Raw genomic sequence first — 71744 nt, forward strand, 5'->3', positions numbered from 1 at the left:
CAGGCTCCTGTCGACTTGTTCAAAGGGCTCCCGCGAGTAATATTGTTTGTTTGGAAAAAGGACTTGTTTTTCTTAATTTAAATAAATGGAAAATATACCCCAGGAACCGTACTCGTACCATTACATGATTGCAGAGCGTGTTTGAACTTTGCGATTAAACAAATTTTCTTTTCCCCAAATTAATAAGCTATTTTACATTTTTCCATTTCTTGGACATGTGTGAGCTGTTGCTTGGTATGTGCCGAACTCGTTCAGGATGAAGGATGCGTGTGTGGCAAATGTGAAGGGAAGTTTCATTTCGGTGCTCGCAGCTAGGTACATGGGAAACATAAAAATGAATCAGGATCGTAGAAAAAAATGGAAATGCTATTATTGTTCCAACCCCCTCAAATGCCAAAACCATTAGCACGATTAACAAGGAATAAATTTAAAAAATGAAAATTCCCATTTACGAAGACAAGATGATCATTTAAATGGAAAATTGGATCGAATATTAGGATCGTATACTTTATAGACGGACACACCTAAAATAGATGCCTGTCAAGGGAGTACAATTAAAATGGGTCCCACTTCTGAAAAAAAAAAATCAACCTTTTGTTCCGACGAAGGAACTGATCAATTTCCCCAAATCCTGTAAATACAAATTAACGAGTTGGACGTGATCGAACATACATCAATCTTAAAAATACGCAAATATTTTTTAGACAAGGAAGACAATATAAGAGAAGTACTCAAATTAAAGATGGATAAACCGTGGTACATACTAAAATTTGTAGAATTTCGTTTCCATACATCCACTGCTTTTAGTTGCTCCTGACTTATTTGTAACTACAACCTCTGGAATTTCTGACCTAACATGCCTCAAATGGAAAGGGTCACTTGACTACCCCTGTCCCTAATATTTAACACTGAGGAGGGTTAATTTTCTATTAATTTCCCCCCTTCCTATTTAATTTATTAAGTTTTGTTTATTTTTATATTACATTTAAATATTTTAAATTATATATTCATAATTTTTACTATAGTTTTATTGCTAACTACATAAAAAATGCTGTAAAATGATATATTCACATAGATTGATTTGAGCAAGTAGAAAGATGAAATAAAAATATTAATAAATGGTAAATTTCAACTTTCAAAAATATATTTTGGCGAAAGCAGGGCTTAGTCATAAAAACTGTCGGATACGTGTCCAATATTTTGGAGTGTAGAATCACCAAAAAATGTTTGGCCTTAATCCGTGACACACCACCTGGGTCAACCCTTGTAAGCCTAACGAAGGGCTCTTCTATACAATGATGGAGATTGAAAATAGACCAAAATTGGTCATGCACAATTGAAATTTGGACTTAGACATCTCATAAATAAGTGGTACTACACTTGTACTACTATTTTTCAAGGTTCAATAAATTCTTAGGACAAAAGTAAAAAATATTGTGAAAGAAAAGTAAGTTCAGAGAGCGTACGGAGATTTATGAGGACGTTAAATTTAACGTCCCGCTTTATTAATTTATATACACAACTATTTCGAACATCTTGCCATTCGCCTAATTCATTTACGACCATAAAGCAGTTACAGTTTAGCACCTTTGATCTCACTTTACAATACACCAAGGCAGTTTCTCTAAAAAATATATCAATTACAAATGCAGATAAATATTGTAATCTTTTTTCTTCTATTTAAATATATATTGTTACAGAATATACAGGGCTTGTACAAATACTAATGGATAATTTTAGTATTTTGAGGTGTCCTTTTTTTTTCTAAAAGTTTAAAAAACAGACCCCAAAAAAATATATGTACTATTATTTTGAATAAATAGGTATTTGTGCTTAAGTCCTAATTATTTAAAACAAAATGGACTTACTCGTGTCTAAAGTAAAGATTTTGTTTTAAAATACAAATAAACAGTAAAATAGTTATATAAATAAAATAATTTAGAAACATGCATAAAGATAAAATTTTGTAATTAAATGTAGAAAGTTGTAGTGTTATTAAAGATTTGATAACTACATCTGAACTAAGTTTTCGTATTCAAAATCTCCAGCTTTGTCCAGTGATGGTGTCTTTGCTTAATAAACCCTGTACAATTACATTTCTTTCTATAAATAATTTATAATTTCAATAGTAATCTTTTACACAGTATTCGAGTATTATAAATCATCTTTTTTTAAATAATTAATAACAAATTGGGCCTTTCTCTCTCTTTTTTTTAATAAAAATATTCAACTTTAGATTTTCAATAATGTTACAGATAAATACATGTATTTTCTTGTTTTAAAAATTTAAAATTTTAAAATTATAATTGTTATTTTACTTTTTTTTCTTCTTTTCAATCTTTAAGGGTAAATTACAAAAATATATTTAATTCCTTCATCGGATCCGTCTATTTTTATTAAATTTTTAAAAACGATTAATTAATTCAATCCTCGACTGCGACAGGGCACGGCTTGTCTTCCATGTTGATTATCATGACGGATTCAATTTTTTTCTGCAGCCACTGGAGTATCGGCTTATCCCTGCTCGGAACTGTGCGCTCGTCACCGTTCATGTACGTGAACGTGCCGTCCTTTTTCACAATACAACACCAATTGATTAATTTGTCTTATATAAGTTAAACAAAATATAAGTTAAAAAAAAAAAAAAAAAAAATACCTGACGGACTTTCAGAACCAGTGCGCTTTTTTCGACTGTTGGAACGGACATGATATCGTCAACCCTGACGCCCCATTCGACCTCCCATGTACCCCAAAGTCGGCATTTTTCTATTAGAAACACATGACTAAAAAAAAAAAATTAATATCAAAATTTATTATATTATATAAATAAACATAACAACTTACTGTAATGTAACTAATAGAAATGATCTTCCATCCGGAGTCAGCGGAGCATGAGTCCAGTACGTATCTGTGTCAGCGTAGTGGCCTTTATTTACCAATGAAAGAAGTTGTTTTCCAGAAGCTTCGTAGTTAGAATACGGTTTAACTCCCTGAGGAAACAATATCGAAAAATTTATTCATCTGGACTTACAAAAACATGAAAGACTAAAATTATGAAGGACAGAATATGTTTATTATCAAGATCATGTTGATATAATAATAATATGAAACATTGTCTGCAAGGTAATGCACTACATCCATTTTTGATCATCCTGGTCTAGTCTTTCTCACTTTGTCTGATAAATTTTTGTATTTTCCCCATATTCGGTGTTTTGCATGTGTGTTATTTTGTTACTTCTGTCATGTTCCTTGTAAAAAATTTATTCAATTGTTTAATGGATTAAGTGTCACGTAGGGTCAACCAAGACCAGACATGGGGTCCTAGCGGATGTGAGACCTCGCTTGTACTCGTGTAGGAGAATTATCACTGTTGAGGAAAAAACCATTTGTTGAGAATTAAGTGTGCAAAGAGAGAACTTTGACATTCTACATGACCTACGAGAGTTGGGATCACTGAACTATAACATACTTTGGAGTCATATTTAGGAACAAATGTATTTATTAGCAAGAATAGGCACAATTAACTGGACAAATATTGAGTATTTTTGGGGCAATAAAGTATGATGTACATGAATGTATTTATTAGAAGAAATGTGGGGGCCCCTTCTAATCCCCAAGGTAATGAATATTGTATAATGTATTTTCTTAGTCTTTTTTGAGGGGTTTCTTAGTCAATTATCCTGTGGAATATTGAGTACTCTGGGGGGGGGGGAGTAAAGCCAGGTTCGTATAAATTTATTTATTAGCAAGAATAGGTGGGGAACTCCTTCATAATTAACTGGAGAAATATTGAGTATTTTGGGGCATTGTCAATGAATGGTGGTGTTCATGAAAGTATTTATTTGCAAGAATGGGGGGGGGGAAATCCTTTCCAAATTAACCCAAGGAATATCAAATATTCTGGGGCATTGTCAATGAATTGTGGTGTTTGTGAAAGTATTTATTAGCAAGAATGGGGGCAGAATCCTTTCCAAATTAACCCAAGGGATATCAAATATTCTGGGGCATTGTCAATGAATTGTGGTGTTTGTGAAAGTATTTATTAGCAAGAATGGGGGCAGAATCCTTTCCAAATTAACCGAAGGAAAATCAAATACTCTGGGGCATTGTCAATGAATTGTGGTGTTTGTGAAAGTATTTATTAGCAAGAATGGGGGGAATTCTTTCCCAATTAATGAAATGATGAGGCTTCTTCCACAATGCCCTGAGAATATTGAGTACTCTGGGGCAGTATGAATGTATTTATTAGTGTAAATGTATGTAGTGCTTATTACCCAATTACCTCGAGGAATATCAAGTAATTTGAGGTAAAATGAATGAAGTTTGGTATGTGTGAATGTATTTATTAGCGTGAATGATGAGGCTTCTTCCACAATGCCCTGAGAATATTGAGTACTCTGGGGCAGTATGAATGTATTTATTAGTGTAAATGTATGTAGTGCTTATTACCCAATTACCTCGAGGAATATCAAGTAATTTGAGATAAAATGAATGCAGTTTGGTGTGTGTGAATGTATTTATTAGCGAGAATGGAATGACTGAGGAATATCCAGTATTCTAGGGACAGTAAAAATGAAGTATATTCATGTATGTGTGAAAAATGAATTATAAGGAATAAAATAAAGAATGGTGCAAAACAACAAAATAAAAGAATGGTAAAGAAGAAGAAGGCTTGTGATGGTAGTAAAAAAGCAGTTTGCTAGCCCTCAAACTATCATAAATAAAAAAATAATAATTTGTAATGGATGATATTGATGTACGATGAAATTTTATGACCTATCCAAAAGTTTAATTACAGAGAGAGAAAAAAAAAGTAATGAAGTGTGAACCTCGAGGAACACCTGATTAATCTAAATTGTTTTGACGATAATTATTTCCAAGCTTGAATAGCAAAATCATTATGATATTTTTTTATATATTGCCACAAAACAATTCTAGGAACTGATTATGAAGTTTTATGATTTTATTTAAAAGAAAATTCGATAAAATTAAGAAAAAACAAACATATTTTACCAAGTATTGATCCATGTATCTCGGCTGCCTGGTCCTCATAACAAACTCGTCTCCCATTTCCAAAGCCCTGGGAAAGAATTAAATTGTTAAAAAAAGAGATAAAGTATGTGTTTTTAAAGGTTTACCGTTTTATTCCATCCGAAGCCATGGCTATACAGTCAACTATCCCTCCGGTCGGCTTCGTCAGCAGACCCATGAGACCTTTACCTATGCTTTTGAAAAACAGCTCAAGCCCGTCGTGTTGTTGGAGGCCTAAAACAAAAAAAAACAATTTTAACCATAGGGACTTTTAAATATATATCAATAAAGGTTTGTTAAATAATTAAAAAAAGGTGCACTTAAATAAAATAATTATTTATAATAAAAAAAAACTGATTTTGAGGAACAATTAAAACAAGCACTGGCAAAAATGAAAGTATTTTTCTCTAATAATGATTCATTTTTAAGAATTATGATTTACGCCTATTTACCTAAGGCAATTTCCAAAAGTTTAATAAATAATAAAATAATGAGATTCAAAATTAAATCTTTTGCCTGTGAATGTAGTAGAAAATGATAAGGAAAAATTTAAAAAAAGAACAAAAACAAAAGAATCATGCAAACCTGTTGTTGTAGGTCCGAATTGCTGTTGTCCTTTGAAACACAAGGGACGGCCATGAAGAAAAAAAGCCACACAAGTCAGTAACACCAATCACTACTACATCAACACTAACATTAACATTAAAAAAAAGTAGTAATGTATTGACTTTTCTGTTTGTGTTATTAACACATTCGGTGGAGGGATGAAACAAAATTGTATTAAGACGAAAACTGTGTTGTGTTCAATTTTATTTGTTGTATTTATTTATTTTTTTTTTCAAGCATGCAAACACAATATTCTACCAACTCTACTGATTTACATTTATGAAATGGCTTTCATGCGTGTAAATTGGCCTTTTAACTATTGTTTTATGATCTGGTTACAGTAGTGAATTTATTTTTATTATTATTTTTTATGTAAAAATTAACAAAAATAAAAGTGATAATGAAATCTGGGCCTGTCAATACAAACGATTGAATTTTTATGGCATTTTTTACTATTTAAAAAAAATGATTATTTATCTTTAAATTTATTTAATTGTACTGTTTAATTTATGAGATAAGGTCTAGAAGATGAACAGTTGTGTCAACTTATTTTTAGTAAAAACTTTTTTTATCTACGTTACTATTTTGTCTACTAATTGGTTATTTAGAAAAAACAAACACTTTTTCTAATGGGGAACGGGATTTATGGTTTTATGGCAAAGGGATAAACTAAACTCTCAGTTGAAAAACTAAAGGACACAACACATTTTTTTTTTAAATTTTGTTTTTATCTGAAAAATACATTGTACTCGTTTACCTGACTGGTTCTTTATTATGAGGCCGGACATCCCCAAAGCGATGCCGACTTCAAACGTTCTGCTGTTGCAGACGATGCCGAGGGGAAGGTCTCCGCTTTGTTGCATACAGCATAATCTCCTCTTCTGCAAGTTTGAATTTAACAAAAATGTTTTTTTTTTCCATTATTAAATTGCTCTTTTTTTACCTTTTTATAGTCGTCGTCGAATTGAAGAAGCGTAGAAGAGTCTGTAAGACCGCTTGTGATGAGAGTACTGGATGTCGATGGGCCGCGGATGTGACCTATCAGAACTTGAGCGCCCATCAGCAAGCCGTCACAATACTCTTCAGGACTTTCAACTTGAAACTTAAAAAAAAAAAAGCAATTCTCAATTGGTTTTGAATGAAATAAATTTTAAACTTACAAATGAAGGCTCGTAGAACATATCGCCGAGGCCGTCTGTGAAGTCAGTCACTAGCGAATAAGGATTTCCGAGTATGTCAAGGCCGAATACGAGAACATGAATCTGAGGGAAAAGCTGGGATGTGAAATGCGAGATGATTTCTAATATTTGATTCTGCCTCGTATCGATCAAGCCTTTTCTCTCATAATATGTCGTCCTGGAGGCATTAAAATATTAGATTTTTTTAATAATTAACATAAAATATTTATAAACTCACTTCAGGTTGAGCCCTTTCATTTCAATATGAGAAGCCGAGAGCGTATCGAATAAGAAGTATATAACATCATGGTTGAACGACTTTCCGTAAACGTGATGTGGGATGTTGCCATTCAGCGCAAAGTTGACTTGAAGACTTATCGGTGAAATATGAATCTGTTCGATAATTACTTTTGGATCGTTCGACAATTTGCACTGAAAATGAAAGTCGTTTATAGACAATTGTTTAATTTATAATAATTACAAAGTACCCAATTTGAAAGTGGTTGGTACAAAGCTGTAATGTCTGATCGTATCCTGACAGAGGGCTTTGTTTCGGTCATCCAAGGTGATATGATTGAGTAGATGTTAAAGACAAAATTCTGGTCGAGCTGAAGCGTGAATTCCTGAACTAGTAGTTTTATCGACCTGTAATATATTAAAGTTTGTACAAATTCTCACAATAATTAATTTAAACAAAATGTTTGAAGTACTTGTAGACATCATCGCTCTGTGAATTTTGCTGTCGTTTCAGTACAGCTATCGCTAAACAAGGCCTGTCATTGGACTTCCTCAAGACAGACCTCGGTAGAGGTTTAGGATGGAGGATAATCGGGAAAACAGCGTTGTGGAGTTGATTTTCAACCTGAAATTTCAAATTAAGGAGTGAAGAAAGAGCGAAATAAAAAAGAAATCACCCACCTGTAGCCTGTGCACTTTCATTTGGAAGTAGCTGTAGTTTAATGACTTTCTGTATTGCAACCAAGCTGCAGGAATGTACCTTCTTTGTAATTCTCCATAGAATGGCTTTGTCATGTGCATTTTTTCAAAGTCAACCTAAAATCGTACGTGTCAACGTTGAATAAATCATTAAATTCACTAATTTCGTGGTCCGCTTGACTAATTAATATATTACAATTAATAAGGTTTTTTGGTTGAGATAAAAAAGTCAATGGCACGAGCGGGATTCGAAAATGGCAAAAAGGAGGGAAGATTCAAAAGGTGGGGTTGAGATGGGAAGTTGGCGTCCGAGTGGATCGAGGTCACGATAGCTCAAGTGGTAGCGGCGTATCTAGCTGAAGATTGTGGGTTCGAATCCCGCTCGTGCCATTGACTTTTTATCTCAACTTAAAAACCGTAATTAATTGTTGAATAAATCTTTGAAAAAGATATAAAATGAATTTCCTTTCTAAGTGTTTTTAAGCTTACATGGACAAGCTCCTTCATCTGTGCTTTTTTGGAATCTTGCCTCCAACGTTCTTCAATCCAGGCTGCCAACTCTAGAGTCAACGGTTTCCACTTGTGCGCCACATTAACTTCCCAAATAGGTGCCGAATCTCTCAAAGTGATGTAGGCCACTTCTCGTAATATGCCGTTTTGTTCATTTGCCTTAAACAAAAGCCACAAATGTTGTAACACAATTAAAAAAAGAAAAGTAAAAAAAGGTGAAATTTACCAATGAGAGGCCAAAACCTTTCAAAGAGAAGAAAAGCTCGAGATAGCTTTTCTCCGAGTCAATTTTCAATCTTGTTTTATACGCCACCCTTTCATCTTGGGTAAATAAAAGAACCCTCTGTGGACCTTCTAAATACGAGACCCAATAAACAACCACTTTGTCTTTCCTGGTTTTCTTCATTAACTAGAAAAGTTCAAATTTATTTAAAAGTTAAATTTTTCAAAGTAATTATTACTTGAGGCTTTTGAAGTTCATCAGATTCGGAATCTTCACTGCTGCTGCTTCCTCCAGTCCGAGAAGGGACAGTCGAAAACCGCTTAAGGCTTGCTGAAAGTTTTGCCGTCACTGTCGGAACCTGCGGTGTTGACTGTTGTTTCTTCACCATGTGAAAGCTGACTTTTTCCTGCCCGTAGCCATCCTTAAAAAGGAATTCTGTTAAGACAAGCCGATCTATTTATAAAAATAACTCCTCGGCCTAAATTTTATAAAAATTGTCTTACCTTCCAGACTTCGGCTAAGTAATCCTTGGACTTTTTATTGTAAACGTTCCACAGAAGAGATCTTTCTTTGCACGGATCGTCCCATGTATAAAGCATTGATTGATAAGGACTTAATAGAGCAACCTAGGCGATAAACATTCTTAAAATAAAAATAATAATGTATGAATTAAACCCATACTTGTCCTAAATGCTGTTGGTGAACTTTTAAGAATAGATCCTCACATAAGTTATCAATTCTGACTGGTGCGTCGCCTATTGTGTAACTGTGAAATATTACACTAAACGGCCTGTCACCTCCACCCGCTACTTTCACACAAAGTGCACCCTAGAAGGAAAGTTAATTTTGTTTTGCTCTATTTAATAATTAATTTTAATAAATATACCCCTTTGTCCATTCGGAGGACTGTTGAGTGGTTTGTGGCTAACGGGAAGTGCTGAGAGACAACTTTACTATCTCTATACTTAACGAACATATTCATTTTCTCCGTCTCAGGCCAGAAAGCAATTGACTGTGGATTATATAATATAATTTAATTTTTAGAATATCATTATATTAAGGGAAAAAATACTTACTTGGGATGGGCTAAGATCAATCCAAAGATCGGCTTTTTCATTTTCTTCCATGAACCTCAATGGCCGTTTGCTTTCGTTTGATATAATGAAGTTGGGCAGAAGGGTGACTATTTTTATGAGTTGCGGGCAGACTTCAGAAAGCTCAATTTTGAGAAGTATCCTATAGCGCCTTTTCCTCTCGCGGTCCCTTCAAAAAATTCACTTTGTATCCAAATTTCCGTTTTGCATTGACATTTGAAGAAAATGAATTTTTTTACTTGCAAATCACGAGGCCAGATGTGTTGAAAGCGTCCATGGAAAATGCAGACGACCAGGAGGAATGGTACGCCCTTAATCTGACGCAAGGCTTTCGCTGTTTTCTGTAGCAGAACAAAAGCGGCTCTTCTCCTTGTGCTTCATACACAACGTCCGTTAAAGAAGCCTGTTATTCAAATTTACTTTGTATAAAAATATATTGGTTTTTAAATATTTGCCTCAAAATAAATCACTTGGTAATATAAGAAATAGAAAAATATTGAACTTACTCGGATTTGAAGTGGAAGCCCTGTTTTATTGATGATCCAATAAGGAGCGTAAAGTATAACTTCGCATGTTTCACTCCTCTCGACTTTCATGTTCAAACCTAGTTGTTTGTTCCCGCCTTCCGTGTCTTGTTCAGTCGCCATGCCTATGATTTTTTCTTCTGCATCAGGACTCAGGGTGAAACTCCCCGCCCAGACTATGCCAAGGTAACTCGGGACCTGATGAAAATGAAAAAAAAAAATTAATTTTGGCCTCAGCCGATTTAAAATGACAAAACTCACGTTTACAAAAATTTTATGGCTTTTTAACAAGTTGAGACTGTAAGAGTAGGAGTTTTCCCCGGCTTCGATCCTCGCTTCGAATCCAACTGAAGGTATTTTGATCTCAATAGCATACGGCAGCCTATTTTGAAACGCCAGTGGCGGAATTAGACGGATCAAGTAGTTTGGTATTAATCTAGACTGCCTGTGAGTTGCAACACCATCCTCACACAAAACCTAATAAAAAAACCCTTGTATATTTTAAATATATGTAAATTTTATGTCTTTAAATTACCCTAGTTGAAAAAACAGTAAGGTCTTTTTCATTTTTAGAAGGGCAAATTATATCCTTCGGCGAGTTCAAATCTACAGCTAAATCTTGCCACCAAAGAGCTGTATCACTTATTCCGTAATTACTGATAAAAATAATTTATTAATCAGTGTCTTTTTTATTTTAAAAAATATTTTAAACTTACTCGACATGAGCAGGCATTATGTAGAGTTTGCAGTGGTGAGCGACCGTAAGCGGAACGTTGAAAGTCTCGTCTGGTTCGATAATGGCAATCCTGTACGTGTCTTCAAAAGGGTTTGTCGATTCTCCTATAAGAGGGTAGCCGATTGATTCGAGTATGGATTTCTTGTAATAAAGCGCTATCGCATATGATGTTTCATTCCGCATCTAAACAAACATGTTAAAAATTAAAGAACAGATAAAAAAAAAAAAATAAATAAATAAAAAGTTGCTTACTTGCAGCGGTGACCTGAGTGTGACACTTTGCCCCCAGTCGTGGCACACTATGCTCAGAACAATGTAATAACGAGTGTTTTGTTTTATAGGCTGAAGAAGATGAAGTTTGTTGCAAGTCCTTTGAGGGCATAGGAGTTCAATTTGGTCAAAGTTTGGAATCTGGACTCGCACTCGATGATCCGTCACTTTTTTATAGAGACATGACACAGGTTCAATCGGGAATTTTAAATAAGGCGAATACATATCTGCAGTCGAGCCTGGTTCGCTTTTCTTCGCTGAAAAGCCATCCTCAAAACTAAAAAAAAAAATATATTTTTTTAAAATTTATTTTTCTCTTAGCATGTACAAAAAAAAAATTATATATATCTTACTAATCTCCATCGACGTCAGATCCAACAGGGCTGAAAAAATCTGTTGGCGCTGTTGACGAGGCTGGGCTACTTGGAATAGAATCAGAATGTTCATAGGTTGCTGTCATTAAAACCTTTGCTGGTCCGACCTATTATAAAAATAAATTTTTCTTATATTATAATAAATGTTAAAATTTATTAGTGATAAATTTACCTCTGCTTTTGACAACAGTGTTACAGTTGAATTAGGCGTAATGTCGTTAACTAGGTTTAAAGAATTTTCAGAAGGAAGTTGTGCCAAATTTGTAAAAGCAGAGTACAAGGATTGAACGACGTTGAGAGACTGAGGCGTGACTGTCAGTTCGATTTGATCTTTCATGTCGATGATGACATAAGTTGCAATCTTGTCGATCCCTTCTGTCTCCAATCCTGAATCTATGGAATCACCTAAAAAAATAATAAATGTATTAACTATTACAATTTCCTTTTTGTTTTGTTCGTTTTACTTCGTTTTTTTATGAGGATCGGTCTTGTGTCTTTTCCGGCGTTTGTGTTCGAAACGCTAGTCGCTGATTCGGCTTCTGATACATCGTCGGTGTCTGGCGAAGGCTCAGCACCATTTGAGTCATTGCTGTCGCTCGCTTCTCCATCGCTGCTATCACTAAAATTCTCATTATAAAAAAAAGCACAAATAAATAAATTCAACTTTGTAAAAACAACCAACCCTGTAAAAAGATGATTTATAGCATTGGCCAATTTTTCCATGACTCCTTCTTCATTTTCTGAATCGGAGTCTTCCGGATAGCTAATCAAACTGACACTTTCTGAAATAGCAATTTATTATTAATTAAGACACTGAGGTTTTTTAAATTATTTATTATTAAAAATGTATTATTTAGAAAAAATTCTAACAGATTAACAATGTGGTTTTAGGCCTAAACGAGGTGCTACTGAAAAATGGTAGAAGTGTAATATTGACTCCATATAATTTTTATAGATTTTAAACTGCCTTTGCCTAAATTAACAGAACTTTTTAGTGCTTTACAAGAATTTAGCATCCCATTGTCGCAAGAGCGTTTGGCAACCAAATAAGCACAACTTTAAAGTCTAACTCGGTCAAAAGCAAGGTGTTGCCCTCTCCAAAATTATATTCAATCTAGCTTTACGTAAAGCTATTATTAGAATTATGCCAAGTGATAGCTTAAATGTATAAGTCAGATTTTGGGACATTGGCATCTTGAGAAGAAGAAGAAATACAATTGAAATGTTGTCTACAGCTCTATAAATCCTTGGTTTGACCAGGTGCTACTTCAGCCAAAAACTTGGACACTTAAAGAGGCTGACACAGAATATGAGGACCCTTGAAGGAAAAATCATGACTAACTAGCAGCTGAGGGGGCGTGGTAGCTGAGTGGTTAAGGCTTCAGACTCTCGGCTAGTAGATCCCGTGGTTGTGGGTTCGATCCCCACCGTCGCCTCTGGACTTTTTCCTAAGGGGACCGGAGGCTGGTACTTCAGCCAAAAACCTGGACACTTAAAGAGGCTGACACAGAACATGAGGACCCTTGAAGGAAAAATCATGTGACTAACTAGCAGCTGAGGGGGCCGCGGTAGCTGAGTGGTTAAGGCATCAGACTCTCAGCTAGTAGATCCTGTGGTTGAGGGTTCGATCCCCACCGTCGCCTCTGGACTTTTTCCTAAGGGGACAGGAGGCTGCTACTTCAGCCAAAAACCTGGACACTTAAAGAGGCTGACACAGAACATGAAGACCCTTGAAGGAAAAATCATGTGACTAACTAGCAGCTGAGGGGGCCGCGGTAGCTGAGTGGTTAAGGCATCAGACTCTCAGCTAGTAGATCCTGTGGTTGAGGGTTCGATCCCCACCGTCACCTCTGGACTTTTTCCTAAGGGGACCGGAGGCCTCAAGGAAGGAAGAGGGTTCAGATCTCAGCGACCCTGAATTTGGTCCCAACCCCCTTCAAAAATGAGATCTTCGATGGAAGAACACTGGGGGCTGAAAATTCACACTTGGGTTGCGAGTCCCCAAAAAATAGAGCCAGGGATAAAGTACAGTAAGCTGAACAGATGTAGTGCTCAGGAGGGAACTCCTCCAGTTCCTGATATCAAAAAAAAAAAAAAAAAAAAAAAAAAAAAACAACAACTGGCAGCTGAATGATGTGCAGCACAAAGATATAGTACACTTCATGAAAGCCCCCCCCCCCCATGATGATATATACATAATTCCCCAGAAAAAGGAAAACGGGACGAGAAAAAACCTGAAGGCGTGATGTAAAAAATCTGGGGAATATTTGTAGGAAAATTTTATGGGAGGTAGGACTAATGACTGAAAAGATTTAAGCAAATAGGCAAAACTTTCTAGTCTAATTCTGTCATAAGGCTGGATTATGCTCTATTTAATCTGGCATCACATAAAAGCTATTAGAAGAACCATACTTAATGGCAGCTCAACAATACAAGCCAGATTTTGGGATATACCGACAACATTCTTGGGAAGAAGAAAAAATGTACAATAATAATTGAAATTTTGTCTGAATTACTGACTGAATGTTGACTAATAATCAACAATGCAACTAAATACATGATAGTCTTAGCCTTCAAGAAGGAAGCTTAATTTTATGTTTAGCAACTCATATTTGAAGAGGATGAGCATTTTACATTGGTGTGTTTCTCAGCGACCTGTTGTATCATAATTTGTTGAAGTCGTCTGGAGTGGTCTTTAGCCTTTAAGGCTTCTTAAGTTTAATATTTTTAGACAGTGAGAAAGTCTAAGACCACCAAATTAAGACAACCCAAATAAATCCTTGGTTTGACTGAATGCTGAGCCAAAAACTTGGAGACTTTTATTGTTGTTGGCTCTGAGGACCCTTGAAAGGAAAAATGAGACAAAGAAGGCCTAACTGCGAGCTGGATGACCTGTAGCAGCACAGAGATATAGTATACTTTATAAAATCAAGAAGTACTGGCTTGGGCATGTTGAAAAATTCCTCTTGGAAAAAGGAAAAGAGGATGCCTGAAAAAAATCTGGAGACATGATGCAGAGAAACTGACAGACTGGAGAAGGGTGTAGGACAAAGATGTTTGGAGAGAAATTATATGCAAGGAAAAGTTCATGGACTGTAGAGCTAGATTTAAAAAAAAAAAAAATTACAAGTATAATCAAATACCATGCTTCGTCTTGATGTGTTCGCGGTGCGATCGTTTTCTTATAAACAGCATCGATCCGGTTTCAACATCTTGCTCATCTGCAGATGTTTCTGACTCTTCGGAATTCAAGACACGCTGAAAGCTCTTACTCTGCGCCACTTTACACATAGAATTAACCAATTCTTTGTCGCCATTTTCCTCTGTGTTCAGCCTTGGTTGAATGAGATATGCTTTTGCTCTGAAAATCTATTTTTTGGTTTTTATTTAAATAAAGTTAAAAAAAGAAAAGTATATGTACTTTGATTTGCATTTCAATCGGCCTGTAAATACCCTCGTCTTCAACAGAAGGCTCTAATAATGGTTCCCAGGCTCCGATTTGAGAATTATAGTATGACGCTTGAATTTGTAAACTGCCTAGAATTTAATTATATTCAATTAGTCAGTTTTAAGACATAAAATAAAACGCAAACCTTTCATTTGCAGATTTGAAGTCCAGTTACTTATTACGGCATCGGCGACTGTTTTGACTAAAATCATTGGTGCACGCTTTACGCCGTCCTCCAGCTCGAACATGACTCTCACTTTTGGTACAGTTATCGTGAACATTTCGCTCACTCTGCCCATTGAATCTCTACCAAAGCCGAAATTCTCTGAGTGGTGAACGAACTGATAAGGTACGATTTTCTTAGGTGACCAGAGATCTTCTATTTCGACATTGCCAAACAGCATGTTACTCATGTCACCTTCTTCAGCGCTCATTCCAACATTGAACTCATCTAAGATCTAAAAACCAGAAAAAAAAAAAATCAAGTTCACAGTGTCAAAATATGTAAATTTACAAACCAAATTTGTAGCGTGAATGATGCTCGGAGTTATGTGAAAATCGACAAAGCTCACATTCATCGTAATCTTTAGTCCTCCGTCATTAGCTTTTATCGTTCTAGCAAACTCAACATCGCAAGGTTGCAGAACCTGAAATAATTTTGTTTACCATTAAAATCTGTCATTTTATAAATACTAAAAGATATTTATTACAAGATAAGGAGACTGTTCGTTATGAGGGTTCTGATATTTTGTGAGAATCCGAAGACCCGCTAATGAAAAAACCAAAGACTCCCTCCCGATATGCCTAGAGTAGTCTACAATCACTTCTGTCCTGAGCAAGAGCGAATAACCACCTGACGAATATACCATAATCTCCGGTTTCCTAATCTGCAACGATATACTTATTCCTAAAACATAAATAGCAACACGTCAACATTTTCTTTAATGTAAAAATATTTTTTAGAAATGATAAACCTGTTTGTTCATCGCTGCAAGAAGCCCTCGATGAAAAATATCCGCTTGTACTGTCTACTGAACTTGGAGGCCTTGCTAACTCGACAATTGGCTTTGCCTGAAATTAAAATTCAATAAAAAAATTCAATAAAAAAAAATAAAAAAATGATAGGATTACCTGAATGACAGCTCCATCTCCGACATAACCGTGGTTGATCAATCCTCCCTCCGTGTATTTATCCGGTGGAAGTGAATCCATTAAAAACCGAGTGAAATCGAGTATGAAAGATATTGAAAGGCTCAGCCGAGTACACTCAACAAGGACATCTATGCATTTATCACCAGACTGGGTCTGTTTAAATGTCGCGTCGATTATCGGCGGTGCTGAAACCGATATGTTGCTATTGTCCTCCATATAAGGAGAATGTATCTGAAGTATTCTAAAAAGAGACAAACAAAATTTAGAAAGATTTGTTTAAATTTAAGAATTGTACTTATACTTTTTATTCTCCGGGTCGGTTTCTTTTCTTATGTCCTCAACAACACAAGTAGAAAGTGAAGTCTTCAATTCCAAACTTTTATCCGAGAATACGTCAATGGTGAGCAAAGCTTCTCCTGTTTCCAGTTTACACAGGCCTTGGTTCATATCTCTCATCGGCGAACTTAACACCTAAATTTGAAAATTTAAAATCCGACAAGTTTTTTTTTTTTAAATAAACACCCACCTCATCGCAATCGCTGAACAAATAGATGTGAAGGCCTTCGAAATTAAACCTCACTGAAATTTCTTTTTTGATCTGTTCATTTTGATAGAAAAATGCCTGAAGTTTACGTACAGACTGGTCCTCGCTTGGTGGCAAAGGTGTTACAATCTCGCTTGGCGAAGTCGGAGACCAATTGTTACAAACTTCACCTAAAAACAAGAATAAAATCAGTTTTTATCAAACAATCATGATTGAACGCTTACTTATAAAACTTCCGTTTTTAAAGTTATCAGCCCAGACGCTTAAAATCGTCGTCAAATCCCTTTGACCCAAGTTTATCATTACATTATCGATTAAGCCATCTACTTGGTATAAAAGCAACTGCGAAGGCGGTTGGGAATAACTACCGTTCATGGATCTTGCAAATAATGTGATTGCCTTTGCATCATTATAATTCACCGCTCTTTTCACATCAATTTTAATACTTAATGGCTCGATGACTGGTTCCTTTTAATAAATGACAATAATATTAATTAAATAAATAAACTTTTACTAGTTTTTATAATGAATTAATATTACCTGAGCTTCTAATGTTCCTGCTAAAGTCATTATGGCTCTGCTGAGATGGATGTTATCCAATTTTATGAGTATGTTGTCTATAATGGGCGTAGCTGTACCTTCAGCTGTTACTTTTTCTTTGAAAAAGTTTTCTACGCTTAAATCCCCTTTGAATAAAAAAATCCAATTTTTACAAGATAAACTGAGAAATAATTTTATTTGTAGATTTTACCTAGGCTCATAATTACTAGGTCGGGGGATGACATTTTCTGAGGGAAAAGAAACGAAGGTGTGTGGAAGTCAAGAGCAAGGTGGATTTTAGTGCTGCAAGACCGAAGCAAGGCGAATCTCTCCTGGAACTGTCTGTCGATTTTGTTGAACAACGCATGGATCATATTTGGTTTCACGAAAGGCTCTATGAAGTGCTTTATATGGGGAAAAATTAATAAAAATATTTAAATAAAATCTGCGTAAAGTTAAAATTTTTTACTTGCAGATCGATGATCATTTTTGACAGAACGACAAGCTGTATCCGGCCGATTTGTACTTTAAGGCTGCCGTCGGATTTAACATCGTCCCTTTTTGTCTCGATCTCGACTGTTTTGTAAAAACGAGGATTGTGCCTGATGTACTTGAAATTTATGACCTTTTCATCATCAATTGTTAAAACCTAAAATATAATATTATTTGTGTTTTATACGATACGATGAACTTGAAAATTGTTGAAAGTCCTGTCCTGATTGATCCAGGGATAAATAACCAGTTAATCGGAGTTGAACAAACTTTATTATTTCTGACTTTACCTTAGGATAAAGAGTCATTCCTGTAAGATCATCGATGGAAATAGATGATAAATAAAATTGCAAAACCATCCTCTCGTTGGCTTTAAACAGGCAATCGCTTTCCAGTCCGCTCACCTAAATGTTATAATATAATAATAAAAAACCCATAACGAATTATTTTACTGTTAGAGACCTTCATTTCCAAAAATTCAACATCAGAATCACAAAACTTGAGGTGGAATTCGTGCATTCGGGTCGAATAGCTGAATTTTGTCGCACCCGGCGGTATAGGCGGGTCTGATTTTTGATCCCAGAGATTTGCAAAGGCGTCCAGTGGTATTTTATTCATGACTTTCTGAACGAGCAAAATCTCCCGGTTTTGAATCCTGAAAATATATTTTATTTGAGATATTTTCGCATGAAATTTTGATTAAAGCATACTTTTGAAGGAGGTACTGCATGTATTTGTTGAGCGTGACAAAAGCTTCTCTGTGCAGGACAACCCTTGCACTTGAAAAGTCCAGTACCAAAGATTGTTCCACATTGTGAAAATGGCTCTTAAAATCAGGACAGTCAGCTCTGACCTAAAATTATTTAAAAAAATATTCAAATTTTACTGTTTTAGTGTATTAAATTAGAATTTACTTTTCTATAAAGCATTGTGGCTAAATCACATCCTTGATCTGTTGCGATAAGTTCAAGATATTGTCCAGAAGGAGCAGTATGAAGTTTATCAACTAGCTGCATCCCTCCTACTGAGGCTTGTATGGCAGGTCCGTACTCCATAAGCGCAGCGTCACAGCATATGTTGGATATTCTGAGCATTAGGTACGGTTTGTCGATGCGGTTGCAAGATCTGCATAGCTGAACTACTATCTGTAAAAGTTTTTATTTTGAGAATGTCATATTGTCGTATCGATTGAAATCTCACCTCGCCGACTATGAATCTCAAGAGCATTGTTATCGTATTGTTCGGAGAGACATTGTCGTCGAAACCAGGCAGGTCGACCGTTCTAGCCCAGAGTTCAATCTCTTCGTCGCTTTGGTCAGTCGATATTGTGTTCTTGTGATCCTGCATCGTTGCGACTTTCGCGTTGCCCTTTGAAACCGACATCAGGCCTGGTCGGTTAATCGCGTTTATTACAGTCTCGATGAGAATTATTTTAAGCTCGAGCATCTCCTCGTGGGATGGGTCTCCTTTATAAACATCGTTGACAAACTCGCTACAAGTCGCTATATTAACGATATTCGACGATTCTGATACATGCACCGTGTTCACAGAAGGAAGCGGCAGATTGTCAAGAAAATCCATGACGCTACCAATTTTTCTGTCTGATACGTTGATTTTTAAACTTGTCAGTCCAACATTTAATTTATACCTGTACGACACAAGAATAATATTTATAAAAAACCTTTATAAATAAAAAATAAATATTTACCTTGGTAATGTTTTATATTCTGGTTTTACACTGTTAGAAAATGAAAACTGGAATTGGAGTTTTGGCAGGAGATGGAATTCGGTATCACTCAATTTCTTTGCATCTCTCCAGACATCTCCTTAAAATTAAAAATCAAACTTTATATCATCCATTTTAAAGTAAATTATTATTATTAAAAAAAAAAAAATACCAGCATCACAAAACAGGACTTGAAAATCCATAAATTCTATGTTGAATCTATCGTAAAGCCTTTCTTCCAGTTCCATATGCGTCGCATCTTCCAAATTGATATTACTAGGCTGAAGTTCGGTTGTAACTTTAATATGTCCGAAATCAATTATGGCTAAATTTCCACCTCTGAAAATTTTAAAGATATAAATTGTTAAAAATTGTTATAATAGAGTCAACTGTTTAAACTTATTTACTTCTGTAACGTTCCGAGTTCAGGTACAACTAAATACGGAAGTTTGAAGTCTATATTCAAGTCAATTGAGCTGCATCGTTTTATCGCCTTGCTTGTCATTGATTTGATACCTGCCGAGCAGATTTCTGTCAGGGAGTGGAAAGCTTTCGACAGGGATGTGTTCGCAGTCTGAAAGAAGCTGATCAATTCTGATATAGCATGCTGAAAGTTAAAAAAAGTTAATAAACGTATATTTTAATACAGAAAGGAGTTATTTTGCCCTACCTCATGGTATACTACTTCAATTGGTTCTAGATTTATCGTAAGCCCGTAATTGGCTTCAGAGTTAAGTGGGTTCTTTTCAAAATCGAGGGATAGAAAGTTCGAAGCTGGATTTCCCGTGTAGATATTGTCAGCGGTAATCACAGGTATGAGGTCGTGATCGATGTTAGCCCCTTCAATGACAAAACTCTCGACCCTTGCTGAAAACTTGAAAGCTTTCGCTGACGGTCGGGTTTCAAGGCTTGCCAAAAATTGAGCAAGTGTCAGAACAAGTACTTCGTGCCCTCGTTTCAGCAGGCTCAGCGAACAGTTGGCCAATGTAAAGTTAATTTTATGCTCTGCGTATCAGAAATTCGTCATTTGACTAAAATCTAGTCATAAAATTTTATTCAATTACCTATGTATTGTTTCGGCTTGTCAAATACAATGTACTCCTGGCAGTAACCGATAGCGTCGAAAACTTGGTTTTTTTCACAAGGCGAAAGTTGGGCCCAGATTCCTCTACCTTTATCCGCTACGACATCAAGCTCTTTGTAAGTTTTTGACCTGGCACCCCTCGCCCACCACGTGCCTTGCTTTTCAATTATATTCACACGTTCTGGTGCTTCTTTCAACAACTAATAAAACCGTAAAAGGTTTAATTGAAGAAAAAATCTATACAATTTTATACATGCCTGTGATTTTGAGTATTCCCTTGCTATAATGATGTCAGTGACTGTCAGCAAGTCTTCGCACTGCTGAAGATCCAGCTTGAGTTCGGTATCTGTCGGTTTGAGCAACATCTGCTTATAAAGGGTGCAGTACCTCCTCCAGTTGTTTCTGTGCGTTTTGATCCTCTCCCAAGTAAACGGTCTTATGCGTTGTTCTAGGACGCCATTGTACGCATATTTCCACCACAGAGGTACATTTCCTGGAAGCTTCTTCCCTGGATGAAACTTCCTGAAACGCCTGAAATTTCACAATATTTGTTTTTCACAATTTGAATTGATTTTAAAAGATTAAAAAAAATCTATTAGGATAGTCTGTAAGGAATTAAGGAAACTTTTGTTTTTGTTTGCTAGTTGTTCTTTTAAAAAATTACATAACAGGATAATTCAGGAACTAAAATTTACCAAATTACCTATTTATGTTAATCCTTCTGAAAGAGTCTGCTAGCTCGATGAGCGCTAAATATTGAAGACGAGAGAGCTGCGTTGCAGCGTCCTGCAGGACAAAGTCAACTAAAAGTTTTGGCACTCGCGCTTCATTCGATTTGTTGACAATCAATTTCATTTTTGCAGTTATCGGTTTCAATACTGAAACAGAATTGTTCCAGTTGAAATTTTACTTTGGTTTTTGACAAATCTACTCGACCTACTGAATTCGAACTCTTCCCCTCTAACGCTAAACGTTTCCAGACCCCTTTTCATGTCGTTCCTCCAGGTGTAAGGGGCAGCGGAGTCCTGGCCTGGGTCTTTTCCGACCAGCTCTGAGCAAACAGGATTACAATAGATGGACAGAGATTCCAACCGGATCATCTGGTATACGGACGAAAGTGACTGGATCGTCGTAGTCGGCTTCCATTTGCTGAAAAAAAACAACATAAAATTAACATAATAAATAATAATAAAATTACAACAAAATTTTACCTGTTTGTTGTTTCAACAGATATACTTTGAAGGCAAATCCCACATGCAAAAGGGTTTTCGCTCATCACTGAGTCTTCATAGCGGATGTGAATGTTGTGAATAAATACTTGTAAGTTGTTCATTATTGTCGTCATAAGATTCTCAATGAATGTAGGAGATTCTGGAGCATCTAAAATTTTTTGAATTATTTTTTGGCCCATAAAACTTTTGAAATCTCAATTAATCACCATTTCCTAAAATATTTCCTGATTCTAACAATTCCTGTTTTCTCCTTTTAGAAGCTCTCATCAGTCTTTTCTCTTTCTCTGGGTCGTATTCGCGGTCTGTTATAGGCGCGGCTATTATGTGCACTTCCTAAAATAAAAAAAATGATTTAAAAAAATAAAAATTAAAATAATGTGAACAAAATGTCTTCACCTCCATTTCTATCACGACGGACTCTTTGCTGAAGCATCCCCATGGTATTTTGATGTTGATCCTTCCAATGGCTCCGACTTTGACCTCGATAGGCAAATCCAGTTCGTACTATACAAAATTAAGTAGTTAGATCAAGTCTGAACATTTTGATTAGGTGATCTTTTAACTACTAACAAGAGCGTCTGGTTTTATTTTGAGGTCCGTCAACTGGACTTGACCTCCGAAGATCCCGACGTTTAGATTTTCGGTGTCGAGGTCTTGGATGTACTTGCCCAAATAACGGTGAAGGAGAGTTGCCACCACCCTTTCAAACATCTTGGGACTCCCTGAATGAAAAAAGGAAAATATATACATATATAACTAAGAACACAAAAAATTATACCACTGTATGGTCGAAAGTGTATTAAAAATCTACATTTCTACAGATAATAATTCTTAAGAGTGCCAAAAATACTAACAAAAAAAAGAGAAATGGGAGAGAAATAGAAAATGAGAGGGAGAAATAAAAAAGGAGAGAGAGGGAGAGGGAGAGAGNGAGAGAGAGAGAGAGAGTGAGACGGAGAAAGGGAAGGAGAGAGACACACGCAGACTGAGGGAGAAACTATGCGGTTCAAAGTCCTTTCTCTTGAAACTTCACCTATCTGTCAAAAGCCAATCAAATTATTATAAATTAAATCTTCTAGCCTTTAATAATGTTTATCCAACGTTTACCCCCTCTCGGTACGTGAAAAATCCCGGAAAAGACTCTCGACAAAGGAAACCCAGCTGAAGAATCGGTGAACTTGAGAGCCATTTTCACAGTCTATGAATTTTTCATTGTACAAAGGACCGGACGTCTTAACATCATTGTATTCCTTAATACAACCCTTTCTCTTCCGTCATTTTATTTTTAGTTTCCATGAAATCTTTTTCTTCTTCTTGTTCGACAGGAAGGAGTTTGAGATGAGGATTTATCGGTTAGTTACATTTTTTATTAATGAGAAAAATGGTTTTAAAATAATGTTGAACTAATAATAATGATAAACCTACAGGTGGCCGTTTTAGGCGATAATTTCGAGAAACTAACGTGTCAAACCGGGAAGCTTTTGTTTTCCTGGTTCGCCTATTCTCGCTGTATTATATGTATTCTCCTTTTCTACAGTTATGTGTAATAAACTGGCTAATGAAAATAATAGCTGCTACAAAGAAATTTATTTAATTCCTCTATCAAGGCCCTTAAATAGCTTCTCAGGGTCGGGCTTAAATTCAGGAGCCATTAAAGTTAATATCACTGAGGAGGGGGGTCGATAAATTAGGTTGTGCACAAGTCAAACTCTCCACCCCCTCGTGACTAAATATAGCGAAAATAAAACCAATCAGCTTTGAAATTAAGGGAGTTAAAGACAATAGGAGAAAACCGCAATTGTCGATTATCGGGAAAGTTCTCGAGTCGTAAATAATAAAACCACCGGGGGGGGGGGTAAAAAATCCAATGGAATTGAATATCGGGAATTTTAATATTTCACAATATCTATTTTCGTCGGATTTCACTTTTGTTAAAGAGTAAAGGGAGCAATTCGAAGAAAGCGGGAGTGGACGTCGGAGAGATGAACAATAGAGACAAATCTTTTGTCAAAATTAAAATAAGTATTTAAAAAAAAAACAGTATCCAATCTAATACTGTCAAATTCAAACTAATCGATATATTTCCTGTAAATTTGCCACATTTACAATCATATTTCAATTATTCTTACTATTCCTATCTCTTTTCCGCTTGTGCCCCTTGCTATCTTGAAATATCCGCCAAATCAACGTTCTTACTCTTTTATCCGTTCATTTGCTTCTAACTTTTTTTATATACATTGGCAAATTGTTTACATAGGTTTAATGAAAAATGGTTTTCCGGTTCGTCGATTCTTGTTCTAGTGAAAAAGTGAAATTTTGTGCGATAAACAAAATAGTACGATTTGAACGCAGCGGTACAGTACTGTTAGCAAACAAAGCAAAATCAAGTCAGATAGAAAAGAGAGAAAGAGACGTAAAGAAAGAAAAAAATATATGGTTTTATTTATAACGCCAAGATAATCTTTTCTAATCCTCGGTGCATTTTTCGAAACAACTTCAAAAGAACCTTTTCCATAGGTCAAATTATTTACTTACCAAAACTCCAGCCAATTCCTCTCCCCCCCCATTAGCAGAGATTATTGTCGAAAGGATCTTCTCTAATTCTCCAGACTTTTTTTTGGAACGTTCAAAAGAACGCATTCCAAAACCAATCAGTATTTTTTCTAAACTTTTGGGCGGTTTTGTCTAAAGAGCCCAGAGAATATTTTCTTAACCTCTAGAAATTTTTTTCCAAAACGTCAGGCGATTTTATCGAAACTTCAAGACAATCTTTTCTGAGCTACTAAGTGATTTGGTTTTCAAATCTTAAGAATTATTTTATCGATACTGTCAGGAGATTTTGTCGGAACATCAAGTCAATTTTTTCTATACCACGAAGAGATTTGTTTTTCAAAACTTAAGAAGTATTTTGTTGATATTGCCAGGAGATTTGATCGGAACATCAAGTCAGTTTTTTCTATACCACGAAGAGATTTGTTTTTCAAAACTTAAGAAGTATTTTGTTGATATTGCCAGGAGATTTGATCGGAACAGTCAGTTTTTTCTAAACCACGAAGAGATTTATTTTCAAAACTTAAGAAGTATTTTATCGATACTGTCAGGAGATTTTGTCGGAACATCAAGTCAATTTTTTCTATACCACGAAGAGATTTGTTTTTCAAAACTTAAGAAGTATTTTGTCGATATTGCCAGGAGATTTTATCGGAACATCAAGTCAATTTTTTTTTAAACCACGAAGAGATTTATTTTCAAAACTTAAGAAGTATTTTATCGATACTGTCAGGAGATTTTGTCGGAACATCAAGTCAATTTTTTCTATACCACGAAGAGATTTATTTTCAAAACTTAAGAAGTATTTTGTCGATATTGCCAGGAGATTTTATCGGAACATCAAGTCAATTTTTTCTAAACCACGAAGATTTATTTTCAAAATTTAAGAAGTATTTTATCGATACTGCCAGGAGATTTCATCAAACATCAAAACAAATTTTCTAAACACCAAGTGATATGTTTATCAAAACTTAAGAAAAAATTTGTCGATATTGTCAGGAGATATTGTCCAAACATCAAAAGAAATTTTTCTAAACCACGAAGAGATTTATTTTTCAGAATTTAAGAAGTATTTTGTTGATATTGCCAGGAGATTTTATGAAACATCAAAAGAAATTTTTCTAAACCACGAAGAGATTTATTTTTTCAAAACTTAAGAAGTATTTTAGCAATACTGTCAGGAGATTGCATCGAAACTTCAAGATAATCTTTTCTGAACCACCAGTTGATATGTTTTTCAAAACTTAAGAAGTATTTCACCGATACTATCAGGAGATTTTAGGGAAACTTTGAAGAGTCTTGTTTCTAAAACTTTAGAAGACTTTTGTCGACACTGTCAAGAAATTTTTGAAATCTTCAGAAGAATCATTTTAAAATTTTGAAAAGAAGGGGTATTTTTACGATATTATCATTTGTAAACCTCCTATTCGAAATCACAGAGAGATTTGTTTTCCAAAACCTCAGATGGGCTTTGTCGACACTGTCAGATTTTTAAAACGTACTTTATCAGAGCACCAAGAGTTTTGGTTTTCAAAACTTTAGGAGTATTTTGTCGATACTGTCAGGAGATTTGTGAAAACGTCCAGGTCAATTGTCGAAAACTTCAGGAGAATATTTTCAAAACATTTAAAAGAAGTATTTTGTAAAAATTCAAATGTGCTTTGTCGACACTGTCGGGATATTTTTCAAACCACCAGGATAATCTATTTCAAATCGCTAGATTTGTTTTCAAAAACTTCAGAAATCAAAATCTTGAAATTTCTTTTGATATTATTTATACTTTGATCTACAGTCAAGTAATATTTTCCCGATCAAATAATAAAAAATGTTATGTGAAATATGTTTCAAGAATTATATTCAAGAAACAAATCTGAACGTTTGGATAAAAATAATGCAAACGATAACAATTTTAATACTAATCTTGAAAATATGTTTTTATCGATCGTTTTATTTTATTAAGGACGATTTATAAATTAAATTGAATTGCAGGTAAAAAACAGACAAACGGGACATTTTTGTTAGGAAATTTGTAATTTTTTTTGTCCGGTTGTATGGAATACAAAGGGAAATATAGAAGAAAAATATTATTATATAAAAAAAAAGGCGTGAAACGGGTTGGGCTGATAACTTATCATTGTCAGCCTTAAACCTTTCACGTTGAATTATTGTAGGACGATCAAAATTTAGTTCGAATTGTAAAGGGATGTTTGTAATCGTGGAATTCACTTCCGTATCGGGTAAAAAAAGAAAAAACGAATATAGGCCATAAGGACCGCATTGGCCCGGGCACAGCGAGTTTCCCAACCATATGGCAACCCAGTTTTCTTCGTTCCGGCTTTCAAATCCGATTTTTCGAATGAGGGGGGAAAAGTTAATTTTTCGCGAAGGGAGGCTAACGGGGAAACTGCCAGGGGGTACGACAGCCACCACTAATCCAATTTACCATCTCTTCACCAACACAGGCCCGGACCAATGCAAGGCAAAGCAGTCATGCGGAAAGAGATCTCGAGACAAATTTTAAACTTATAGATATTACAAAAAAAACTGTGATTCAATTTTTAAAAAAAAGTTAATGAATATAACTGACGAACTGTGTAGTTGCGAATCAATGATCTTGTATCTACTAACAGAGCTAAAAAAAATCTGCATATCTAATAATTGTTTAAAAAATATAAAAATAAATAATATAATATACAGAAATAAAGAAAAATGTGTAAGAGAGATAAATGAATAAAATATATTTTGAACAACCCTATCAACTAGCCTTACTTTTCTTCTAAATGTTGAACAGCAGTTTCGTCGGAATTGTTGGGCGGTTGTTATTATTATTTTGGATATTTTTTTTTTTATTGTTGAAATGAAATTTTCCAGTCCATTGCGAACGGTTCGCCGACTGGATGCCTACTGCAGGTTAGGTGTAGGCAAGGAGAGGACGGCCATTTTGGTATTTATTGATCGACGAAAACCCCGACCTTGCGCTCGCTCATTGATAAATCCACCGTCTCCGAATGTGCTTTATGCATTTGTTTTATTTTTTAATTGTTTTTTTTTTAAATAGACTAATCGGCCTTTTTGTCTTTTACGGCCGAGTACGAAGCCCGGCGAAGTCCTGCTCGCAGTCGGTCAACCGGCAATCCACTTGCAAAAATCTATTAATAGAAACAAGAAAAACATTCTCAGACTAATTGGTCATAAATTACCTCGAACCAATAAACATTAATGACTATTTTGTTTAAGTGTAAACAACCTTCAATTTCAAACTGTCGTTCTTTTATTGCAGTTCTCGACAAAAAGGAAAAAAATTATGACATCAATAACATCCAATAAGACTTAGAAGCGAATACCTTTTAAGACAAAGCAAGAACATAGTTTTTCTAAAAAATATTTACTAGTCATATAAAATTGTTTTAAAATTGTCTATGAATTTTAATACATAGAAATTTATTTTAAATGTGTTTTTATGATTTCAGTATAGTTCTTGTACTGAAGAAACGGCACATGTCGGTGTCACCTGTGGGATTCGTCTTTTAATAACCGTGTGTGTTAAGCCCCTACTTTCTCTTTAAAATTTGATACTTGTTCCAAGAAGTTTTAATTGGAAACAAATGCTGTTATAGCTTACGCCAAATCACCACTTTTTAATTTCAATATACTTTTTTAAAGAAATAATTGATCCTTTTAGTTTCAAATTAACTGGTTTTAAGGCATAGCTAATCCTTTTAATTTCAAATTAACTGTTTTTAAGGCATAGCTAACCCTTTTAATTTCAAATTAACTGTTTTTAAGGCTTAGCTAATCCTTTTAATTTCAAATTAACTGTTTTTAAGGCATAGCTAACCCTTTTAATTTCAAATTAACTGTTTTTAAGGCATAGCTAACCCTTTTAATTTCAAATTAACTGTTTTTAAGGCATAGCTAACCCTTTTAATTTCAAATTAACTGTTTTTAAGGCATAGCTAACCCTATTAATTTCAAATTAACTGTTTTTAAGGCATAGCTAACCCTTTTAATTTCAAATTAACTGTTTTTTTTTGTTCTTTTACTTCAAATTAACCCCGTTTAATTTTAAACCTGGCCTTTTTAATTTCAAATTAACTGCTTTAAGGCATAATTGATCCTTTTAGTTTCAAATTAACGGTTTTTTTGTTCTTTTACATCAAATTAACCCCGTTTAATTTTAAACCTGGCCTTTTTAATTTCAAATTTACTGCCTTTAACGTTGAATGAACCTTTTTCATTTCAAATTAACCATTTCTTTGAAACATCGAAAAACCTACGAAATGGAATTAAATGTAAGCAAGTAAATTTCAATTTCTACATTTGAAATCAAAATTGGGATCTTTGAAGACCATAATAAGGAAATTAATGACCAAACTAAAAACGATATGCGATTTAATAAAAAATCAAACAAAGGATTCTTCTTTTAATTTCCGACATTAAAAATCTAAAATAAGCGAACGAATAAAAACCACATTTTCTCCAATTTTCACATTACAAAAAGAATCCTTTATTTTCATAATTAATTTTATAAAAATATGATAATTTTAATTGTGATCCATTTTCATATGGATTTCTAAGAACCCAATTATTTTATATAATTTTTTCTTAAATATGTAGGAATTTTATTTTCATGCTTATATTTCATACCATCTGCGTTATTTTTTAATTAAAAAGGTTAATTTGAGTTAAACGGTGTTAATTTGAAATTAAAACGTGTAATTTGCTGCGGAAAAGGGTTAATTTAAAATTAAAAAGATTTAATTAAATGGAAAATGCTTTATTTAATTGTATATAATTTTGAAAGTTACATGCATTTAATTTTTACATGTTCTTCTAAATGTTAAACATTAAAAGCTTTAAAAAAAGATTAATTTAAAATTATTCAGAAATCGTGAGATGCGGTCTGGTGTGATGTAGGTTTCTGAAAACCATTTTCTTTATCGTGCCAACGTTTCGATCTTTATTGAGATCATCTTCAGTGCTCAAAGTGTTTGTCTTCTGTGTAATTGTGCCATTCTTGCATGTCGTGTCGAGAGTACCCACTTTGAGCCCTGAAGATGATCTCAATAAAGATCGAAACGTTGGCACGATAAAGAAAATGTTTTTCTTAAACCTACATCACACCAGACCGCATCTCACGATTTCTGAATAATTATCGATTAACGGTCACTTATCACCACACATTTCTACAAGAGAAGAACGATTAATTTAAAACTAAAAAGTGTTTATTTGAAGTTGAATAAATGTTTTATTCAAAGTTAAGGATGGTTATTTGAAATTAAAAAGAGTCAATTTGGAGCAAAAGTTTAGTTTTTCAAAACAGTTTCAATTAAAATTAAAAATTCCGTAAAAATAAATATAAAAACTTGAAAGAATCCTTCATTTTAATATTCAATTTCACATATTTTTTAAATTTCAAATAAAAAGAAAATTCAACTATTTTTATATTGAAAAAAAATAAAAACTGAAAAAATCATTTTTTTATATATTGTTTTAAGATTTGAATTGTAATTAATATTCATCTGGTATTCTAAGAGGTACTAAACTAAAAGGGTAATTTATTTCACACACTGAACGCTAGGAATAAACATTCCATTAGCCACTCATAGGCCCTTTTGTTCGATCAGTGGCCCATAAAAAAACGTTACCAAGCTAAATTGAACATTACGGCACGTTAGAGCCCGAAAACAAATAAAGTTACCTAACGGTAAAATCAATCTGAGGAGATAATGACGATCCGGCCCAATTCTCAGCTCTAGGGTTCAAATTAATACCAGTACGGTTATACAAGCAAAAATAAATAGCCAGTTTATTTCTCTCGTGGAATCGCTCTTCCCCAGACTTGAAATATACCCTACGAGGCGGAAATGCGATAAAGGATGCTGTTCTTTAGGTTCCTTAAAAAAAGGGAAATATATTTTTAAATGATATGCAAAAGAATCGTTTTGAAACGTAACACATTATAAGAATGTAATATTTTACAGTAGATCTTCATATTCAAATTAACATAAAACACGTATTTATTGACGAATTTTAATGAACTAGTACAAAACAATCACAATACTAATCACAATATGCCAGTTATAGTTTTGTCTAAACCTCCAAAAGAGTTTATTCAAAATGTCTGAAAATTTAGTCGAAACTTTCAATTTGTTTCTAAACACCCTTTCATAACAAGATTTTAAGGAAATGTAAAGAGATTTTCAATTTTCTTACAAACTCCCAGCATATTTTTGTTTAAATCTTCAGCAGATTTTGTGGAAACTTTAAATAAAATGCTTTAGCAAGTCTATTATAGTAAATATTAACAATTATTTAACAAAATGGGTTTACAATTTTTATATCCTCTTTTGTCTGCTTGTTTCTTTCTCATTGATTTTTCCTTAGTTTGAAACATAATCAGATACAGAGATGATTTTTTTCACTGGTATGTTTTTCATAATTTGAAATAAAAAAAGGGGTTGCGAATATACAGTACCCTCAAGACAGAAAAACCTTGAAATTTGCCCTCTTTGGACGCCTTAATATTTTAAACTTGTGTCTCCATTCATTGATTTTCTAACTAGAATCCTGCATTATTATAATCCCTAATAGAAAAATATTCCAAAATACCTTTAAAAAAGGAGTGGATCGCTGCGTTCCAAAATGATGTATGTCCAACATAATTTTTGATATACACTCGATTTTGTTGAATCTAGCGGTCCTGCTTTCGAACCCGACATACTTACAAATGGGCTTTTTTCAAAAACACCGGCACCCCGAGGGTTCATATTACCTCATAGTTGAAGTACCCTCGTTTAGTAGATTCTTTTCCTAGAAAGTTTTCTTCAAAATCGTAAGAAATCTTTTCAAAATGTAAAGAGATTTTCAATTTGTTTATAAACTTCCAGGATATTTTTGTTCAAATCTTAAGGAGATTTTGCGGAATCCTTCAATAAAATGGTTTTGCTACTCTATCATATTAAATATTAACAATTATGAAAAAATACTGGGCTTAAATTTTTTATATTCTTTTTATTGAAATCTTTTAGATAACTAGATTTTTTCGAAATGTAAAGAGATTTTGTGACAAACTTCCAGGACATTTTTGTTTAAATTTTCAGGAGGTTTGGGGAATTCTTCAATAAAATGGCTTTGCTACTCTATCATATTAAATATAAACAATTATTTAAAAAAAACTGGGCTTAAAATTTTTATATTCTTTTTTTTTTAAATCTTTTAGATAACTAGATTTTTTCTAAATGTAAAGAGATTTTTTTACAAACTTCCAGGATATTTTTGTTCAAATTTTCAGGAGATTTTGTGGAATTCTTCAATAAAATGGTTTTTCTACTCTATCATATTAAATATTAACAATTATTAAAAAAATGGTTAAATTTTTTATATCCTTTTTGTTGAAAATCTTTTAGATAACTAGATTATTTCTAAATGTAGAGATTTTTTTACATCCAGGAGATTTTGTGGAATTCTTCAATAAAATGGTTTTTCTACTCTATCATATGAAATATTAACAATTATTAAAAAAATGGTTAAATTTTTTATATCCTTTTTGTTGAAAATCTTTTAGATAACTAGATTTTTTCTAAATGTAAAGAGATTTTTTTACAAACTTCCAGGATATTTTTGTTCAAATTTTCAGATTTTGTGAAAACCTTAAATAAAATGCTACAGCTATTCTACTATAATATATATTACCAATTATTTAACAAAATGAGCTTAATTTTTTTATAACTAATTTTGTTTGCTTGTTGCTTTCGCACCATGTATTTGTTTACAGTAATTTTTCCTTAGTATGAAACAAAATCAGAGACAGAGAGATGGTTTTTTCGCGGTGTATATTTTTCATAATTTAAAACAAAAAGGGGTTGTGAATATACAGTACCCTCAAGACAGAAAAACCTTGAAATTTGCCCTCTTTGGACGCCTTAATATTCTCAACTTTTGTCTTCATTTATCGATTTTCTAACTAGAATCATGTTTTATTATTATGCCCAATAGAAAATTATCCTAAAATAGCCTAAACGTAAGCAGTGTATCGCCGCGTTCAAAGAATGATGTATGTCCAGCATTCGGTATCCTCGATATACACTCGATTTTCGCTCTAATTAAAATTTAATTTTTTGAGGGTTTACATTTTAATTAAAATTATTTTTAGTTTTACACAAATGAAGTGTTTTTTACACTAACGCTATTGCATATTTTATTATCCGTAACGGATGGACTCCCACGTTACATCATCGTGTAATCGTATAAATATCACATTGAGAGAGGAAATTCCTTTCGACTCCTATATCTTAAATTATTTAAATTATTTTGATAAAAACCTGGTATTTCCAAGAGAACGTCTTCCTTTAAGAGAATTTTTCCTTAAACTTCAGGAGATTTCGTCGAAAATCTACAGGAATTTTTCGAAACTTTGAGTAGAACTTTTTCAAAACCTCCATGAGAATTTTTCGTGAAATTTAAAAAGATTTTATCGAAAACCAAAATAAAATCTTATCTAAACCAAAAGGATATTTGTTTGAAACCTTCTAAAGTATCTCTTCTATACGTAGAGAAGATTTAAATTTAAAAAAAAAAAAACTTCCGTAGAATCTTTTACAAACTTGTGTTATTTTTTTGTGAAAATGTCCAACAAAATTTTACCGAAAATGCTAAGAAATTTATTCAATTACCAAGTTCTATTTTTCAAAAACCTAATGAGAATCCATTCATCTGTTGTTTTTTTTTTAAATGTAAAGTGATTTTTGATAGTTTTACAAAATTCCAGGATATATATTTTGTTTAAATCTTAAGCAGATTTTGTGGAAAGCTTAAACAAAATGCTTTTGATACTCTATCATAACAAATATTAACAATTAAAAAACTGGGTTTAAATTGTTTTTATCCTCTTTTCTTTGTTTCTTGCTTTCCCACCACGTATTTTATTAAAATTAATTTTTCCTTAGTTTGAAACAATCAGATAGAGAGAGAGGTGATTTTTCTCAATAGAATATGTTTTTCATAATTTGAAACAAAAAGGGGTTGAGAATATACAGTACCCTCACGACAGAAAAACCTTGAAATTTGCCCTCTTTGGACGCCTTAATATTTTCAACTTGTGTCTCTCTACCCTCGAAAAAAAAACTTTTAGTACGATAGATTCTTTTCCAAGAAAGTTTTCTTCAAAATCCTAAGAAATCTTTTCAAAATGTAAAGAGATTTTGTGGAATCCTTCAATAAAATGGTTTTGCTACTTAACCCGACACACAGTCAGAAACGGAACACTTTGAGCTCTGAAGATGATCTCAATAACGTTCGAAACGTTGGCACGATAAAAAACATGTTTTTCTAACATGTTATCACGATCTCCAAATAATCATAAACAATAGCAGTGTATCGCTGCGTTCAAACAATGATGTAAGTCCAGACTAATTCGGTGTTCTCTACGTGCACTCGATTTTCGCTCCAATTTTGTTTTTTGGATTTACATTCTAATTAACTAAGTTTTGCACAAATGAAATGCTTTTTAGACCAATATTATTGCATATTTTATTATCCGTAACGGATGGACTCCCACGTTACATCATCGTGTAAATGGATAACTCGAATATTGAGAGAGAGGAAATTCCTTTCGACTCCTGTACCTTATCGTTTAAATGCTTTTGATAAAAATACAGGAATTTCAATAGGAACCTTCGGCCGTTTCAATATTGCATGAGTTCTTTTTGTAAAGGTGTTATTTTGTTTGTTCGCTTCATTGACAAAATTGTGTAAATTTGGAATGCCTTTTTTTTCTTATTAAACTTACAAAATCCATAAAAGCCGTCAACTTTCCTCAAAATTACTCGACTCCCACAACACGACACGCTGATAACGGGGTCATGGGGGGGCCTCACTTTCGCAATAGGAAAAACTCAAAATTGGGATCCTTGGCCGACGGAGACGCCTTACGGTATGTATTGGAAAAGCGACGTTACAAGGATATACAGTTTAATTGGGGGAAAAAAAGTGGGGCTAAGGACGCGAGGATGGAGGTTAAAGAGGACAATAGTCTATAAAATCCCGTGGGAAAACGTTTTTCCTCACTTGTGCTTCCGACTCTAGACATGACTTCACCTGCCTTCTTACTATTAGCTTCAGTAAGTGTTTATTTTTGTCGTGCAATGTTTAATTTTAATTTTTATAATCGCGATTTCATTGTAAGTACTCGGTTTATATCAAATACGTTTATATTTATTTCAGGTGGTTGTTGCTCTCGCTTCAGCACAGGAAGATGATAGTTGCAGGACTCGACCAGCCGGTTGGCCAGAGGTAAATTACAATGCAACATTGATTGTGTACCTTAGTACATTTCCATTAATTAAGGTTTTGGTAGAGATAAAAAAGTCCGCGTCACAAGCGGAATTCGAACCCACGACCTTCGGCTTGATACTCCGCTGCTCTACCCATTGAGCTATCACGATCAACTCGGACCCTAACTTTCCATCTCAACCCCACCTTTTTGAATTTTTCCTCCATTTTGCCATTTTTCAAATGTGTAATCTATTTGATTCTCGGCGAGAAATGAAATGGCCACGGAGAACTTTAGTGAAGATATACTTCATTTAACTTATTAAGTTCATTAGATTTCGTGGTCCGATTGACCAAATAACATCTTTCAATTAATTAATATTTATGTAAGGTATTGGTTGAGGTAAAAAAGTCAGTGTAAGAAGCGGGATTCGAACCCACGTCCTTCGGCTTGATACACCGCTGCTCTACCACTTGAGCTATCGTGACTTCGATCCACTCGGACACTAACTTTCCATCTCAACACCACTTTTTTAATTATCCCTTCTTTTTGCCAATTTTCAAATGTTTAATTTATTTGATCCTCGGCGACAAATGAAATGGCCAGGGAGAGCTTTAGTGAAGTTTACTTCATTTTGCTTATTAGATTTTATTTGGTTTCGTGGTCCGCTTGACCAAATAAATTCTTTTTCAATTAATTAAGAAGTGTTTATTTAGAAAAAGAATTTATTTGGTCAAGCGGACCACGAAACCTAATAAAATGTAACTTGGTACATCTGTTGATCATTGAAATTCCGACCTACAGACAAATTTTTTCTAAATATTAAAAAACAAAAATTGACCCCGAAGTAATAGAATTTTTATTCCAAGACATCTTTAAATTTTTGTCCTATTCGTCTGTTTAAAATTTATAATTATGATCGACCTGTTTTGTCAGTTTATATGATAAAAAGAATTTATAAAGTTTAATATTTGTTAATTATATGCCTGGAATACACCCGTTATCGACCCAAACTTCGAGTAAACCACATACCACGTGGTTGGACATTTAAGTCCACCCCATAAACAAGAAATACTTCTGAGTTTGTATAATAACGAGAAACTATTTCTCCCCCAGAGTAGTCGATATTCCTCGGTGCGGGGTTGAACCTACTCCATTCTCGCTAATAAATACTTTTACTCCCTAGAGATCAAACACTCACCCCAGGGTACTCGATATNACATTTTCTTTATCGTGCCAACGTTTCGATCTTTATTGAGATCATCTTCAGAGCTCAAAGTGTTTGTCTTCTGTGAAATTGTGCCATCCTTGCGTGTCGTGTTGAGAGTGCCCGATTGAAACGTTGGCACGATAAAGAAAATGTTTTTCTGAAACCTACATCGCACCAGACCGCATCTCACGATTTCTAAATAAATATCGATTAACGGTCACTAATCACCACACATTGATAATTAGTTGAACAGATGGTAACACTTTTTAAATTGGCGTGACAACGAACCCGGAAGTGGTCAGTAATGATAAATTCTCGATTGTAAATGTATGATGTTTACGTCGACACGATATGATTATCTCAAAACGGGGTAAAAAACATAAAATATACGAAATGTGGGAAAAGCTTTCAATGCGTCATCTTGCAATAGTCAGGAAAAATTGCAACCTTGAAATCTCATTCTCTCACAGTTCATATCCAGATATTTTTTAATTATTATATAATAAGAAACTGTACGAAGAGGAACACTTTTGAAAAGGAAAAACAAGCCTAGGTCTGTCATCCTCGAGACTGGAGGCTGAGAGAAGGGTTAGGGTAAGACTTATGGAAAGGATCAAGTCTCGAACGAAGTTGTGGTCATTGTGGATGGTGAGGTAAGAGACTAGTAGGGAGATTGGAGAATATAAATAAATAGAATTACGAGACCTCCTAGGAGGCCTCTGGCCTCTCCCTGCTGGATCAGGGGGAGTCACCCATCTTGGTGCTGAGCAACTCCGAGGTCGGGCGCAATCGAATTCTTTGGTAATTTCGGCCCCATTACGTTCCCTAACACTAGTCATTCTCACACTCACTCATACAATAAATACATACATACTCCTATATACAAACCCATTCACACATGCATATCCTCTGTCTAGAATCCGGGTCAGAGGGTACTCGATCTCCCCCGAACCGGCTTAGCGGAGCAGCGGTGGAGCGTTGAAATAATATGCTGCACCGCCGCCAAAGAGATTAGAGAAATCTTTTGAGAACTTTGAATTGAATTATTGGATTGATTGGATATGGCTTCGTAGTATCCCAGCCAGTTCTTTTCCATATGTTCAAATTGATCGACTTATTGTATTGTAGAGATTAGAAAATTCTTTTGAGGACTTGGAATGCTTAGATGGTTTGATATTAGAAGTACCAGTCCAATTGGTCAAATTATTTATTGTAGTTTTAGTTTGTTTGTTAGTTATATCTGATTTTGGCCAAAGCAGTCTTCTTAGTAAAGTTGTTCAATTTTTGGCACTTGAGTAGTATTGGGATTGTGAAGTCCTAGACCTACGTATTTGACTTGTTGGTGTACAGTGTAGGGCTAGCGAGAAAGACAGGTGTTAGAATGGATTGGCAGTGTAAAACAGGATGGGGGCCAAGAATGCTCTCTTACGGGGCGCCGGCTTGCGTCTGTTTTATCCCCGAGAATCATTGCCTCCTCTTACTCTGAAGCAGCGATCAGTTTGGTCTGATCTCTTAAGTGAGGAAAAATAAAATAAAATTTGTAAATTATTTGATGTTTTAGAGGCCACCGCAATGCTGCAGTCTTCCTTTTCCGCTAGAAGGCATGAAACGGCAGTTCGGCGCTTGCATACGTCAAATCGGCAGACCTTCTTCAGCAGTCCCAACAGGTATGTGTACAAAATAAATAGCTCGTTTCGGGTAAGTGGGCACTAGGTGTACGTCACAAGACGGTGGATGAACTGTCACATTGGTTAACTTCACGTTTGACATTGAACTACCAATTTTAAATACCATATCAAAGGAAAAATCTTCCACAATTGAGCCTACAATGAAACAGTGTCAATGGTGTAAAGGATAGGATGAAGAATGTGTTGCAACACGCCAGCCTGGATCAATAAAGTTTTTCCTTTATCTTTCTCTCTTGTTCATTATTAATACGAACACGTCTACTGGCGTAAGAAAAGCGAAGCTTTTCTTTATAATATAGATAGGTTTTTGGGCAGGATACAACACTTTTTTACGTACCATTATACGACATCGGTTTTGCGTTACCGGGGAAAGCAATTGTATTGGGCTAGGTCAGGTTAAGAATGGTTATGTTAACAAGGGTTAGAGTTAGGGACTGGCTAGATTAGGCTAGGTAGGTTTAGAATTAGGAACGGGTTAGGTTAGGCTAAGTAGAATTAGAATTAGGGACGGGTTAGGTTAGGCTTAGTAGGATTAAAGTTAGGGACTGGCTAGATTAGGCTAGGTAAGTTTAGAATTAGGAACGGGTTAGGTTAGGCTAAGTAGGATTAGAATTAGGGACGGGTTAGGTTAGGCTTAGTAGGATTTAAGTTAGGGACTGGCTAGATTAGGCTAGGTAAGTTTAGAATTAGGAACGGGTTAGGTTAGGCTAAATAGAATTAAAAATAGGGACGGGTTAGGTTAGGCTAAGTAGGATTAAAATTAGGGACGGGAGGTTAGACTAAGTAGGATTTAAGTTAGGGACGGGTTAGATTAGGCAAGGTAGGTTTAGAATTAGGAACGGGTTAGGTTAGGCTAAATAGAATTAAAAATAGGGACGGGTTAAGTTAGGCTTAGGACGATTAAAGTTAGGGACTGTTTAGATTAGGCTAGGTAGGTTTAGAATTAGGAACGGGTTAGGCTAGGCTAAGTAGAAATATAATTAGGGACTGGCTAGATTAGGCTAGGTAGGTTTAGAATTAGGAACGGGTTAGGTTAGGCTAAGAAGGATTAGAGTTAGGGACAGGTTAGATTTGGTTAGGTAGGGGTTAGTGTTAGAAACTGGTTAAGTTTGGCTGGGTAAGGTTTGAATTAGGGACTGGCTAGGTTAGGCTAAGAAGGATTAGAGTTAGGGACGGGCTAGTTTAGGTTAAGTAGGATTAGAATTAGGGACGGGTTAGGTTAGACTAAGTAGGATTAAAGTTAGGGACTGGCTAGATTAGGCTAGGTAGGTTTAGATTTAGGAACGGGTTAGGTTAGTTTAAGAAGGATTAGAGTTAGGGACGAGTTAGGTTTGGTTATGTAGGGGTTAGTGTTAAGAACTGGTTAAGTTTGGGTAGGTAAGGTTTCAGTTAGGGACGGTTTAGATTAGGTTAGGCAGGGTTAGGGACTCGTTAAGTTAGGCTAGATAGTTTAGAGTTAGGGAAGGGTTAGGTTAGGTAAGTTTATCATTAGAAACGGGTTAGATTTAAGATTATTCTATGCTAAATTTGCATTAAAAACCCTGTAATATTAAATTTGCAACGATTCCACAGAGAAAACTCGAAATTCAACAATTTATCTCTAGTTTTAAATCTCTAATATGTAGTTAATTTTTGCCGGGGCAGTGTATAGCTGCGTTTGCAACAGTCACTAAAACTTTTTTATGTAAATCAACTATTTAGTTCTAATATTATTGACCAGTTTTGTTGATTGCTTTTAGCTAAAGCCGTGAGAGATGCAAGACTGGTAAGTCTACCTGTTTTTCAACGTTTATGCGTTATTTTATATCTTACGTTTTTATTTCAGTGTATCGAAGAGTGTGTTTACAAAGGTCTTGGATTCTTCGTAAGTTTTAGCTGTTTGTTTCTTTCCACTATGCAGGGTTTAATTTGAGTTTATCTTTTAGGATAAGTCCCTCAAGAAAGAGTCCATAGCCGAGGAGCTTAAAAAGGGCGTCGAAAAATATCCACTTTGGACAAAACCCATGAACGATGCAGTCAAGGCCTGCTTTGAAGAAGCAGGTATGTTGTTTTAATGCTAAATTTGACGTTATTTTTTAACGTTTTTTTCTTCTTTTAATAAAGACAAAGCGGAACAAGACGAATCCTTGTGCGACCAAACGCCACACGTTTTCACGCATTGCGTAATGCGACAGCTTTTTTTGGTAAATTCGACTTTTTTTTAAATTTGCATTTTAAAATTGACATAAATTATCATTTTTGTTTCTTTTTAGACCTGCCCTGCATCAGAATGGACTGACAGTGAGTACAATTAATACAATATCGGTTGGCGTATTTGTTTTTAATTAATATCCACCGTGTATCCGACCTCGTGCCGTTTTTATTCTTCTCCTTCCGGCGGACCGTGAAGCTTTTTTAAACATTGTTTGGCCGAAGAAATAACTTCTAATTACGCAAACAGAGAGAGAGAATTACGTCCGTTAACGTCACATTCATAAAAATAAACATGCTTCATGTTTTTACGAATTTAATTTTTAAAAAAATTTTCTGACCACACCCCTCTTAAGAGAGAAGAAACAACCTCAAACCTAAGAAAATCAACATATAAATTTGAATATTTCCATATTTAAAAAAATAAAAATAAAATAAAAACCGAAAAGAAAGCGTTCGTTATAATGGAAACGTCCTTTGAGAAAAATCCCTCATTTCAGCCATTGTGTCATCCGTGACGGACCCGGAAGGACACAAGGACTCTCATTCTATTTATTATCTCTTTTTATTTTTAATTTTTCCAGGCGAGGATTGCAAGCTCGTCAAAGGAAGGATGGAAGTCTGTCCCAACATCCCTCCTCCTCCGCCTCCACCACCACAGAGGCCTCCCCAGGGCTTTCCGAGGTACAGGCAGGAGTAATGCCAGCAATCGTGCAAATAACAGTTCCTACACGTGCAATAACACTACAACCGTCCTTTGGAAAAGTTACCAAATCTGTAATAAGAAAGATTTCGTAATAAAATCGTCAATTACAAACTTGAGTCGAATTATTAGAAAAGAAACAAAACGTCTGTAAGAAAGGTCGTTTAAATCCAAACCTATTTCAAACATGGAGAATTTTCGAAATATTTAAAAAACTTCTGAAGCATGTAAATATTAAGATATATGATTAATTATATCTATTTTTTCTATCATTAACCTACAAATACAAAAATTTGAATACTATTAAAAATATATATTTTTTTTTCTTTCGGCCGGCTAGCTGCCTGGGCTATTGCCGGCACCTCACATTTCTTCCACCTCACGTTTTATAAATTTATTTATTTTTTAATTTAATTTAATTTTTTTAAAATTAGCTTTTTTGTAGGAAGTCTGGCAATCTTTCTGGTTGTGTTCTGGGACGTTAATTCTACATTTTTAGCCCTCCCACACGTGGTGAAAAGGCTCTGAAACTATCTCATTCACTAACATTCAATCCTAGCCTAGCCTATAGGCGGATTTCAGAGTACTCGATATTCCTCTGAAGACCCGCCCTCGTTCACGCTAATAAATACATCCATACATTATGTACAATTAAAATTACAATTAATCTAAAACGTTAACCTAGGTGGTGGGTTTATGGGGTACTTGATATTCCACCATAGACCCACCCATGCATACACTACTATCGCACTAATAAATACATTCACTCAAACAGTAACCAATCATTCTGTATTTACAAATTAAAAAATGCGGAGCCACTGGCGCATTTAATATTACAACAGTGCCTCCGCCCATTCACTCTAAAAGATATTATAGCCTAATACTAACCTAAATCGGTGGGTCTGTGGAGTACTCGATATTCCTGCACAACCCACCCATACACACTCACTTTCGCGCCAATAAATACATTCTTTCTACCAAAAACACACAAAGAGATATCTATCCTAGTTTGGTGGGTCTGTGGGGTACTCGATATTCCGACCACTACCCACCCATACACTCACACATTCTCGCCAATAAATACACTCACTTCAGGAAGGGAAAATGAAACCACGTGTGGAGAAGCCTTAAAGGCGACCATATGCATTTATTTGCTTCAGATATTTGATTACTTTCTTGCTGTTGTCATTGCTGTGTTGCAAAACCTCTTTCAAGCTCGAGGAAAGGCCACACTTTGTTCTGTGCGGCGCCAGTAGTTCGCATTCGGTTAGTAAATGTGTAACAGTTATTTATGCCCCGCACAATGGGCATCTCCGTGGACTTTTCCTCGCCAAGAGATGACCATGATATAGGATTAATTAAGAAAGAGATATAAAACTGAAAAATGGAAATCAAACCTGCTGACCAATTATGCCTATTTTTTCCTACTATTAACCTGTAAATATCGATCATCATAACCTATAAAATCATAAAATTTGAGGCCTCAAGAATATTACAAAATATTTAAAAATCTTATAAAGCATGTAAAATAATAAATATTATAATATAAAAAATTAATTACCCAGTAGATATAAAATTAAAAGATGGAAATCAAACCTGCTGACCAATTATGCCTATTTTTCCCCTACTATTAACCTGTAAATATAGATCATAATAACCTATAAAATCATAAAATGGGTGGCCTCAAGAATATTACAAAATATTTAAAAATCTTATACAGAATGTAAAATAATAAATATTATAATATAAATGATTAATTACCCAATAGATGTAAAATTGAAAGATGTAAATCAAACCTACTAATCAATTTTGCCTATTTTTCCTACTATTAACCTGTAAAAATCAATCATCATAACCTATAAAATCATAAAATTGAGGCCACAAGAATATTACAAAATATTTAAAAATCTCATACAGAATGTAAAATAATAAATATTATAATATAAATGATTTATTACCTACCCAATAGATATAAAATTGAAAGATGGAAATCATACCTGCTGACCAATTATTCCTACTATTAACCTGTAAATATCTATCATCATAACCTATAAAATAAAACCTAAAAACTGCCAAATGCCAATGCTCTCTGTGTTTATTCTCATATTCACAAAATTCTTTGACATTTGAATTTTGTGGGATAACCTCAAGAGACAAATAAGAGCGCGTCCATCATTTCCTGATACACTCCATTACCTAGAAAGGTCTTTTCGTGAAGAATGAGCTAACCTCCAGAAAAGACATTTCCAGACTGGTGGAAAGTATGCCAAGGCGTCTTCGAGATGTTATTAAGGCAAGAGGAGGAAATAAACGATATTGAAATGTTAATTAAAAAGCTAAAACAAATTTTATGTCTTTTTTTAAATTTTCCTTAACAATTTACATTTTTTTTACTTTTTTAGACAAAGCTCAATTATTAAATGTTAAAAAACGTGAAACTTTGATTAATATATAAAAATGTACAAGTCAAGTTTTATTACAAGCGGGCGGAATTTTTTGCCTGTCAGTGTTTTTGCGTTGTGCCTACTCACTCTTTGTATTGTCAAGACATTATTTTACCAAATGTCACTGAAAAACCTTTCTCTACAAATTGGGTTTTGTACGCAGGTGTGCGTGAGTAGAAAAGGACGGTATGGAACATCCTTTACTTTTTTTTCACTCTTGAAGTGCCAGTTTCTCTTACTGCTCGTTGTGTCACCAGGTGTAGAACGAATGTTTCCTTATCCAGCCCAATGTGCCCGGGTACTCAGAATACTGTTTTCACAAGATTTCCAACTCAGTATACCTTTTGAACAAGAGCATGGCAAAAGGATTTACCAATAATCTGCCCAGGATTGGCAATACAGCGCTCACAGCCTATTCAATACATATCAGGTCAAGAAAGTCAGAGAAGAGCAAATTCCTGGAAGTGCTATGGGACTTCTATTTCAATAGGATTATTTTGACTTCAAATAGAACTTCTTTGTTCTATTCATTTTTGGGTGAAACAGACAACTCAAAGAGAAGATTGAGAATGAGGCCATATTCAAAATTGAAATGAAATGTCAGTTCAGAATATTCTGTAAAGCCTGGGGTCTTTCTGCTAGAAGTAACATGTTGAACACAACAGACGGGAAGCGAAGTCGAGATGTCTTTTTAGTTCATTTTTTGACATAATTGTCATACGGTGGCTTTGGCGGAAATAGATCTGCAGGATAGGATTATAAGGAATCAAATAATATTTAAAACATTTTTATTTATTTAAATAAATATGTATTACAATTCAGTTTTGAAGTAGAATAGATTATTAAAATAACAGTTTCAGATGCATTTTATACCCATCACTGGGAAATTTCGAGATTTGGGCATTTCATGCAAAACTTTTGTATAAATGTGTAGACAATTTTCATTGACAATTTAATGAAAAATTAAAGGAACACTTGAATTATATACTAAAAAAAAAAGACTGCTCATTACTTATTATATTTGTATAAAAATGGTTTAAGTTAAGCTAAGATGTTTCTTCTTCACTTTCAGAAATACCGACAAGCATCGGGGAAACCAAATCACCCACCTTATTGTATGAAATATTAAATATTTGCATACTCAAGTTCATCGTAAGTCTCCACTCCTTGGCCTAACTTACTCAATTATCTCTATAGGAGGATCACATGAAGTATCCCCATCCAAAAGTCCTTTTTATTGCATCCCAGTAATACCGAGTCCAGTTTTCTTTTGTTCTTTCAACATCACTATAAATTTTTTATTTATCAATAAAACTGACGATAATACTAATATGTAAAGTAATTAAGTATGAATTTACCTTTGTGGAATCCCTGCTTGGTTTACTTTAACGACTGTGTGATCTTCTTGTTGATCGATGATGAGTGTAACCGTCGAGAAATGATCGTCAGGCCAACTTTTCAGCCTCCATTTCTGTACGATTTTTTTATTAGGTACTAATTCGAGAAATTCGCCGTATATATTTCCACCGAAGAGGGAGAATTTCCCTCCGTTCCTGGCTTCGACGACGGACGGGCCGTTTGTGAACGCACAGACCATCTGAAAGGTTCAAAATTCAAGACGAACGTTCTAGTCAGTTTTAAGAATTCGAATGGAAATTAAAATCTTTACTTCTGGCGTTGTCATCGCCCTATAAAAATCCTCGCCTGTACACTGAAAGACCTGAGTATCTTTAAGATTTTTTAACTCCTTCGTATTCGTCTTGATCTTGTTATTGATGGAACTTTGAATATTGTTCATCTGCATCTGCAATTTCGACATGAAAATTTAATTCAATGTTATAGCTTTTTTTACATTTATTTTTTTTAAATTTTTTATTTTACTTTTACAGATGGCCCACTTAAAACGAATATTTATAAACATGGCTTAAGGGGGATTTTCGTAAGAGAACACAGATGAATTGTGCTCACTAATTTATTTTTAATTGATATTCAAGTACAAGTTTCAATAAATAAGTAAATATACAACCAAGGAAATTGGAATTTTTCTTCATTTCTTTTTAACCCGATTGAAAATTTAAATGGCTTTGCCCTGAAAAAATACCAATTTTCCATTTTCTAAATGAATTTGTTTTTATTTAAATTATCCAATGTCTAGTATTTAACAAAAAAACGTACCTTTGCTGAGAAACCAGATGAAAGAATAGTCATTTGCTCTTTGTGCTCATCCTCAGAACCTTTTTTTGGCAATATCATCCCTTTAGAAAATTCTGCAAAACAAATAAAATATCACTTATTTTTAAATCAAATTCTATCATTAATAAATGATGTTGGTTATAATTATACCTTCTTTTAATGAAGCAACATATGCTTTAAGCTTCTCCCTGACGACTTCTTGACCTTGATGACGAAGGAACTCTTTCAAGACATCGCCCTCATCGGAGGATTCTTTTAAGGTGAATGTGACCTAAAAAAACAACCGATGATTATAACAATTATTACTTTTGACACTTTTAACAGGGTTACCTCAACTTCAGAAATATCATTTTCCTCGCTGAGATTAGGGATTTGAATTTTCCCTTCGCACTCTTTTGTACCGCCTTTCAGCCTTCCCTTCCAGGTAAGAGTCATATCCCATTCGTAGAAGAAAATCAGTTTACCTTTTCTGTTGTTTGCAACTGCCTCGCCCTCGATCCTGTCCATTTCGGTCACTGTGCAGAGAGCGAGGTCAGACTCGATTTTCAAATTGAGCAGAAGCTCTTTCAGCTTGTCCTGTGACCAAGAACAGGCGTTTTTCTCCGTCCTGACAATGAATTTAATCAAATCAAACAATGTCAAAGATGAACAATTAAGAAATAATTTTTATTCTTATACAAACCAATGCCAGTTGTTAACATTAGTGGCATCAGGCCTCTCCTCTACGATCCACCTGGGATCTCCTTCGCCCCAACGAGCCATTATTAGTAAGTGTTAAAAACTGAAAAGCAATATACAAAACATGAATTAAGATTTGATTAAATGTATCAAAATAACTACACATCATTTTGTTTCCATTTAAATAAGATCCTTTGAAGGACAGTTTTAGTCAACAAGTAGTGGAAAATATAGTTTCTGTACAGATGTTAATGGTTCATACTAAAATTACTGAGTAACTCATGACTTTTGTATTTTTACTAAAGTAGGAAAATTCGAGGATTTCATAAATATCGTAAAATAAACTTTTCAAAATTCAGCATTTTTTAGTTATTTTTCTAACAGGCAGAGACTTTGTTGTTGGACAAATTACTGGGGAACTTACACAAATGTTGCACTAGAAAATAGTACAACATATTAATTCAAGAATTTCTCCATCATTCATGAAATAAAATAAAATTAAACATTTTGTAATATATCTATGAAACAGATACTTATAAAAGTAATTTCTGTAAATACAATAGATGTTGCTGACAAAATTATTGGTCAACTTGCTCAACTGTAGTATTTTTACTAGTGGTTAATAAAGCAGGATGAGTCAATAATTCCGCCTTAATCACAATTAAGCATTTTTCATTTCACTATAGAGCAGACTATGACGTTTCTGTAAATTTAATACATGTTGCTGGTCCATACAATATAACTAAGGAATTGGCACGGCCATTATATTTTCACTAGCAACAACTAACAAAGCAGGATGATTCAAGAGAGATTCCTCCCCCCCTTAAGCATCATGAAAAAAATTGAAATTATTTTTTTATTTTTCTGTGGCACAAAGAATCTAAAAGTAGTTTCTGTGACAATAGATGTTGCTGGTCCATACTGGGGAACATCACAACTGTTGCATTTTTACTACCAAATTGTACAGCACACTGATTCAAGAATTTCCCAATCTTTCATGAAATAAAATAATCAAAATTAAACATTTCCTATATTTCTACGGAGAAGAGATTCAAGAATTTCCCAAACATTCATGAAATAATCAAAATTAAACATTTCTTATACTTCTACAGAGAAGAGATTCAAGAATTTCCCAAACATTCATGAAATAATCAAAATTAAACATTTCTTACATTTCTACAGAGAAGAGATTCAAGAATTTCCCAATCATTCATGAAATAAAATAATCAAAATTAAACATTTCTTATACTTCTACAGAAAAGAGAATTTTAAAAATAATTTCTTTATATACAGTAGATGTTGCTGGGGGGGGGGATACTGGAAAAATTTCCCGACTGATGTATTTTAAACTAGCAAATATTTATACAAAAAACATTTACACACGACCATTGCATTTTTACCCGCAAATACTACAATTCAAGGATTTCCTAGTAATTCGTGAAATAAAATAATAAAAATTATAGTATATATATTATATATTTTATAGTATTTAAAAAAAACCTATGGACCAGAGATGATTGGCTATTAAAGCAGAGTGATTCAATTATTACCTAAATATATTAAGCTTTTTTTCATTTTACTATAGAGCATTATTATAATAAGTAGTTTCCCTAACTATTATAGATGTTGTTGGTCCTAACAAAAATTAATGTCGAACTGTCACAACCGTTAAATATTTACTAGTCTTTTGTAACAAACCAGGATGATTCACGCATTCCTTAATCATAAACGAAATGAAATAATGCAACACAAAATTGTTTTGTATTACTATGGAACAGACTTAAAATAAATATTTTCCCTAATAATAAATGTTGTTATTCCAAACAAAAATTAATGGGGAACTGACAAAATTATTAAATATTTACTAGTCTCTCGTATCAAACCAGGATGATTCAATAATTCCTTTATCATATACAAAATAAAATAATCAAACTAATTTTTTGTAGGTATTTCTATGGAGCAGTGGCTTATGCCCAAATGTAGTATTTTTACTAGTGCCTAATAAAGCAAGATGATTCGATTCCTTTAACAAATCAACAATTTTTTAAATATTTCTATGAAGAAGACTTTTATAAGTAATTTCTGTTTCTACAATAGATGTTGCTGGTCCATAAAAAATGATTGGGAAAAATTTGACGACTGATTTTTAACTAGCAAATACTACTATTCAAGATTCAAAAATTTCCTAATTACTCTTGAAATAGAATCATCAAAATTAAGCGTTTTTTTATTTTTCTGAGCAGAGAGACTTATTCTATACAAAAATTGTCGAGGTATGCAACCCTTACATTTTTACAAGGATGGTAAGCATGGTTATCTTCTTATGCCATATTTATAACAAAACAGTCGCTTTGAAAAATGCAGTTTGAGAGAAATAATGAATGATTTTGTGATTGATGAGGACGAGAAAAAGAGGGCATTGAGAGAAACACTTGGAAAAATTGGTCACCATCGGTATAACCATAGAAAACATTGTCAAATACCAAAAATGGTTGTTGATTTGTCTTACCAATTCCGAATAAAATCTGTTTTTGACAGTAAACGTGCAGAAAACGGCTCCTCCGGTTGCTGGAAAATCGCGGGTCCCTTAAGCAACGCCTAGCAGAGGCCACGAGATCGGTCTTTTCCACAAGATTAAAGAGCTGTAGAAGTAGATGTAGATCCTTGCCTTCTAGAACCGCCGAGAACCTTCTAGAACCAGGTGGACACTAGATCGAGTCTCAACTGCGAGGATCGATAAAAGGTGAAACTTTATCCGAAAAGTCCCACCCAATCTCGCCTCTGTTCAAATATGTTCGATTTCATTGTTAAAACAACTGTTTATATTTCCATTTTGAATTTTATTTATTTTTCAAAAACCGCCTGGGGAGGTTGGCCCAATGGGCTGTCTTCCCGGGTAGTGTAGACTTTGTATGAAAGTTCTCCCCTTGTAGTATCGCATCCAAACCATACATTGATGTACCTTGGATGATATCTTGACTTAATACAACTTGCGGAGACATTGTTGACCATAGTTCAATCATCAATTGCTCAAACTTTAATGCAAGCTACAATTATTAAGCTTGGTAAGCCAAAGCTTAAAGTGTCGCTGCAGTTAAATCAATTCAACTAATTTTAATAAAGCAAACCCAAACATCAAGCAAAAAATAATCCTGGTTAGGTTAATTATTGTACCAAGTTTTGAAATAAGCCAGAAGGCTGCAGTGCCTGGGGAATACAAGCCCCGCTTCCCAGCATCCCTTCCACTATACCATACCATACCAAGTTTTGAATGTTGAGATTTTCTTATGAGGTTACCACACCTAAACAATGCAAGCTACACATTATTTTTAAGCATACTAACCATAAAGTAAGCCAATGTGCACTTAAACCAACTCAACTAATTTTAATAAACAAAAGATCAAGTGAAAAATAATCCTGGCTAGGTTAATTATTGTACCAAGTTCTGTACGTTGAGATTTTCTTGTGAGGTTACCACACCTAAACAATGCAAGCTACACATTATTTTTAAGCATACTAACCATAAAGTAAGCCAATGTGCACTTAAACCAACTCAACTAATTTTAATAATCAAAAGATCAAGTGAAAAATAATCCTGGCTAGGTTAATTATTGTACCAAGTTTTGTATGGTGAGATTTTCCCGTGAGGTAACCACCCCTAAACAATGCAAGATACATATTATTTTTAAGCACACCAACCATAAAGTAAGCCAATGCTTGAATTGTGCACTTTTTTTTTTTTTAGGTTTGTTATTGTATCAAGTTCTGTACAATGAGATTTTCTCTTGAGAAAAAGATTTTGTGGTAATACAAGATATCTAGGGAAAGAAAAGAGAGAGAGAGAAAAAAAACTACTGACTACTGGCTATGTACAACGATTAGACGTCTGGTCACATATGGAACACTAGTATGGTCAAAAACCTTAGAAATCAGGCCCAGAATCAATTAAAGTTATTTCAAACATTCAACTATTTCAGAAATAGTATTGTTGCACATATAGATACAGAGGATGACATACAAAAGTGCTCCACAGACACTTATGACAAAACAAAATAAAATCTGATCTAAGAGTAAATCACCATAAAAGCGTAAAAACCATAAAAATAAATATGATGGCTACAAAAATGCAGGACAAAATGAAATTAATAGAAAATTTTGACTGACGTTTCAAATAAAAATAAAAAGTTTAGAAAAATAAAAATACTGAAATGTATAAAAGGGCCTTATTATTGTGTACAGGTAGTTCTAAAATTGGGTGTATGAGTTAAAGGCTGAAAGTTTTATCTAGCGAAACCTTTAGGGCCCAAGCCAACAATTTTTCAAGCTGAGTTTCATGCAATAGAACTCCGTACAAGAAATACTTAAACAACAAAAACGTGCAAAGATTCTCAGACATCCAAGCCACACTTAAGGCATTAGACTTCAATGTCTTCAATTCTGCCGGTTTGGGATTTCAGATGTGGGTGTCAGGGCAAAAAGGGATTGAAGGCAATGAATGAATGACAAACAAGCAAAAATAGAAACGCACACTCCCCTTGTACCAGAACTGCAAATTGGCACACCCCAAAGCATCTGTGGAACTGAATTGGCAGGAGAAAGCAATGACCATATACTGGATTAATTCACGAGTAAACAATCAAATAAATTCCTCTACATCCCAACCAGGAAAACAAAAACCTACCCTTTCTAACCATTCCTAATACATAGAAGATTTTATTATAAACTTCAAAAATAAATAAGGTTTTATTGTTTAGCTTGGCCGAGGTGCTAGCCATGGTCCTCCATGATGCATTCTTTTTGTAGCTAGTAGCAATGTTGATCTCAGTGGTTGAATGAACGTTGTATCTGATCATCCTGCCTGCCTATTTTCATATGCTTTTGTCTCAGCCTGTCATTTTGGTTTTTCTGATTGACATGATTAGTCAACAACTGTCAGTAATTTTAATTATTATCTTTTTATTCTTGGTTGCTGGTTAGACTCATTTTACATGCACACTTTACTTGATTTGTTTGTGGCTCCTAAGTCCAATGGGTTTTATTTGCAAACTGTAGGTTAGGTGTTTATAGTTTTCTTACATAGTTGATTTTTTTACTGGATAATTAAGGCAATCCTGTGTGATCCTTCTAATCTCAATAGACAAAAAATGGTTCTGCACGAGTGTGTGCCTTTTAAACTTAATTTGATGTTATATTTGCACGACTTTACTATTTGTTTATAATTTTAGAGGAGAAAATGCCTAAACACTAATCAATCAAGGATAGACAGACCAAAACGACTGGTAATGTCCAAATTTCAGAACTGCTTTATTATAAAAGTGAAAATTCAAGTGGTGAAATCAGTAGTTTAGACCAGTGATTCCCAAACTGTGCGCTGCAGCACTGCGAAAATTTATATAAAAGAATTATTATTGCTTTTATATTTAGAAAAATTGTGGTGGCCATCCAATATCAATATGGATGTTAATGATACAGCTGTGATTGTGAGTTTTACATTATTGCTTACAATATCGACTTTTCTATTTTTTCTATTAAATGTGTAATAGCGAGCTTTTCAATTTCACAAGAAAGTCAGTAGTTTTGATTATTTATTAAATAAAAGTTCAGACAAATAAGAGGTTTAGAAATATCAATGCTTTTCTGAACTGAAAATAACTTACTACTATTATCATAAACTTCATGCTGTGATAGACCATTGTTATGGCTTATGCAAAAATTCTGGTATATTAGGGTGCCAGAAACAAAAAGATAAAAATAAAACAACTGGTTAATACCAATGGATGGATGCTTTTTTTATTTTTCAATTAATTAAGGTTTTTAGCTGAGATAAAAAGGTCAGAGTCACGAGCGGGATTCGAACTCATGATCTTCGGCTAAATATGCCCCCGCTGCTCTACCATTTGAGATATCGTGACCTCGATCCACTTGGACACTAACTTCCCATCTCAACCCCACCTTTTGAATTGTCCCTCCTTTTTGCCATTTTTCAATTTTCAGCTTTTTTGATTAATTGTCAAGATGCTTTTCTATTCCTTGATTTGCTTAACTACATCTAAATTGAACAGCTAACTTTTGTCAGTTGTAATGATTCTAACGTTAGGGTTATAAGAAGGTTGAGGCTAGAATAAATTCTTTCTTTTTTGACAACTGACAAGTTCAAAGGACACATCTAGCTAAATCATTTGGCCAAGTAGCGAATTTGAAGCTTATTTCAGTGGTAAAAGCAGTTCGAAGAAAGAAGGCTTCTTGAAATGTGTCATATGAACAATTTTTTCTCACAAAACGCTTAGTTGGTCCATTGGAGTTGATTAATATCCATATTTGCAATATCAGGGATATAAGCAGGTGGAGTTCGTAACGAGTTGCACTCGTGGACAATCTCTATTCTAAACGTTGTTTTGTTGTGTTGGCTGTTTTGATTCCATTAATTTGGACACCTAATGCTCTGTTACTTGTGTTTTAGGACAACAGAGTTTTGGATTTCATATTGCAAACAATTAGTGATGCGAACAGTTTTTGCATTTCTCTGGAATGAGCCGATTTAGATCATTGTTATAGGGGGCGTCGGTGGCTGCTATGGTTTAGGCATTGACACGGCGCTCATCACTGTAAGATCCCGGGTTGGAATCCAGCGATCCTGTTTTTTTTTTTTTCCAAAAAATACAGACACCCCGAGGGTGCGAAGAGTCTTAGAGGCTCGCCGGAGGAAAATAGAGAAGGCATACAAAGATCTTTTTCTGCTCCCACCACATCTTCTTCAAATGGTNGAGAGAGAGAGAGAGAGAGAGAGAGAGAGAGAGAGAGAGAGAGAGAGAGAGCTGGGAGAGCTTTCCTTGGATGAACTGATGAATTCCATGGTTTCAGCAATGAATAAACTCCTCAACTCGAAAGTTTGTTCATTGGCTAGAAAAGCGGACATCGACAATCTGAAAAAAAAGGAAAACAAAGCTTTAAGGGCTGAAACCCTACACTCAAGAGAGGAGCTAGCTAGTCTAAATGAAAATTATCAAAGGCAGGAAGGTCTCCATACACAAAATGACTACAAATTTTGCAACTCTAATTTGATTTTCAGAGGCCTTCCATTGTTAGAGGAGAATGACCTTAGCAAAGTGGGTGATGGAATTCTGCAGGGAAATAATGTTGGTTGAGTTGGAGCACAGGTGCAGGTTTACGCTTTGGGAAGGAAAGGACATTGAATAAATGTCGGGTAATTCATTAAAGATACTGGAAAAACAAAGGAAAGTTACTCGCTATAAGAAGAGAGATTCTCTATGTAGGAGCAGCATGTTTCAGTTTTTTGTGGGCAGCTTGAGACCACAGAATCATACATTTAAATGGTCGCCTACCTTAGGATTGGTTTTCACTAACATCAATGAGGTTCTGAAGCTTAGGGAAATTTGAACTTTATAAACTACTTATCATGAGAACAAAAAGGAATACAAAGAAAAAAGTTCAGTTTTTTAATTCCAAACAAAAACATATTAAGTCAATTAAACATAAACTATTTTCTACTAGAATCAATGTAGTTTCTTTAAACAATAACGGGTTAGGTGACAAAGTGCTTAATATTTTATTTCTAAATTTTTTCTACTAGTCTCGACCTGCTTATAACCCTGGTCATTACAAGCAGTGAGGTACTTATATTTATAGACATTTTCTAAGAACTTTTTATAGATATTTTGAACTTTGATCTTGTCAACTGTCAAAAAGAAAAAGTCTGTTTCTTTCCTAGACCTCCTTATAACCCTGACATAAAAACTATTACTTGTGATAAAAGTTGATATTTGTAATTTTTCCGAAGAGGCTCAATTATGTTTTTACTTGGTACAAAGATGTTGTAAACTTTCGGCTTGTCTATTGGCAGACATTTCAAAAAGTCTGGTCTCTTTCCTCGACCTGTTTATAACCCTGACATAACAATTATTACAAGAGAGCACCTAGTTGATTCATAACTTGACCAAGGGTTCAAATAGATGTTTTATGAGGAGTCGTTTAAACGAGCTAGACTTAAGAGCTAGACAATAGAGAGAAATTCAAGAAGTCTACTTCTTTGCTTGGTCTCCTTAGTCAGATTATCTCTGATATCAGGGATATAAGCAGGTCGAGGCTAGCTTCTGACCCTTAACATATTTTTTTCAATTGACAAAATCAAAGTATGAAATACTTTTAAGCCACATTTTCGAAAATATCTAGATGAACCACTTTACCAAATTGGTTTATTACAAAAATTAAAATTAACTCCGTTATATTTCCTGGTCCGATTGACCAAATAACTTCTTTCAATGAATTAATCTTTTTATGTAAGATATTGGTTGAAATGAAAAAGTTAGTGTCACGAGCGGGATTCGAACCCACGACCTTCGGATCAATACACCGCTGCGTCACGATAGCTCAATCAGAGCAGCTGCGTATTAATCCGAAGGTCGTGGGTTCGAATCCCGCTCGTGACACTAACTTTTTCATTTCAACCAATACCTTACGTAAAAAGATTAATTCATTGAAAGGATTAAAATTAACGGTGAAATCAGTACTTTGGTAGGTTTCTAGCAGCGGTCGGATGCGGTTTAATTGTCAAATTGAGTTTTCCATTTTTCCTCATATGTTCAAGCGATGATTACACCGTTTTCTATTATTAGAGAAGCGTTACTTCCGACTCGGATTAACCGGGCATGTCGTTACTCCAATTTTTGTCCTCTCTCGATCACTCCGCTTTATCAACACCGTGAAATTTGAGGGTCGTCGGCACAGGAAACGCCCACATCATCCTACTTCCTCTGACCGAGTTTTCCAACGCCTCTAAAGACCCAGCACAACGACAATCTGATGTATCGTCCATGATGCGATGGATACGCCTTAGGCAATCTACAATTAAAGTTGTTGACTCTCGTGACTTAATTTTAAAATGTTTGCATCCAAGGATTTTTTTTTGGTTGTTGAAGGAAGTTAATTGATTAAGACCGTGCGCACGACATGGCATGAGGTTTGCATCGTCTGGGATAATGAAAGAATTAAAGCAAAAGCGGGCAGATTCAAAGCACTCCATATTTCCAAGACCGTTTTCCTTCTTGAAGCACGTGAAAGCTCCATTTGCCCTTGTTGCACCCCTCCGCGGGCACGCCACAGTCTCAAACTCTTTCATGAAATATGTAAATACACCTTATTACGATCGCTATCGCATTTGACCGTAGAGTTTATTTTGTAAAGCCGGGCGGAGAAGAGGAAGTTTTCGACTTTTCCAGTGTATCTATGCACGTTTTACTGTCAGTTTAACGTTTTTTTCTACTTTCTGGGGTTCCACGCTACAATTTTATCCGCAAACGCTTCCCGTCACGCTCAACACGGAAGGGGTTTCTTCCGATTTGACCCCATCCTTGACGTTTGGCTCATTTGCTTAAAAAAGACACTGAAAAATGGTATCTGCGCTACTATCTAGCGATAAAATAGGTCGTTAGTTGTAAATCAATAAAGACTTTAAAGTAGTCTTTCCAAAAAATAAACCATTGACCATATTCAAGTAACACAGCCTCCGATATAAAAGGCTGAGAATTTTATCTCTGCCAAAAGCCAACGACAAGCAGATGGCTTCTCTTTTTATTGTTTTATCCCTGTTGGCCCGAGCTTTGTCGCATTAAAATACTCTATTGAGTAGTTCAGTCCACCAGAGCAGCTCAAAGTTAATAATCTTGCTATACAAACTGCAAAACTCGTGTGTCATTATGCTTATTCTTATCTTGTTGATAAAGCTGAGCGTCAATAATATCTGAAACGATTTCAACTGACATTTGACCTTCGTAGGCAGTTGTACTTAACTTGGTAGAATTATTCAAAATTAACCATATTTTATCAGTTGTGATGATCCTGACATAACGGTATTGGCAGGTCGAGGCTACCTTAATGTTTCTGTCAATCGACAATCTCAAAGTAGGAAACATTTTTAAACGATTCCTTCACGAAAAACATCAAATTGGACCACTTGGCCAAATTATAAATAATTCGCTTTTCGTAAATTGTAAAGATTATTAGGTCAGGGTTATAAGCAGGTCGAGGCAAGAAGCAGATTTCGTGAAATTTCTTTCAATTGCAAGCTCAGAATAGGAAACATTTTTAAACGACTCCTTCACAGAAAACATCAAATTGTACCACTTGGCCAAATTATAAATAATTCGCTTTTCGTAAATTGTAAAGAGTATTAGGTCAGGGTTATAAGCAGGTCGAGGCAAGAAGCAGATTTCGTGAAATTTCTTTCAATTGCAAGCTCAGAATAGGAAACATTTTTAAACGACTCCTTCACAGAAAACATCAAATTGTACCACTTAGCCAAATTATAAATAATTCGCTTTTCGTAAATTGTAAAGATTATTAGGTCAGGGTTATAAGCAGGTCGAGGCAAGATGCAGACTTCTTGAAATATCTGTCAGTTGAAGAGGTAAGAAACTTTGTATATACTCTTGCAAAAATGTGTATGTATGCGCAATTACACATACACTTCGTCCAGCTATGATATCTGAGTTATAAACAAGACGATGCTAGTCGCTGATCCTTGGCACTATCAATTGACAATTTCTCAAATAAAGTACAAATCCTTCTTGAAAACGTCTGGTTTGGCTATTTATTCAAATTGACTTGCCAATTTACAAATATCCACTTTTCACCACTTGTAATGAATCTGATGTCAGGGAAATAAGCTGGTCGAGGTTACTTACTGATTTTTCCCCTATCAATTCATAAATATGTTCAAGCTACAAATCATCTTTAAACAATTTCTTGTCGAAAAATCTTCAGTTGAGCTACAAATATCCGCTGTCATAATTCCTAATGAATCTTATGTAAAGGTTATAAGCAGGTCGAAGTTAAACGTAGAAGTTTCAATTTCGCCCCATTGACAAGTTTAGTTAACGGTTTACTTTTTCACTGATGGAAAACTTCGCCATAATTAAGCCAGTTGGGGAAGTCACAACTATTCGCATTTTTCACTTTCAGTGGCATAAGGCCAGGTTTATAAGCAGGTTGAAGCATGACGCAATTAAGTTTTATCTTTAATTTAACTTTGGATTGGAAGGACTGAAATTGTTGGATGTTGGAAAATTTGGCCGAGCCCTAGAGTTCGACTCAGTAGGTCCAAATAGGTCTGATGAGTGTTTTGTAAGAGGTTATTTATGCTTTGGGTTATTTTGGTCCCAGTAGGTTATCTGAATAGTACATAACTTTTGTTCTTATCGTTTTAATGTTGTGGCTTTCATAAAAATCTGCTGTAAAGCCTAGGTAGCGAACTTGGTGGTGGTATTGCCTTGTTGTTTATGTGCACTGGTGGTCAGGTCTGACGTTTCATCGTAAACTTCTTGTCTTTTTTGCTCGTCAAACCTTCTGTGAGGTTCAGATGTTGGATTGCTCCGGTGGATAAGGATTGGAGTGTGAAGGTAAAATTGCAGTGTGGTCCGCCTAGGTTTTGAGTTGTGCGTTTCGATATGTGGATATGTCAGCAGTTAGATGGTGTAGAGGAATGGACCTAGGATACTCCCTCGTGGAACGCCAACTTTGACTGGCGTGGTAAAAATAAATAAATAGTATAAATAAATCTGTTGTTAATTAAAGATTAAATATTGTATTTGTTCTGTAATATTTTAAAACAAAATGGATGTTATTTCTGTAAAAACCTGATGTCAAATCCAACGTGATTTTTGTATCAACAGAAAATGTGGTTAAATGTTAAAAGAGATTATGGATTTCTCAAAAGCGTCATTCAGAAAAGGCTGACGAGGCGTTAGTGTTTATAGGCAGCCAGTGCCATTTGGGCAACTGTACTGATGACATTTCGCCTCGTGCTTTGGCCCAGTTTTGCCATGATTGCCTGCAGTAATTGCAAACAAAGAACAGACTTTCTTATCCACAGTTTTTTTTTTGGCGATTTTTCTCTGTTTTTTCCCTCTCCTCGAACTATTAAAAACTCGTCAGTGAATTTTAACGAGTCGGGTTTAAGAGCGATTTGCAAAACAATACAAGGGGTAAAAACATCCAATGAAATTAGGCTAATTTAATTATCAAGGGTTTCATGATGATGTGTACTGTCCAGGCGAAGTCGGCCTTTTGTCACCGAACTAAGAATCATCAATCCGACAAATGATAACGTTCGTTCGGAAAATATCGAACTATTGAAGGCGAACAGTTGATTAGAAAGGGAAAAATGAAAAACATCACGCAATCTTATTTTAAGTGCATCTTTATATGATTAGTGACCGTTAATCGATAATTATTCAGAAATCGTGAGATGCGGGCTGGTGTGATGTAGGTTTCAGAAAAACTATCGTGCCAACGTTTCGATCTTTATTGAGATCATCTTCAGGGCTCAAAGTGTTGTCTTCTGTGTAATTGTGCCATTCTTGCGTGTTGAGAGTGACCAGTTTTCTGAAACCTACATCTTTTCTGAATAATTTATATTAAGTGTTGGTGAAAGCCATTTGCCTGAAATAAATTCCCGCTTACAAAGGGTTCACAAAGATGACTAGATCGCCACAGCGATGTTGATCGATTTATAACGAATTATTTAATTAAATTTCTACACAATAATGTGAAATTTTGTCGTATTGAATTTAACTTAAAGAAATTTTGTTATTTCTATTTTCGATCGAGAAGTTTCTTTTTTTAAAATTGTAAATCTTATCGCGCCCCGTTGTTTATCAGTTGTTTCACTTAGGCCCGTCATTATCCAAGAGTTTCCATCAGAAATGCCCAAAGGGAAGGCACTCCGCTTCCCTTAATGCTTTCTGAATTGCTTAACGGGTCTAATCGAGTGGGCCGGGGCCTTAAGACCTGGGCTACTTACCTCCAAAGCCGAGGAGAGATCAAAGCACAAGACGCCTACCGTTTCTGAGACAAACGGCCACTTTGCACCAACCCCTTGTCGGAAGAAATAAGCCAGTTTTCAACAAATGTAACGTGAATGATGCGTTAAGACGTGTGATAATGACAATCAAATCTGACGTTTCGCAAGGAAGTGTTTTCAGAACCAATCTGCTACACAATCTACTGCTGACATATAAATACAAATAACAATCAGACCATATAGCATCCATCGCGATCCTACCTTGGGAACAGAAGCAACGTAAAAACACCTAGACCTCATGACTAGTGTTCACCTGGCGGATCGTGATAAATTTGTTAAAATGCCATTCTTGGATGACAGCCCACATACAAGTCTTGGAATGCAGGGGTAAGGGGTTTGACTTACACCGTTGCTAAACGTTCAACTCTTATACAAATTGAGATCCATGCGCTTCAAATCTGTGCTCAGGAAAAAGGAGACATTTTCTCCGAGAAAATCAAAGGTATATGGATGTACATACGTTCGGACCGTCAGAAATGAAAGAAATAAATTATTTTAGGTCCAAACTAGTTTGAAGGGCCTAACTTGCCTACTAGCCCTAGGTGACACTAGGTTTTCTTGAGATTGTCCCAGGAAAGCTGTAGAAGGACCTAGGTTGACCTAATAGCCGAAGGGGTGGCCTTCTTACCCATGGGACCAGAACCACAACTAGACCCATCACAGTTGGTGCTGGAAAAATGGCTTGAGAATGTTATTGGTACTTCAAGGTTGAACAAGTTGTGAGGCAAGCTAAGAGATTGCATATCTCAAAAAGCAATGCGAAGGAACTTCTCTCAGCAGATTTGAAGAAAATTTAGGCCAATGTGCCGGCCACTACCCTCTTAGCTACCGCATAAAGAACAACAAACGAGATAAATCGGCACATATCCTTTATGAATCTTAAGCACCAGTGTTAATTATAATAGTCTTAATTTTTGAGTTCCACGTCAAATACTGGTAACAAAGTCCTCGACCTGCAGAACAATTAAGTACTACTCTAGTTAGTACATAACAAGCCTCATAGGACCTAAAATGCGTCCTGCAATTCCTCTTTGAACTCTTTTAAGTTTACGAACCGTTGTTTTTAAGGCGGCTGTTACAAAAATGAACTGTAAAGTTTTGTCTATTTTTTATAAGAAGAGAAAACGCCAGAATAGACGGACCCATCAACGATTACTGTCAAAAGTCTCACTTTGTTAGGTTTAGTAAGAATCAGACAATTCGTTGGATCTTCACCTAAAGCCGATTCCGTGTGTGATTTTGATCAACTTACCCGGAAATCCACTTTTTAATTCACGGCCGGCATAGCCTATTGTTTGTTAATTGTCACTCATATCCCCTAACATTTTACTGCCCTGTGATTAGCGTACAGTTCGGAATCTAACGGTTCCTATTCAGTATATAGTACGTTATTACAGGAAATGCAGGAATTCCAGATGGTTTGTCAACCCGTGAAAGATTAGACAAGGTTCATTTATTAAATATATACACGATCAAATCGGAAATTGTAATTATGGAGCAACTGCCCGTGGTTACTAGTTTCCACTAGGGGTCACAATGCTTCCTACTTCCTAGTAGCAGCCAATGAACATGCAACACTCCTAATAATCTAATAATCTCCTAAGTAAGTAAAAGCTTAACCTTACATCGTGCAGGCATGTCCTTTCGACATTTCTAAGCGGTTTCCACGGTGCTCATTGGTGCTTCACATTCCCAAATATGTACCGACATCTCTGGTTTCTTTCCCTGGTTTAGCCATAATTTTTAGTTGGTAGGTAAGAGGGCAGTGGTCTATAATTTTATTCAAATCTTGCGTGGTGTTTTAAGTCATTTGTCCAGCTTCAACTTTAGCATTCTCTCCGGTGAGCCTAGTTGAGATTCTGATCCCATCATTGAGAGTCACCCCTAATTTTGCTAGTTGGCCACTCGACGGTTTCCTTCTGAACCTTCATGTTCTGAAACCCATCTTAAGAAAATTAAGGCACCTCTTTCGGCATTTACGTCTTCATTTCTATAACCGAAATCACATTCTGAGGTTTATTCTCCAGTTTTGGATCATATATATGTGTGTGTGTGTGTGGGTGTGTGTGTGTGTGTCTTTATACCCGAATCTTGGATCAAGAATTATACCTAGGGGCTTAGTTTCTTTGGAGAAGTTACTCCAAAAATCCTAGAAAGATGGTGTGAAAGATGTACTAAGTCACTGAAATATCAACACCTACGAAAACATCTCTCGTACCCTCTTGCAAAAAGAAGAAAGCCAAATCTAAAAGCGCTCACTTTAAAAGATGAAGCTAAATCGTTCTTTTTTCTTTAGCTTTATCTTTTAGCTCTTCTCACACCATCTTTCTACTATGTTTAGCACGTTTTACTTATCAGCCTATGGTATGGTATCCTAAGCTATTAAACTGTGTGATTAGGTCGTCTGGCTCTTTGTGTTGGTGCACTTGTACGGTCTGATGACCACAAAACAACACCTTTCCCAGGGCCACTACATAGATGTAGAATATAGTGCGCCCTTTAAGAGCTGTTGTATCCCCCGTGCTCTGCCTAAAGCACATCGGTGAGTCCTATTTCATCAAGAAACTTGATTAATAGGCCCAGTTTCAGTGGTTGAAGCTCTTCTATGGTCTCATTGTACATCCCAAAACACTTCCTCCTACGGGCAAGTGTTGCTCCGCAGTTTGTTAGTAGATGTGTTGATGTCTCTTCTGCCTCTTTGCAGAATCTGCATGTGCCATCTTGGATTATTCCAATTTTCTTTAAGGGTCCATTTAACTTGCAGTGTCCTGTTAAGATTCGCAGTTTGTTCCTGCTTCCCTTGACACATTCTGTAATTTCTTTCCTTCCAAAATCGGTTAGAAGAGTCTTGGATTGTCTATGTCCAATGAGTGAATTCCAAAGTTCCCTCATTTACTTTTTGCCCTTTTGTCTGAGATGCCCGTTAATAGTGTGGGTTCTTATGCCACAAAAGGGTTGGCCACTACATAACCCCGATCATTAAATACATTGTCCCTGCGACAATCCAACTCCGCAGGATCCAGAAAACTTGCTGCTTAAAGGAATATGAACGGTCAGTCCTAAAATTACGAACGATATCTGCCGGAAGTTTGCCGATTCAGCCAAATATTAATTGTAAGTAATTATTTTTAATTCATTATGTAGTTTTGCAGCAGTAAGTTTGTGGGTCATGGTCAATAAACCTCCCTCTATTCTGGGTGTACTGGGAGAGTTCATTTATGAGCTATCGTCAATGGAATTTACGATTTCGATAAATTACGATCTGACGCTAATTACTTTTATTAGGCAATTAATTATTTTCATCATGGGATCCTTGAAGAAAGGTCAGCCTTATCTAGCTGAGATTATCAAATCGGATGCACCTCAATAAGGTTTTTTTTTATCAAGTTTTATATTTACTTTCATTAATTGCGTGGTCCGCTTGACCAATTAATATATTATAATTAATTAAGGTTTTTAGTTGAGATAAAAAAAAGTCAATGGCACGAGCGGGATTCGAACCCACGATCTTCGGCTACATACGCCGCTCCTCTAACACTTGAGCTATCGTGAGCTCGATCCACTCGGACACCAACTTCCCATCTCAACCGCACTTTTTGAATTTTCCCTCCTTTTTGCCATTTTTCAAATGTCGTGCAATCGGGTTGGATTCTCGACGACAAATGAAATGACCACGGAGAGCTTTAGTGAAGTATACTTCATTTTAAATCATTAAATTCACTAATTTCGTGGTCCGCTTGACCAATTAATAAGTTATAATTATTTAAAGTTTTTAGTTGAGATAAAAAAAAGTCAATGGCACGAGCGGGATTCGAACCCACGATCTTCGGCTTGATACGCCGCTGCTCTACCACTTGAGCTATCGTGGATCAAGGTCACGATAGTTCAAGTGGTAGAGCAGCGGCGTACCAAGCCGAAGATCGTGGGTTCGAATCCCGCTCGTGCCATTGACTTTTTTATCTCAACTAAAAACCTTAATTAATTATTTGTTTTTTGTTCCTTTAGGCCTTACAATCTATTAGATTGTTTCTAACTTTTTGAACATTTTTTGAGCTAGGCAGTCAGCAAAATGACTGCAAAATGAATGGTCAGTGTACTTATATCTTATCTTGTTCGCCGCTACTATTTAAACTATTTATTTACTTTATTAATTATTTGTATTATAATGAGACAGGTAATATTTGACTTAGTTCCTATACACCATTCCTTCTCGTTGGAACTCTTCTTTTATAAATATTTCCGTTAGCTTTACTTAACGCAATGTAGGAAGTTGTGAGAGGCTTTTTTCTTCGTTTTGCCAAATGTTTCAATGAATAAGTAAAAGTATTGCCGGCGGCAAGATGGTTGAATCATGCAGAATTCTACCTGCAAAGTGCTTCTCGTTTGTTTAGGACCCGATCGCAAACAGAGCGAGAGAGTACGTTACACCGCCTCGCAGTAGGATGGATCCAAATCCTTTTTAAATTCTTGTCTAATTTATAAAGGATCACTTTTCAAAAAGCCATCACCGGGAGTCGGATTGGTCTTATCTGAAGAAAGTTTTCAGGCCTGCCTGATTATGTTCTGCTGAGTTGGACCGCCGATCAACGTTATTTTCTCCCGCTTCTTCCTCCAGTCAAAAGAGGCCCTCATAATAACATTACCGTCCGCCTCTCTTTCCTTACTCCGTCCAATTAGAAAAGAAAGAAAAAAAAGTTTCACAACCTTACTCGGCCCCCGAGTAGAGAGACGGCTAGGGCTTTCTGGAAACATTCGTGATTAACCCTTAATCGGATTAATTACAGTAGATGCTCTCCTGTTCCGCGTACTTCATCGATCCTGGAGATCTTTCCTAAGCAATTTATCATGGAAAATAACAAAAAGCAATCACAATCGCAATCTTGTTGAACTACCCTAGCATTAAAGCATAAATCCGAAACTGAGTTTGCTTGAATAATCCAACATTAGATTGATTAAAATACCAAAACTTATAATTAATTTCAATAAGACAAACAATCCATATGATGGTTAGCTAAAATGAAGCTTTCCATACTATTTTTTAAAAATATCTGGACAATTATGGGACATTTTTATCGAAATTGTATCAATATTTAAATGTGACGTTTGAGGAAATCGCCTTCGAGGTATGAAGCGGTTTTAAGGTCCAGGGTCTAAGTCACGGTCTCAGAAGGAAGACAAGTCGGAGAAAACGAAGAAAAAGATTCAGTGCAAGGAGATGTCGCCTAACAGAAAATCCGAGAGGGTGGCCAGGAGTAATGCGAAGTCCAAGTCACCGTCAAAGGTGGCCGACGCGCTCAAGAAAATTGAGCGTAATAATCTAGCTTTTTTTCTCTCTCCAAAATGTGTGTTAAATATTTAATATTTTAATCTGCGTTCGGTGGTGGATTTCAATCCCTGTGTAGCCTGTTGGAATTTTATTTGAGAATAATTTTGAAAAAAAAAAGTATTGTAAAATGGCCATTTTCTCTGTATGGCTATGAAGGAATCATAATATTATTTTTTTACAGTATTTAGCAACAAATTTAACAAATTGTGAGATCTTGTGTTGACTGATCAGTAACAAGTTCAAAAAAAGGATTTAAGAAGGCAATTGTAATTTTTTAAATAAAATTGTTACTGCATTTGGAAACAGAGTTTAAATTAAAAATGCGGATATTATTATAACTTTTTTCTAAACCTCTTATCCTAACCTTAATTAACTGAACCAAACCAAACCAAAACGTCCCAAATCTTAACCCTAACCCTAATTAATCGAACCTTACCAAATCCTAAAACTTTCCCGCTTAACCTAACCCGTCCTCAACACTAGATAAAATTGGTTATAGACAAATTGATCGAAAATGTATCGATAACGGCGAAGCTTTAGATTTTTGCGCTCGCATATTTTCCCTAGCTTCATGCAAAAAAATTGAATTATGGACCCGCCCCTAACACCAACAAGTAACGAAATCTAACCATAACTCGAACGCTACGACTACCAAACCCTTCCCTAACCCTAAAGCTAACCCAACCGGAACGTCAAATATATTAACCTGACCTATTCTAACCCTACCCGAACCTAAACTTTACCTTAACCACCATAATTAGTCTAACCAAACCAGTAACCAATCTAAACCATTCCTAATCCCCTTACCCATCGTAAACTTAATCCTAACCCCTACTAACGTAACCTTACACAACCTTTCCGTAACTACAGGGTGAATTGCTACTCGTGCTACAAACTTCTCCAGTAGATTCTTCACCCTAAAATGAACAAAAAAGTTCATATTGTCCATGGTCCGATTCTCAACCATTTCAGAGTAATTTCGCTTTTTATCGATTTTGAAAGATATCACGTCCTGGCGTCGGAAAATCGTGATATCTTTTAATCTAAACATTTCTCTGAAAATCTAATAGCACCGTTGAAATTCCCGTTAATTTTTCAATAAGAAGATGACGGTGGCAAAATGTTTGGGCTAATTTTTTGTGTTTTATTTCAGCCAGAACTACAAAAAGAGTGGAAAATTGTGTAAATCGGAAAGTGTATAAAGTAATCCAGAGTTTCTAATTTTAGTCTCAGAAGGCAGCAAATTTGAGGAAAACTACCTGATTTAATAACGCTTCCAACGCACTCGTCATTTTCTTATTTAGTGGTTGTGAGACCAAGATGTTGATGACAAAAAGAGAAAAAATGGTGGTTCAAGGATTGCTAATGTTTGAGAGTGACTTGCTACTCGTGCTACAAACTTCACCAGTAGATTCTTGACCCTAAAATGAACAAAAAAGTTCATATTGACCATGGTCCGATTCTCAACCATTTCAGAGTAATTTCGCTTTTTATCGATTTTGAAAGATATCACGTCCTGGCGTCGGAAAATCGTGATATCTTTTAATCTAAACATTTCTCTTAAAATCTATAAGCACCGTTGAAATCCCCGTTAATTTTTCAATAAGAAGATGAAGGTGGCAAAACGTTTGGGTCTTTCTTCCTTGACCTTCTAGCTGTTTGTAAACTTCTTAAGCATTACATACTAAATGGGCATTAAATTAAATTAAAAAATTTCAATGGAATTATGATTTTGATTCTCTCTAAAAATTAACGGGGATTTCAACGGTGCTTATAGATTTTAAGAGAAATGTTTAGATTAAAAGATATCACGATTTTCCGACGCCAGGACGTGATATCTTTCAAAATCGATAAAAAGCGAAATTACTCTGAAATGGTTGAGAATCGGACCATGGACAATATGAACTTTTTTGTTCATTTTAGGGTGAAGAATCTACTGGAGAAGTTTGTAGCACGAGTAGCAATTCACCCTGTATAATCGTATTTAACCTAAACATCCTTTAACCCCAACCCGACCTAACTGTAGCCCTAATTAATCTTACATAACCCGCTCCTCAACCTAACCCTAAATAATTCTTATCTAATCTATCGCGTCCTTCCCCAACTCTAACCTAACCCATGCGCACTTATTGCACGTATTCGAGGAAGCAAATATAATAACACAAAATTAAATTTGTGTGTACAACCCAAAAATATCCATGTCAAAATATCAATATTATTATAAAAACTGTATCGATACTTTTACAACAATGTGTAAATATTTCTTTGATAATAATTAAATCAATTGGTTACGAATCAGGCTAGGGCAGTTTTACCTTAAAAAACAAAATTTTGTTTACTATTGCATATTAAAATGTTAATATTTTGACAAGATACTTTTTGTTAATTAAAAACTTCGATTAATGGAAAATCTAGTGTTTATGCTTTTTTTTCAGAGTATCATGTTAAACAATTCATAATAATATTGAATGTTTACATTTCCACCCTAGCAAAAACTATTAGTCCTTAAATCAGATTTCGAACACAAATATCGATAAATTTTAATATAAAATACGTGTTTTTACAGGAACATGTAACAGATTTATACATTAATTGTTAATTATGAAAGGAATAAATCGATACAATTTTGATGTTTTATTTCAATACACGACAATCGTAAAAAGTGTCGATAAATAGTTTGTGCTGTTTAATTCTATCAAATAATATAAATATTTTTCTTAAGTTCAGAAGCACATTTAATAGAGAAATTTTATCAAAAGATCACGGAATCCTAGTGATTTAAAATTAGCCGATCCGTTTGAAGATGTACGAGGGTGACAAGGGGGAAAACTAATTAAATGTTGTCCTTCCAGGAGGAATTCTCACAGTAGTGGAATATGTGATCAGGGCTATTTTAATTAAATTTCCCAAGGAATTTCCTAAATTGAATTTTATTTTAGAAAGAAAACGACAGTATTTTCTAATGATGGGGGCATGTTGACGCATGTCCTTTTCGAATGTCAGCCTGAACCAATCAATTTTCCAACGAAAATTAGATCATGGGAAAAGATGACGTGTGATAAACATTATTTTTTTTAAAACTAAGAACTTTGTAGTTCATGTTGTCTGGATGTGAAATTCTGAGACAAATGTAGTTGCAGACCTACTGCTAAAGCATGCACTCAGCCAAGGTTAGACATCCAAATAAAAACCCATTACCTCTCATTTAGAAAATAGACTAAATCGGCCGCATTTTGTAGATTGAGACAAATCGCTAGCCGTTTATACTGGTATAACTTTGTCTTTTATTGAAAATGCCGAGGCCTTTCTGACTCCAAGGCGGAGGACGATTTCGACAATTGTCAGCGTTGATTAGGGTTGGAATTGTATTTGCATATTTTGTAACGTAATTGAGCGATTCAGCAATATTATCCTATTTCTACCGAATCGTCTCTAATTGGTCACTTGTAATATTTGATTTCCTGTTATTTAACGTGGCATTTTAATTTTCATCATTTCCCCGGCCTGGAAAATGATTTTGCGATCTGTCGATTTATTGGAATGTCCAATTTCAGGAATGGACCTCGTGGTCCGCCAATCTTCGCTCGTTTTAACCACAGATGTAAACCGATAATTAAAATACCTTCGTTGAAAAGACCACAAAGTCAGAATAGTCAAGGAAAAACTTGTTGCTCAAACAGCCAACTGTTAAAATCTCTATTCAAATTGACTTTACAATTTCAATTATTTATTAAAAGGATGAGGTTAATAATCCGTGCGATCTAATGTAAAGGACTTAGTGCGTGACTGTGCTTATTGATTTTTTACTGTTTGTTAAACCTTTCCCCGATTTAAACAAGGCCGGCCGGTTTAATATTTACATTTCACCATTTCACCTTCAAAATGAGCAGAATAACTGGTTACAATTTTCCTACGAGCAGTTGAAGACAGCACTGTCCACTGATGGTAAACTTTCAGTGTTATCCTCCCTCTTTCTTCTTTACATTATAAACGCCCATTGGTTTATGGTTTATCGTTCAAAGGATATTTTTTTATGTACATTATTCATCCGATACTCATGGCTCCGAGAGACGACATGAACAGGATGTTTGAATTTAATCAAAACTTACAAATAAATCTAGGTACCAAAAAAGAACGGGAACGAGAGGGAAACACGCCCTTTATGAATGGCACCATCCTTTGGTACACAGATGGATCTAGAAGACAAGAAGGTATAGGGGCGGGAGTTTTTGGTCCTGGAACCAATTACTCATAACCCATGGGAAAATACACCAGTATCTTCTAAGCTGGATTCACGTAATCGAAAGATGTTCCCAACTTAACCTGAATAAAGGTTACAAAAACAAGCAATATAGCTATCACGTCAGGTAGCCAAGCAGCCATCAAAGCACTAAGCTCAAATATCATTAGTTCAAGGATGGTGTTGAACTGCAAAACCAAATTAAACATATTAGGTACGCAGAACAAATAGCCTCTCCTGGGTCCCAGGACACATGGGAGTAGAAGGCAACGAGAATGGGGAACACTCTTGCAAGGCAAGGAGCTGCCACACCGCTGACAGGACCTGAACCCTTCTGTGGCATAGGAACCCACTCTATTAATGAGTACCTTAGACAGAAGGGCAAAAAATGAAGGAACAATGGAATCCACTCATTGGACACAGGCAATCCAAGACTCTCTTAACAAATTTCGGAAGAAAAAAAATTACAGAATGTGTCAAAGGAAGCAGGAATAAACTGCGAATCCCGACAGGATTCTTTACAGGACAATGCAAGCTAAATGGACACTTAAAGAAGATTGGAATAATCCAAGATGGCACATGCAGATTCTGCAAAGAGGCAGAAGAGACAACAACACATCTACTAACAAACTGCGGAGCTACACTTGCTCGCAGGAAGAAGTGTTTTGGGATGTATAATAGGTATAGAAGAGCTTCAACCATTGAAACCGGGCCTATTAATAAAGTTTCTTGATGAAATAGGACTCACCGATGTGCTTTAGGCAGAGCACGGGGGGGGGTACAATAGCTCTTAAAGGGCGCAGCATACTATACCCCGAAACTACATCTACATCTATGTAGTGGCCCTGGGAAAGGTGTTGTTTTGTGGTCATCAGACCGTACAAGTGCACCTACACAAAGAGCCAGACGACCTAATCACACAGTTTAATAGCTTAGGATACCATACCATAGGCTGATAAGTAAAACGTGCTAAACATAGTAGAAAGATGGTGTGAGAAAGGCTAAAAGATAAAACTGAAGAAAAAAACGATTCAGCTTCATCTTTTAGTGTGAGCACTTTCAGATTTGGCCTTCTTCTTTTTTTGTACAAGAGAGATGCTTTCTTAAGTGTCGATATTTCAGTCCATTTCTCCAAAGAAACTAAGCCCCTAGGTATAATTCTTGACCCAATACCAAACAGGTCTCATACTCTATTAAGCATTGGATTATGCACCAAAACGAGAATAAACCTCAGAATGTGATTTCGGTTCTAAAAATGAAGAAGTAAATGCCGAAAGAAGTGCCTAAATTATCTTAAGATGGGTTTCAGAAGATGAAGGTTTAGAAGGAAACCGACGAGTGGCCAACTAGCCAAATTAGGGGTGATTCTCACCGATGGGATCAGAATCAACTAGGTTCACCGGAGAGAGTGCTGGACAAATGACTTAAAGGCGAGATTGGAATAAAATTATAGACCACGGCCCTCTTACCTACAAACTAAAAATTATGGCTAAACCAGGGAAAGAAACAAGAGACGTCGGTACATGTGAAGCACCAATGTGCACCGTGGAAACTGCTTAGATTTGTCGTTGAAAGGAATGGCTGCACCTGTAAGGTTAAGCTTTTGATTACACGATTATTAAGAGTGTTGGATGTTCAATGGCTGCTACTAGGAAGTATTTGTTTCCGTTTTTCGTTATTCTTTGTACACTTAACCTTCTTTCTCATGCACACCTGCCTTATCTATGTACCCCTTACTACATCTCTTTTTCTTAAACTCCTTTTGTGTGTGCTCTTGTTTCTATCTCACTAAGCCAACCCTACTTAACTTAACCATCCCTAACCCCAAGTAACATAACCTAACCTATCACATATTATGAGGTGGGTTTCAAAGGGTATCCGTTATTGTACATACGTATTTACTTTTCTTTTCTCGTTTAATATGTCTGCATTTATTTAGGTTTTTCGTTGTTCTTTATACTCGGTGTTGTGCCTGTTTACAAATTTCTCTCTTTCTCTCGCGCTTTTACTCTTCTAATTCTCTCATGCACACCTTCTTTAATCCTTCTATATTTCTTTTTACTAAACTCTATTCTGCATCTCTTGTGGTTTTTTCTTACTGCGACTCCTTCTCTCTCTCTCTCTCTCTCTCTCTCTCTCTGTCTTTATTTCTCTCTTTTTTTCTTCTTAACATTAAAAAGGTCCATTAATTTAAGGGTTATGTTTCACAAGATATCCGTTCATGTACATACAAATTTACTTTTATCTTTTCTTGTTTACTATGCATTTGTCGTTAATCGTTATACACGTTATTTTGCCTGTTTATAAGTCTCTCCCACTCACTCTTTCTCTCTTCTGTCCTCTATCCCTTCTCTCATCTATCCGTCTCACCTATTTTCTTTCGCATCTCCCCCTATTTTTTATGTCTTCTATCTCTTTCTCTCTTCTCGCTACCTCTCTCTTTCTCTCCCGCGTGTATGAAAATATTCACTTACTTCTTTTCTTGTTCAATATGTCTGTATTTGTTTGAGTTTTTCATTATACGTTTTAATAGTTGTTTTGTCTGTTCATAGGAGCTCTTTTTTCATTTTCTTGACAAAACATCGTATATTCTACACGCACCTTCAACTTTCAAGACATAGTAAATAAAGCTGAAGGGGGACGGGGGGCCCCGTGTTAATAGGAGCGCTTTACAAACGGTAAATCGATAAACGGCCAAGCGAGCGTTTACAAGGTCCATTGGTCTGAACAAATTCGAGAATGAATTACACCGGGGGAAAATATTCGGCTTCAAAATAAAACGGGTCGCCTGTATAGAAAGAAAGAGAGAAAAGGGAGAAAGAGAGTGAGTGGGAGGGAGGGGAGGGAGAGAAGGGATGGATGGAGGGAGGGANAGAGAGAGAGAGAGAGAGAGAGAGAGAGAGAGAGAGAGAGAGAGAGAGAGAGAGAGAGAGAGAGAGAGTGGGGAGCGGAGAAACAGGCAAAACAACGTGTACAACAAATTATGATAAAATGTCTGTCTGTCTCTATCTTTCTTCTCTCTCTATCTATCTACCCCCCTCTCTCACACGTATCTGAATATTTACTTTTCTCTTTTTTTGTTAAATATGTCCATATTTGTGGTTTATATTATTTATATTTTTTGTTATTCCTTGATTTCGTTGTTTGGTTGGTTTCTAGGTCTTCTATTCTCTTTCTCTCTCCTTACTTGTGGACGCTCGTTGTTTTATCATCCTATTTTTAATATCAATGAGCCCTGTCCGTGGATGGAATATGTTCGTTAATTTTTTTATGTAATTGAATACGTTCAACTGAATTTCCTTTTCTTTGGTTAATTTGGTTCTGTGTGGCGTTTCTTTATGTATATGTTCATTTTTGTGCCTATAATATTTATTCTGTTCTTATGCTTAAAAAGTCCTCTCTATATTTTCGATATTTATGCTGTTTTTCTTTATTTTTTATTTTTTAAACGAATCTTCTTGTTAGCGGTGAATGTTGATTGTACCTTTTTGTTCGTTTCTGTTTACATGTCTTTCTTCTTCATCCTTTATTTATTGAAAACGCGTTTTTGTTTCTAACCGTGCGTAGGTCTTTCCTTTTTTTGATACTCTATGTTTAGTAGTTCGTGTGAACACTTATCGCTATGCTTTATCCGTCCACGCTTGGGTTTTATTCTGTATATTTATTGTATGT

General features: G+C 35.1%; 3 protein-coding genes and 1 non-coding gene across 6 annotated transcripts; 2 read left to right on the forward strand and 2 right to left on the reverse strand.

Moving 5' to 3' along the window:
* Positions 1-2352: 2352 nt before the first annotated feature.
* On the reverse strand, positions 2353-27206 carry LOC106667538 (vacuolar protein sorting-associated protein 13A-like). Of its 3 annotated transcripts, XM_014395538.2 has the most exons (61): positions 27020-27204; positions 22271-22422; positions 22097-22204; positions 21907-22033; positions 21680-21848; positions 21409-21617; positions 21172-21346; positions 20726-20999; positions 20449-20668; positions 20055-20389; positions 19792-19991; positions 19557-19723; positions 19367-19484; positions 18859-19306; positions 18573-18803; positions 18369-18511; positions 18121-18313; positions 17949-18062; positions 17636-17815; positions 17378-17570; positions 17167-17312; positions 16851-17094; positions 16609-16796; positions 16384-16553; positions 16062-16323; positions 15905-16001; positions 15641-15837; positions 15449-15577; positions 15076-15388; positions 14904-15019; positions 14626-14851; positions 12165-12264; positions 11947-12101; positions 11655-11887; positions 11462-11589; positions 11091-11385; positions 10819-11021; positions 10638-10758; positions 10364-10579; positions 10085-10300; positions 9818-9981; positions 9561-9747; positions 9371-9496; positions 9166-9312; positions 8988-9110; positions 8723-8905; positions 8488-8670; positions 8241-8420; positions 7734-7868; positions 7526-7677; positions 7304-7460; positions 7054-7247; positions 6798-6993; positions 6581-6739; positions 6395-6518; positions 5617-5646; positions 5139-5265; positions 5014-5080; positions 2845-2990; positions 2657-2783; positions 2353-2570 (listed from the first exon to the last, which is right to left on the reverse strand). In XM_014395538.2, the coding sequence occupies exons 2-61, from the start codon at positions 22409-22411 to the stop codon at positions 2424-2426; spliced, it is 10554 nt and encodes a 3517-aa protein (XP_014251024.1). In that variant the 5' UTR covers positions 22412-22422; positions 27020-27204; the 3' UTR covers positions 2353-2423. The 3 variants fall into 3 exon arrangements, with proteins under 3 accessions (XP_014251024.1, XP_014251025.1, XP_014251026.1); XM_014395539.2 differs by lacking the exon at positions 5617-5646; XM_014395540.2 differs by lacking the exons at positions 2353-2570; positions 2657-2783; positions 2845-2990; positions 5014-5080 and having other exon boundaries at positions 5151-5265; positions 5617-5710; positions 27020-27206.
* Positions 27207-34267: 7061 nt separating this feature from the next.
* On the forward strand, positions 34268-40433 carry LOC106667663 (general odorant-binding protein 68-like). Its single transcript, XM_014395746.2, has 9 exons — positions 34268-34371; positions 34475-34543; positions 37295-37400; positions 39161-39186; positions 39247-39285; positions 39347-39461; positions 39525-39604; positions 39674-39701; positions 40196-40433. Exons 1-9 carry the CDS (start codon positions 34339-34341, stop codon positions 40309-40311), a joined length of 612 nt encoding a protein of 203 aa, XP_014251232.1. The 5' UTR covers positions 34268-34338; the 3' UTR covers positions 40312-40433.
* Positions 40434-43760: 3327 nt separating this feature from the next.
* LOC106667642 (activator of 90 kDa heat shock protein ATPase homolog 1) lies at positions 43761-48429 on the reverse strand. The gene is made up of 8 exons (XM_014395718.2): positions 48139-48429; positions 45634-45732; positions 45282-45558; positions 45102-45222; positions 44934-45025; positions 44428-44562; positions 44117-44355; positions 43761-44045 (listed from the first exon to the last, which is right to left on the reverse strand). Exons 2-8 carry the CDS (start codon positions 45711-45713, stop codon positions 43961-43963), a joined length of 1029 nt encoding a protein of 342 aa, XP_014251204.1. The 5' UTR covers positions 45714-45732; positions 48139-48429; the 3' UTR covers positions 43761-43960.
* A 13951-nt stretch (positions 48430-62380) lies between these two features.
* On the forward strand, positions 62381-62453 carry Trnag-acc. The gene has a single exon. It is a non-coding gene; the product is annotated as a tRNA-Gly (tRNA).
* The last annotated feature ends 9291 nt before the right edge of the window (positions 62454-71744 follow it).

The sequence above is a fragment of the Cimex lectularius genome, unplaced genomic scaffold (assembly GCF_000648675.2).
Source record: "Cimex lectularius strain Harlan isolate CLEC.00 unplaced genomic scaffold, Clec_2.1 scaffold74, whole genome shotgun sequence".
NCBI classification, from domain to species: Eukaryota; Metazoa; Arthropoda; class Insecta; order Hemiptera; family Cimicidae; genus Cimex; species Cimex lectularius.

Coding starts and splice junctions, on each gene's coding strand:
- LOC106667642 (XM_014395718.2), bottom strand. CDS start 45,713: ATGGCTCGTTGGGGCGAAGGAGATCCCAGGTGGATCGTAGAGGAGAGG. Junction 45,559..45,633: donor AATGTTAACAACTGGCATTG/GTTTGTATAAGA, acceptor ATTCATTGTCAG/GACGGAGAAAAACGCCTGTT. Junction 44,356..44,427: donor GGGCGATGACAACGCCAGAA/GTAAAGATTTTA, acceptor TGAACCTTTCAG/ATGGTCTGTGCGTTCACAAA.
- LOC106667663 (XM_014395746.2), top strand. CDS start 34,339: ATGACTTCACCTGCCTTCTTACTATTAGCTTCA. Junction 34,372..34,474: donor CCTTCTTACTATTAGCTTCA/GTAAGTGTTTAT, acceptor TATTTATTTCAG/GTGGTTGTTGCTCTCGCTTC. Junction 37,401..39,160: donor TTCTTCAGCAGTCCCAACAG/GTATGTGTACAA, acceptor GATTGCTTTTAG/CTAAAGCCGTGAGAGATGCA.
- LOC106667538 (XM_014395538.2), bottom strand. CDS start 22,411: ATGTTTGAAAGGGTGGTGGCAACTCTCCTTCACCGTTATTTGGGCAAG. Junction 19,307..19,366: donor GAATATAAAACATTACCAAG/GTAAATATTTAT, acceptor TGTGTCGTACAG/GTATAAATTAAATGTTGGAC. Junction 2,784..2,844: donor TTTCTATTAGTTACATTACA/GTAAGTTGTTAT, acceptor TTTTTTTTTTAG/TCATGTGTTTCTAATAGAAA.